Raw genomic sequence first — 70,713 nt, 5'->3', positions numbered from 1 at the left:
ACCCCTAGTTGCAAGTTATCCATCGACTCGCAACTAGGGGGTGTGTGTGTCTTTGTGTGTTTTATTTGTGGCCCCCAAGTGTAACTGGGGCACCCAGTTGCATCTCAACCACCGACTTGTAACTAGGGGGCGTGCACGTGTGTTGAGGACCCCTAGTTGCAAGTTGCCCATCGACTCGCAACTAGGGTGTGTGTGGGTGGGTCCCCAGTTGTAGTTACCCAATTGAATGTTGATAACCAACTTGCAACCACAGGTTGTGTGTGTGTGTGTCCCCCCAGTTGCAAGTTACCCATCGACTCGCAACTAGGTTGTGTGTGTGTGTGTGTTTTATTCGTGGCGTCCAATTGCAAGTTGACATCGACTCGTAACTAGGGTGTGTGTGTGTGTGTGTGTGTGTGTGTTTGTATGCGTGTGTTTTGTCGTGGGTCCCGAGTTGCATGTCAATAACCGACTCGCAACTAGAAGTGCGTGTGTGTGTGTGTGTGTATTTTTGTCAAGGGGCCCCCAGTTGCATCTCAACCACCGACTTGTAACTAGGGGGTGTGTGTGTTTGTTGAGGACCGCTAGTTGCAAGTTGCTCATCGACTCGCAACTAAGGGATGTGTGTGTGTGTGTGTGTGTGTGTGTTTTGTCGTGGGTCCCTAGTTGCATCTCAATAATCGACTCGCAACTAGAAATGTGTGCGTGTGTGTGTCTTTTTTGTCAAGGGGGCCCCATTTGCATCTCAACAACCGACTTTTGTAACTAGGAGGGTGTGTGCGTGTGTCGAGGACCCCTAGTTGCAAGTTGCCCATCCGACTCGCAACCAGGGGGATGTGTGTGTGTGTCTTTTTGTCAAGGGTCCCCAATCGCATGTTTACCATCAAACTCGCAACTAGGGGGGGGGGGGTTGTTTGTTGAGGACCCCCAGTTGCAAGTTGCCCATCGACTCGCAACTAGGGAAGGGTGTGTGTGTGTCTTTTTGTTGAGGGTCTCCAGTTGCAAGTTCCCCATTTGACTCGCAACTAGGGGGTGTGTGTGTGTTTTGTTGAGGACTCCCAGTTGCAAGTTCCCCATCGACTCGCAACTAGGGGTGTGTGTGTTTGCTGAGGACCCCCAGTTGCAAGTTGACCATCGACTTGCAACTATGGAGTGTGTGTGTGTCTTTTTGTTAAGGGTCCCCAGTCGCATGTTGACCATCAAACTCGCAACTAGGGAGGGTGTGTGTTTGTTGAGGACCCCTAGTTGCAAGTTGCCCATCGACTCGCAAGTAGGGGGTGTGTGTGTGTCTTTTTGTTGAGGGTCACCAGTTGCATGTCAAGCATCGACTCGCAACTAGGGGGGTGCGTGTTTGCTGAGGACCCCCAGTTGCAAGTTGCCCATCGACTCGCAACTAGGGAAGGGTGTGTGTGTGTCTTTTTGTTGAGGGTCACTAGTTGCAAGTTCCCCATTTGACTCACAACTAGGGGTGTGCGTGTGTTTTGTTGAGGACTCCCAGTTGCAAGTTGCCCATCGACTCGCAACTAGGGGGGTGTGTGTGTCTTTTTGTTGAGGGTCACCAGTTGCATGTCAAGCATCGACTCGCAACTAGGGGTGTGTGTGTGTTTTGTTGAGGACCCCCAGTTGCAAGTTGCCCATCGACTCGCAACTAGGGGTGTGTGTGTGTCTTTTTGTTGAGGGTCACCAGTTGCATGTCAAGCATCGACTCGTAACTAGGGGTGTGTGTGTGTTTTGTTGAGGACCCCCAGTTGCAAGTTGCCCATCGACTCGCAACTAGGGGTGTGTGTGTGTGTCTTTTTGTTGAGGGTCACTAGTTGCATGTCAAGCATCGACTCACAACTATGGGGGCCCTTAGTTGTAAGTTGCCCATCGACTCGCAACTAGGGTTGTGTGTGCCTTTTTGTCGAGGGTCCCAAGTTGAAGGTTGCTCATCGACTCGCAACTTAGGGGGTGTGTGTTTTTTATTCGTGGACCCAGTTTGCAAATTGCAAGTTGACCATCGACTTGCAACTAGGGAGGGTGTGTGTGTGTCTTTTTGTTAAGGGTCCCCAGTCGCATGTTGACCATCAAACTTCGACAAAGATTGGGGTGTTTTCTAGCCCACCTCCAGGTGGATGATGTTGTCGTTTTCAACTTCAGGCATAGCAATGCACAGGGCATCAACATTAAATGCGTCGGTGGTCTTTTTTTTGTTGTGTTATTTTTCATAATTGTCCCAATTGCAAGTCCACCCATGACTCACAATTGTGGGGCCCACGTACCTCTTTTTGCATCTCAACCATCGACTTGCAATTGGGAGTGTTTTTACTCGATGCTACTTGCAACTCCACCATCGACTTGCAACTGTGGGTGCCCGCATGCCACTTGCAACTCGACCATCGACTCGCAACTTGGCTTTTTTTGTAGTTTGCAATCCCCTTAGTTGCAAGTTCACCATCGAATCACAAATGTGGGTGCCCGCATGCCACTTGCAAGTAGAACATTGACTCGCAACTCGGCTTTTTTTGTAGTTTGCAATTGCCCTAGTTTCAAGTCCACCCATCGAATCGCAATTGTGGGTGCCCGCATTCCACTTGCAAGTAGACCATCGACTCACAACTAGGGTTGTTTACTCGATGCCACTTCCACTCGACCATCGACTTGTGACTCGTTTTTTTTGTAGTTTTTGTAATTGCCCTAGTTGCAAGTCCACGATCGACTCACAACAGTGGGGTGCCCGCATGCCACTTGCAACTTGGATTTTTTGTACTTTGCAATTGCCCTAGTTGCAAGTCCACCATCGACTCGCAACTGTGGTGGCCCGCGTGCCACTTGCAAGTAGAACATCGACTCGCAACTAGGGTTTTTTACTCGATGCCACTTGCAACTCAGATTTTCTTTGTAGTTTGTAATTGCCCTAGTTGCAAGTCCACCATTGGCTCGCAACTGTGGGGGTGCCCGCATGCCACTTCCAACACAACCATCGACTTGCAACTCGGGTTTTTCTCTCTAGTTTTTGTAATTGCCCTAGTTGCAAGCCCACCATCAATTCGCAACTGTAGGGGCCTGCATGCCACTTGCAAGTAGAACATCAACTCGCAACTAGGGTTGTTTACTCGATGCCACTTGCAACTCGACCATTGACTTGCAACTCGGATTTTTTGTAGTTTGTAATTGCCCTAGTTGCAAGTCCACCATTGGCTCGCAACTGTGGGGTGCGCGCATGCCACTTGCAACTCGACTATCGACTTGCAACTCGGCTTTTTTTGTAGTTTGCAATTGCCCTAGTTGTAAGTCCACGATCGACTCGCAACTGTGGGGGACCGCATGCCACTTGCAAGTAGATCATCGTCTCGCAACTAGCTGGTATTTACTCGATGCCACTCGCAACTTGACCCTGGACTTGGAACTTGTCTGTTTTTGTCTTCTTTTTTAACCATAATTGCTCCAGTTGCAAGTCCACCATCGACTCGCAACTGTGAGGGCCCGAATGCCCTAGTTGCAACTCGACCATCGACTAGCAACTCAGGGGAGGGGTGTTTACTCGATGCCACTTGCAACTCGACCCTTGACCTCCACCTGATCTTTGTGTGTTGTTTGTTGTTGTTGTTTGTTTGTTGTTTGTTGTTTGTTGTTCTTTGTTGTTCACAATTACTTCCTTTTGTAAATAGAAGCAACTTTGGTTTCACCGATGAAAATACTCGCAACTGTGGGCCCGCATGCCCCAGTTGCAACTAGGGCACCAACTCGCAATTGGCTGGTGTTTTACTCGAAGCCACTTGCAACTTGACCCTGGACTTGCAACTGGTATGTTGTATTTTTTGTCTCGTAATTTCCCAAGTTGCAAGTCCACTATCGACTCGCAACTGCGAGGGCCCATGTGCCCAAGTTGCAACTCCACCATCGACTCGCAACTGGCTGGTGTTTACTCGACGCCACTTGCAACACGACCCTGGACTCGCAACTGGCTAGTGTTTGCTTGATGCCACTTGCAACTCGACCCTGGAATCGCAACTGGTCTGTTTTTGTCTTTTTTTTCTTTGTCATAATTGCCCCTGTTGCGAGTCCACCACCGACTCGCAAATGTGAGGGTCCGAATGCCCCAGTTGCAACTCGACCATCGACTCGCAACTCGGGGGGGGGGGGTGTTTACTCGATGCCACTTGCAACTCGACCATAGACTTTGCAACTAGTCCGTTTTTGTTGTCTTCTTTTGCCATATTTGTCCCAGTTGCATGTCCACCATCGACTTGCAAGTGTGGGCCCGCATGCCCCAGTTGCAACTCAACCATCGGCTTGCAACTGGCTGTTGTTTTACTCGAAGCCACTTGCAACTCGACCCTGGACTCGCAACTGTGAGGGCATGTATGCCCCAGTTGCAACTCAACCACCCAACTCGCAACTAGGGGTGTGTGTGTGTGTTTTGTTGAGGACCCCCAGTTGCAAGTTGCCCATCGACTCGCAACTAGGGGGGTGTGTGTGTCTTTTTGTTGAGAGTCACCAGTTGCATGTCAAGCATCGACACGCAACTAGGGGTGTGTGTGTGTTTTGTTGAGGACCCCCAGTTGCAAGTTGCCCATCGACTCGCAACTAGGGGTGTGTGTGTCTTTTTGTTGAGGGTCACCAGTTGCATGTCAAGCATCGACTCGCAACTAGGGGGGCCCTTAGTTGTAAGTTGCCCATCGACTCGCAACTAGGGTTGTGTGTGCCTTTTTGTCGAGGGTCCCAAGTTGAAGGTTGCTCATCGACTCGCAACTTAGGGGGGTGTGTGTTTTTTATTCGTGGACCCAGTTTGCAAATTGCAAGTTGACCATCGACTCGCAACTAGGGAGGGTGTGTGTGTGTCTTTTTGTTAAGGGTCCCCAGTCGCATGTTGACCATCAAACTCGCAACTAGGGAGGGTGTGTGTTTGTTGAGGACCCCCAGTTGCAAGTTCCATCGACTCGCAAGTAGGGGTGTGTGTGTCTTTTTGTTGAGGGTCATAGTTGCAAGTTGACCATCGACTCGCAACTAGGGGTGTGTGTGTGTTTGCTGAGGACCCCCAGTTGCAAGTTGCCCATCGACTCACAACTAGGGGGAGGGTGTGTGTGTGTTTTTTTTTGTTGAGGGTCACCAGTTGCATGTCAAGCATCGACTCGCAACTAGGGGGGCCCTTAGTTGTATGTTGCCCATCGACTCGCAACTAGGGTTGTGTGTGCCTTTTTGTCGAGGGTCCCAAGTTGAAGGTTGCTCATCGACTTGCAACTTAGGGGGTGTGTGTGTTTTTTATTCGTGGACCCAGTTTGCAAATTGCAAGTTGACCATCGACTCGCAACTAGGGAGGGTGTGTGTGTGTCTTTTTGTTAAGGGTCCCCAGTCGCATGTTGACCATCAAACTCGCAACTAGGGAGGGTGTGTGTTTGTTGAGGACCCCCAGTTGCAAGTTCCATCGACTCGCAAGTAGGGGTGTGTGTGTGTCTTTTTGTTGAGGGTCACAGTTGCAAGTTGACCATCGACTCGCAACTAGGGGGGTGTGTGTTTTCTGAGGACCCCCAGTTGCAAGTTGCCCATCGACTCGCAACTAGGGGGAGGGTGTGTGTGTGTGTGTTTTGTTGAGGGTCACCAGTTGCATGTTGACCATCAAACTCGCAACTAGGGAGGCCCTTAGTTGTAAGTTGCCCATCGACTCGCAACTAGGGTTGTGTGTGCCTTTTTGTCGAGGGTCCCAAGTTGCAAGTTGCTCATCGACTCGCAACTTAGGGGGTGTGTGTGTTTTTTATTCGTGGACCCAGTTTGCAAATTGCAAGTTGACCATCGACTCGCAACTAGGGAGGGTGTGTGTGTGTCTTTTTGTTAAGGGTCCCCAGTCGCATGTTGAACGTCAAACTCGCAACTAGGGAGGGTGTGTGTGTGTCTTTTTGTTAAGGGTCCCCAGTCGCATGTTGACCATCAAACTCGCAACTAGGGAGGGTGTGTGTTTGTTGAGGACCCCCAGTTGCAAGTTCCATCGACTCGCAAGTAGGGGTGTGTGTGTGTGTCTTTTTGTTGAGGGTCACCAGTTGCAAGTTGACCATCGACTTGCAACTAGGGGGGTGTGTGTTTGCTGAGGACCCCCAGTTGCAAGTTGCCCATCGACTCGCAACTAGGGGGAGGGTGTGTGTGTTTTTTTTTGTTGAGGGTCACCAGTTGCATGTCAAGCATCGACTCGCAACTAGGGGGGGCCCTTAGTTGCAAGTTGCCCATCGACTCGCAACTAGGGTTGTGTGTGCCTTTTTGTCGAGGGTCCCAAGTTGCAAGTTGCTCATCGACTCGCAACTTAGGGGGTGTGTGTGTTTTTTATTCGTGGACCCAGTTTGCAAATTGCAAGTTGACCATCGACTCACAACTAGGGGGGTGCCGCGTATTTATGTGTTTGTTAAGGTCCATAGTTTTTGCGAGTCTACCATCGAGCCACAACCAAGGACGAGGCGGAGAAGTTGCTAGCCGAGGATCGACTTGCAACTAGGGGCAGGGGGAGGGGAAAAATTGTTCTGAGTACGAATTCTTATTTTTTTGCAAGTCAACCACTGAAAATCGCAATTTGAGAGGTGCCGGTGTGTGTGTGTTTGTTGAGGAACATTTTTCAACCAGTTCCAAGTTGATGCTCGACTCACTTCTTTTTTTACAACTATTTTCCTTTTTTTGATAGATTTTTTTCCTTTTTTGTAATGGAACAAAACAAATGATTTTTTACTTTGTAAACAAATATTTTTTTTGTATCATTTTTTTCTTGCATGGTATGATCTCGTGTATGTTTTTACACACAACAACCTCTTGTGTAGGAGCACAAAGGACGTTTTTTGAACTCAACTGTATTACTTTTTTTCTGGAGGGTTTTTGTGGAAGATGTCCAATGTTTTGCAACGGATAACCTCAGGTTGTGCGGCTCTGCTTCTATCTTTTTTTTGGCTGGCACTGTTTGAATCGGTGGGAGAGAGAGCAGGGCAGAGACGGGGGCGAGCACATCGAAGACGATGGCCTGCGATGTCGCCGCCGACGAGCCACCCGCCATCCCCACCGCGCTCGACAAGGCCCCCGCCGTCTGCCCCGTCCAGAAGCCCCGCGCGACCCACAACTCCCCCGCCGTCTGCACCGTCCGGGAGCTCCGCGCAGGCGACGCGCCGTCCGCCATGGGCAGGGGCCCCGATCTCTGCGCCGGCGACACTGAGCATGCGGCACACGATAGAGTAAGACCAAGCCCACATCATGCTATCTCTATGCTGTTTTTTTTCGTTTGTATGCGGGGTTCCAGTTTGGTTCCGCTCCGTTCAACTCCGAGCCGCGATTTCGTTCTGCAGAATGCGTCGCCTCGCCGCGATTTTTTGTGTAGGTCACGTTGGAGTAGTGGGTTGGGCAGCAGAGGGATGAGGATTTCGATTCATTGAGCCAGGAATCTCTATTTGATAGATGTCTGTCTCTGTTAGAGAAATTGTACGGCAAGTCTCAATTTGTTAGATTCGGAGTACCATAGCATTTCTGAGACTTTTTTAGAGTGTGGTTATGCGGCAAGGGTGGGTGCTTTTTAGGTGTTTCTCCCTATGAGGGGATTTTTTTGGTGATCAAAGTGTTTGAACAGACTAGCTGTTTCGCTATTTGAATGCCATTGCAGCACAAACACCAGCACCAATTCTGCCTATATGTGCAGCTGTCCCAGTTGTCGTTGTTTTGATTGGCTTATGTTTATGGAACATTTATTTTGTCTGTGTAGATGAAGGGCTTGCACCCTAGTTGAGATGGCCGAACTTCTAGTCTGGAAGACCATGCATGCTTCTTCTTTTTTCTCAGTCAGCTCTGGGTATAACAAACAGAGACAGCATACTACTTCAGCTTTGATGAATTGTTCAAGCTTGATGAAGGGCTTGCACCCTAGTTGAGATGGCCTGATCAGTTGAGGCTATTTTTGGCAAGCTTGATGAATTGTTCATCAAATTAAGTCATCCCTAGTATATATATATATATATATCAGTTGTCTATGCTTTGCCTTCTTCTTTTTGTACATATTTATACCTCTTTGTGCTTAAATAATGTTCTAATTGACTGAAACATTTTCAATTTTTAGTGAACTCTCCCAAAAAAAATCTGAAACTAATGTTCCTATGTTAATTCGTATCACTACCTTTGACTGTACAAGGAGGCATATATCAAAATTCAGAGCAGCCTTCCATTTTTTTGTTAATTGTTTTTGATTGGCAATCAAGCAGATCATGCTAAAATAAATCTGGTCCCTTATTCAAACCAAGGTAGCTGACGTAGTCGCGTAGCGACAGTACTTCTAATTGATCAGTAGGAGTAGTTCAGCACTGGTGTTGTAACCAGATGTGTTCCATGCTTCTGGGTAGTAGTTTATGCTTTTTTAGTTCCTGATGTTTTTGGTTTAATTAGTAGTGTATTTTTCTGAATGTGCACCCTAACTTTAACTCAGTTCTTTTTTCTCAATGTTTGGTTTAGTATTTTTCATGTGTCACCATGCCACGCATTTTTTGTTTGATTTTTGTAAGTTTTAAGAATGTGCTTTTCAGGAATGTTTTTTGTCGATGCTTGATTTTGTAAGTTTCAGAGTGTGGGATTCAGAATGTTAGCACACAGTTTTTAGATGTTTTATTAACAAACCCAATAGATCTGAATGTATGACAATTCACTTTTTAATATACACAAACACTCAAGTTGCCTGAGTGAAGCTGAGTGTGCCTCAATGACATATAAGAGTGTCTACAAGTATGTTTATGTTTTTCCTTCAGCTTATTGCTATGTACACAGTATATTCGAATGTACACAATTAACAAACTTGGAGTTTTTTCGCTGGCTGCTCATGTTCTGGTTTGGTGTTCCATTTTCACACTATGTCTACTAGAGACTGTTTTTTATGCATTTTTTTGCTGCTGCTCATGCATTTTTTGTCTAAATGTTTGTTTTATCTTAAACAGGAGCTTTTAAGCAAAGATACAAATCCTGACCTTTTGGAGACAAACAACAGTAGCCAAGAACATGATTCAGGGGATGACACCATGAATGACAAACATGAACAAAGTATAGTGGATCTGACAGAAACAGACGCATCTGACGGCATGCTGTTTGACGGCTTGAGAAGAATTGTAAATATGTTTTTAACTAGTAGAAGCTAATTTTTATTTTTGTGTGCCGTTTTTTGTAAGTTCAATTTTCCGACAGAAACTTTCCATTTATTTGTACAGTTAGAGGAAAGACAAGAGAGGAAGCAGGAAAGGAGTGCTTTGAAAGAGAAAAGGAACAAGGTATGCTTTTTCGTTGTTTTTTTCATTTTGTAACTTCTGTGAGCCATAACCAATTTTTTTCTAGAGAATAATACTTCTTATCCCCATTTCCAGAGGAGAAGGCCAGAGGAAGGAAAACCCAAACGACACATTAACAAAGAAAGAGCAACTACATACAGCAGATTTAGCATTGGATATTTCGCAAAGATTGTTGATGTTGTGTGCAAAAGCAATCATAGGATGGAGGTTGTTAGGAACGGTGGTTTTGGATACTTGCTTGAGCTAGATGATTGTTATGTTCCACGGCCATTCGCACAGTGAGTCGCGGACAACATATCCACAAAAGATGAAGCAATTGTACTTGGTGGGAAATCAATTCCTCTCAACCCTGAAGCCGTATCATTAGTTCTTGGTATACCAGCAGGCGGAACAAAGATCACAGTGCTAGACGAGGAGTTTGGGAAAGCGGAGTTTCTATCACTGTTTGGGCTAACAGATCTTCCATCCATAAGTTTCTTCGGGAACAAGATTATAAATGAAGAGCTGCCTGACGACGTTTATCTTCGCTGCTTCTTGACTGTCGCACTAGCAACCTTCCTGTGTCCCTCATCCAACACAAAGCCAAGCACCAAATATTTGGGAGCACTTGTGGATGTGTCAAAGTCAAAAGATCTTGATTGGTGCTCTTTTGTCCATACATGGAATATCGCCTATGTCAAGAAGTACCAAACAGACAAGCTGAAGCAGAAACGGATAACAACCACTTTGGGAGGCTGCATTTATCAGCTAGCAGTATGCGCCTTCTTTTTGTTTTTATGAAACTTTATGTTAATTTGATTTTATTTTATGAGCACTGTGTTCTCATCAAACATTCTCAAGGCTGCATTTGTATTTTTGTTGTTTATTTTGCAGGTTCGGTGTCTAGACTTCAACAATTTTGGATCAATAACAATTCCACCAGCACTACCCAGGGTTTGTTTTTCGAAAGGACAAACCATTAAACATTTCAGTGATATGCTAATTGGGAAAGATGGATTATATGGAGCTCTTCAAGTAATTATCATACTCTGCTATTTTTTTGCCTCTGTTTTATGTGTATCTTTTTGGTTTCTTACATCTACTCCTTTTTTATGTTTGTTTATTGTTTTCCATTTTTTTAGATAAAAGATGAGGCAGAAACTTGCTATGTAGAAGCTGACGGTGCATGGGCAAGCACCGCCAAGAACTCAAACATCCAAAAAGCTCTACAAAGGGTCTTAGGCAACTCTTTTTCAGATAAGGTAAAATGCATGAGAGTTGGTTGAGAGAGCAACTTCAACAGTCAATTTAAGCTATTTTGGTTTCCCCTTTTTATATATTTTTTTGATTTATTTTTGTGGAATTTTTTCTGCTTGTTAGATCAAAGAAGATATATTCCTCAATTTCCAGGAGCGTGTAAAAGATCAAAACCTGACCACTTGTCTGATAGCAAAACAAGTGTTGCTGGATACTTTGAACATTGTCTCTTCTTCTTTTAATGGCTCTCAACATACAGAGAAGTTAGAGTCATCCGAGCACTTGTACATGCCATCCGACAAAGATAATGGGTCTGTCAGTACTATTAGAGTTGATTCTAATGGGGATTGAAATTGGCAGTGGTATGTTATTACAACATTTTTTCTTGTTCTAATTCATGTTGTGTTTTCTGTAATAAGACCCCCACTATATTTGTGGCAGATCGAAGAGGCAGGAAGAAGAGAATGAAGACGAGTACACAGCAGTCAATAACTTCAACAAGTAAGGATGTATTGTTGCAAGATAAAATAAAGGTATTTTTGTTCTTATTTTTTAGTCTTTTTAAATCCACCATTTTCGTGTGTAATTTTCAGTTCATTTTTTTTCTGTACCAAATTTATGACTATGCCCATGGTCACACCTCCAGCAAAGCACACCTGAAGTTGACACACAAGGAGTCAAAGCTGAATTGCAACCAGTACCATGGAATGGTCCTATAAATGAGCACAAACATCAAGATGAAATGGTTAGTTTCATATAAAAACAGAAGACCTAACGTTTTTATCCTTTTTTCTTAATTTTTTGTTATTTAACATGCAACTCTGTAAACTAATTTGCCAGGAAGTAAATTCTGAAATTGGTAAAGGATGTACATATATAGTTGGACAACCGGTGCGTGCTGAATGCATTGCACTGCAACAAGATGCCCGCGAGGTTATATGTCATGTGTTTCTTTTTTGTCAACACATTTTTTTCTTTTTTAGCTTGGTGCATATAACTCTGACACCAACCACTTCAATTTTTTTTGTTGTGTTGCAGGGAGAAAGCATGAACAAGGTTGGCCCTGCTAAACACAACCAAGACACAAATATGTTGGATGGACATAGCAACATCCTCGAGCGCAGTGTCAATGCTTGTCCTATTGAAATAGAAGCACCACAGAAAAGCACTAGCCTGAACTACATGCTATTATCAGCTAGATTGGCAAAAGCAGTGATGAGCACGACACAAGTTAACAATTCAAAGGAAGTATCCACCAGAGATGTACAGACAACATTCACAGGGTTACAACATAATACTGTTAACAACAATAAAACACAGGTACACCCCCTGAGGAATTCATTTGACGTTTGTCTTAGTATCATCATTCAAAGACGTTGTTCTGTCTGTTCTTTTTTTGTATAGACCAACTGAACCTGTGTTTCTTCTATGAACATAGCATTGCATAGACACTAGTACCATGGAGCAACGAAATGAGAAGCAAGCAGTGGTTTCTGAATGTGTGGAACATCAAAACAACATTGACAAAGGTGTTTTTCCAGGGGAAAACTTTCACACATTTCAGAATTACAAGAAGCACTCCTGAGCACGTGTTTCTTGTTTTTCTAAAGTTTTTTTGACTTGCTTGTTTCTTCATTTACTTGTTTTTTGTTCATTTGTTTCTGATCGAAACACTGCGAATAATGTCAGCGATTACAAGAAGCGCGTTGAACATGATATAGATATCAACATAGCACTATCAAACAGTACTGCCTACATTTTTTCATTTTTCTATTTTTGATTAGACAATATTTTTTTGTCTTTTTTGCATGCTTTGCTGGCAGTGATTTTCTCATTGTTTTGTGCCTTTTTTCCTTTTTCTTCTTCTTTTACATGACAACCGGATAGACGATAAGCAACAACATGTCAAAGAGTTACAGGACACTTTGCATCCATTAGATATTGCAAGGCAAAAGTACTTCTTCGCAGATGATGCGACACCTAGCTGCAGAATTCTTCCAGACCATGATGATTGTGGGAATCAAATAATAGAGCCAGAATTGTGGCGCCCATTAGAGATGAACTCGGAAGAATATAATTCTCAAATAGAGGTAATTGTTTCTCCATAGCCCCTATTGCCTTTTTTAGTTGTCATTTTTCTTACACACCCAATTATATTTCTACAATTGTAGGAAGCAAAGAAAAAATATCCATGCAATACAAGCAAGGATGAGCAAGAAGAGCAAGGAGATTCCTCCATACAGTGTGCGCAGAGACAACCCGTGTCCACAGGCATTTGCAAGTACAGAGACTTTCTTCCACAGTTTGAAGAAAAGGATGGCATCATCGACTTGGTATGTCTTTTTTTCCAAAAAAATATCTTTGTTTCTCGCTTGCTCTTTTTCTGTTTTCTAATCTCCTTAGTTTTTCCTATGTTTCATTATAATATACAACAAAACATTTTTTTCAGACATCGCCTGTTGCACGCATGTCACACACTTGGGATAGAGCAACAACAGGCTACTCCCCAATGGGCAAATGGAACAATGAGAACGCTGAAAGTCCTACACAAAAGCACAAGAAGGTATCATCATTATTTTTGTTATGTTGCTTATGTTCTTATTTCCTCTTTTTTTTACTTTTTTTTATAAATTCTGCTCTTTTTTAAATGTGTGTGAGTCTGCCCTCTAAAAGTGTGTTTTTGGTTTCTTTTTTGATTGATTGCTGAACACGTCCTCTCAACATTATTTGCCACTTTGCAGAGATATTCAACAACAGCAATTTTAGGGAAGAGGCTTTTTTCAGATGAGTTTGATGAAAATGATGAACAAGAAGGCACTAAACACCAACCAATCCCTGTAAGTGACTACCTACATGTAAATTTGTTGAACAACTTTCTTTTTTATGTAGCTCTTTTGACACCTACTTCTCTGCAGCATCATCTTTTTTTGCTGTCACGCAAACTAACCATAAATTGTGTGTGTTTATGATTTTTTGTAGGTGTCTCCGGATGTTCAAGTTTTGGGGGAGAGATCATTCAATGGTTCATGCTCTAGTATGGTAAACACGGCGGACAATTTATACAACACGAAGCTATCATTAGGCACTTCATCAAGTGGTAAAGAGAATTTGCCTCCAAAAAGGATAACACACCCAAGCAAGTGGCTCTCCTCACCATATGATCACAACGAGAGAGGACCTCTTCAGCCACATGAGATAGAGCTACACAGGGGCATAGTGGCACTAAGCAAAGTTGAACCTCACATAAGGTTTTTTTTCTACACTCAGATTTTCCTCTTTTTTCACGTGATTAAATGGTTTCTGATATTTTGTTGCCTTCACTAACAATACTGGTTCTCAACCACTTGCAGCAAAGTGGTTGTGTTGATTGACAAAACAAGCCTTTTCCTTGGACAACTTGGCGATTCATTTGGTGTGAGTGGTCACGTGGAAGCATATGTTTTCAACGTTTTTCTGTCGGATGCTCTTTCGAGAGAATCATCCAAGGAGATCAAAAACGCACTACTTCTTCACTACACTAGGTGTAAGTACAAAGAAATTTCATATCCAAGCACAACTCGACATATTTTCAACATAGGGTTTTTTTGTACAACACTTTACTGGACTTCTTGGGTGGAAGATCAATAATTAAATTTTGTTCTTTTTCACAAATCAGGATTATTTTCTTGAAAATTGGAAATCTGAAGAAGGAAGGAGGGAAATGAAGAGAAAAACACTTAGAAGCTTCAATGGAGCTGGGAAAGCATTGCCTCTACACGAAAGTGATCGTGTATGCTTCATTACACCAAACTATATTAATTTTTTTATTTTTTGGGTTTTTATTATCCTTTGTTTTTAAATTTTTGCAATCAAATTGTGTGTCCAAAAAATGCAGATCTTCTTTCCGTCAGTACATGATGAGCACTGGTTCTTGTTCGTTGTTGACATTATAGCAAGAAAGTTTGTCTTCCTAGATTCATATGAAGGGAACACACCATTCCACATCGGGATCAGAGATTTGATGGTTAAAACAGTTTTTCTAATCTTTTCTTTTTCTGTTATTTTTTAAATTAAGTTGGTAATGCAACACCCATTCATTTTTGTGTTCCTAAACATATTCATTTTTCAATTGTCTCTAGATAAACAATTTCATAAAAACATGGGAAGATTCTAATCTGAGAGGAATGAGTTTCAGAAAGTTTGGTGTAGAGTACCCAAACATGCCAAAGCAAATCGGAAGGTAAAAATAAGCTAATTTGTGTAAATATAAATTCAGAAACTACTGTTTTTTTCATTTTACTTTTTGATATTTTCTTTAATTTTTGTTGTTAAATTTTCTGCAAAAAAACAACGACGCTTGTGGGATTTTTGCTCTTAACTGGATGCAAACTTGGGCTTCGCGAAATCCTCTGCAGCGACAGTTCACAATGAACGACGTAGCAAACGCAAGGGTCAGATTTGCTGTTGACATTCTATTTAGTATTCACAACACAGAGGATCAAGGCAAAACACTCGTCAAGAACTTCGCATGGTAAATTGGTATGTTTTTACTTCTTCCATTGAAGCAAAGTTTTTCTGCTTTTTTTAGCAATGACTTGTGATACAAAATTGTTTATCTTTTTCTCCTGTCTTTCCAATTTTTGTGTATTTTTTTTTGCGTTTGCCACTGTAAACAAAGTTCCTTTTGTTATTGTATGTCATTTTCAGGTTACTAACTAGTTCTTTTTTTTGTACTTCTTCAGAAGGTCAAGCAGGCCAACCAACTGCAACATTCTCTGTAATGGATGGAGGAATACTACAATAAAGGACTTTAGCAAGATGATCAAAAACAATCACAAAAGTTAAACAACATCACAAAGTGTCCGGTGTACATGGAGGAACGATATGTTTTTTCTTTTTCATTTGAAAGCAAATCCAAGTTGTATAGCAGTGTCGTAGAAACTGGTCATTAACCAGAAAACAATTTGGAATGTCCCGTTTTGTTTTCAGATCAATATCGAAACATCGGTTTTAGAGTGTTCTTTTTCTAATTTGTTTTATGCTTTTAAGTCTGATTATTTTCAGTATCCCTCTTTTTCTAACATTTTTATGTCGTCTATAGCGGCACTAACGAGAACATTTTTTTGCCCTTGTTCTTTTGTTTGTATCATTTCCCCCAACATTTCTTTGGTGCAGGATTTCAAAATTCTTTGGCACACGGAATCTACTTCTACACCCCAAGCGAAAAAGTGGATGAAAAAATTTCAAGGAACCTACTGTGTTAAGGTCAGTGTTGCTACCCCAACAGTAAAGCAATTTTTTCCCTGGTTTTTGTCTACCAGTCTACCAGTACAACTGAAATTTATAACTTATGCATTGCCTAAAACAGTCTTAAAACAGTAGCAAACGTGCTATCATGCATGAACAATCATAGTTCCTTCTTGTTTTTTGTTCAGTGGCACAACAAACAACCAAAACTTGAGTGAATTTACATTTTTCCAGTCATCACTTGCATATGCCTTCTTGAACTTCCAGCACCCAAATTTTCATTTTTCTTTTCTTGCCTTCCTCCTCGGGTTTGCACCAGCTGGTTGCTTGCCCGTAGATGTCCCAGATGAGGCTGCAATTTTTTTTTCATCAAAATGAATAAAATGAACTACAAGACCTTTTTGTAATGCTGGAAAAGTTAGGTAACACCAAAAAGAGAAAAGTTTTTGATGCGAAACCCGAGGTTTGTTTGCGACTGACTTTTTCTCTCTGAGCCAAATTGACATCTTCAGTACTTGCACTACAAGAACTTTTATAATGATCAGGCTTCCCACACCGACTGCATGTGACTTTCTGTTTAGATGCCAAACTTTCCATGAAAGTTTTGTAACGTCCTTTTTGTGGATGCCCTTTTGACACTGCAACATCAGGATCTTGAAGTTTGTCTCCATAACCATCAGGATGCGGTGCTGCATCAGTCTCTGTTGTGTCCTTGTCAACATTTGCTTGTTGCGCTTCTGCAAGTTCATCCTCTTTAGTCATCTCATCCAACCTTTGTTGCACCCTTTCACATTCTGCTACAACATACAGATATTTTCTGTTTGTTGATGCACCGTCCGAGGCCATCTCATTGAGCCTGTTGGATAGAAGGGTATACCTTAAGTGTTGACTTCCAGCAGTTAGTTCCAAAGGAACATTGAAACGGATGTCCCGTATGTCCTTTGTAGTTTTTGGCCTCCACCTGTCAATGTAATATTTTTCTGGCAGCACAGACATGTTGAGATGAGAAAGGACTCTCAAGACATGGCAACACACAATGCCATCTTTCTGAAATTTCCCACAGATACAACTGAACAACTGTTGCTGCAAGTTCACAATCACAACAAATCTCCGCGTTCTGAAATCCTTTTCATCTAGCATTGGTGTCTTGTAGACTTCATATTTCACATTTCTCTCAACCTCTTCAACATGCACATTCAGCACAAACTTTATCTGCTTTTGGAATCTGTAAAATATCTTTCTGTTGTACATTTTTGCAGCTTGTATCTCAAGCTCACTTCGTGCCCAGAATGTCGGTGAAGTTGTTCTTGTGATAGAGTCTTGCTCCCTCTCCTTATCTTGTATGGTTTCTGAAATATTCTGGTACTCTTGGAGGAAGCTGATCACATTGTGAGTTGACGTGATGTTGTCCTTGAAAATGGCGTTGGTGCCTTCACTACGCGCAGTAGAGTGAATGAAGGGGAAGAAGTCCGTCTTGAAATACACAGGGACAAACCTTTTCCTTTTCTTCCACATGATTTGGAAATACTTCACATGCCCAATGTTGTATCTCTGGATCATCTCTGTCCACAATTGCTCAAACTCAGCCACCGTCAGAGAGTTGTGAATGATGTCACTGAAATCATCATGCAGTGTTTTATTTGCTGCAAAAGTCCTAGTACATTTTTCCTCAGCCTTCTTTTTAATATGAAACAAACAACGCCTGTGGCAGATATGCGGGAAAACTAAAGGGATAGCTGTCTTCATCCCAGCATCCTCATCTGTTATGATTGTGGACGGAGATTTCCCACCCATGCAATGCAAGAATGTCTCAAACAACCATTGAAAGGTGTCAGCTGTTTCATTCTCTATGATAGAGCAAGCAAACAAATAGTTCTGGCCATGTCCTGTGACACCAACAAAGGGAGCAAATGGGAGGTTGTATCTGTTTGTCTTGAATGTTGTGTCGAAGCTGAGGCAGTCTCCGTAGAGCTCGTACATTTTCCTAGAATACCCGTCAGCCCAGAAAATGCACAAAACTTTACTTGCGTCATCAGAGACTTTAGTTGTTTTGAACGCATAGTAAAATTGTGGATCTTCAGCTTGTCTCTTCCTGAAATATGTTAGCACCTGCATCATGTCATTTTGATTGCTCTCTTTGCCAATGGCTGTTCTAACATTGCTTACATGCTTTTTGGTGTAAGGAGTGTTCCCGCCTCTCAAGTAACTTAGGATTGCTATTATTTGTCTTGTTGGTAGCTTCACAACATTGAAAGTTCGGATTAGGAGTTTCTCCTCCTCTGTCATGTAGTTATGAGAACGAAGGTATTTCACTTCTGTGTGAGGACTCAAATCATGGTTGTGCTGTAGGTTTATGGTTGTTATCACCCACTTCTCATCCTTCTTGGTGACAATGAGCTGAGCTTTACACCCTGTTATTGCAATGGTGTTTGCTTTTTTCTTCCTTGCGTTGCGATAGGGCTCTTGTCCTGTTTTCTGTTGCCTTGTGTCACGTCGTTTCTTCTTCCTATTCTCTTGTTCTTCTTCATCAATTACTCTTCCTGACCGATTGCACTTGAAAGTTACCCGAGTTGCTGCACTGCCTCCTTGTTTCTTGCCACAATATCGAGATGCTTTGATCACAGAAAAACCAGCAATTGAGGCATACTCATTGTAAAAGTTGTAAGCTGCATCATCCGTATCAAAGACCATGTCCACATGGGGTACGTGATGGCTGCGCACTTCTTGGCTAGCACTCTGAGCAGCTTCTATACTGTCATTTTCAAGGAATATCAGTATATCATCCTGTGTTAATTTTTGAACTTCGCCAGCTGCACCACTGTTTTCTTCTTCTCCAGCAGTTGTAACAGTAATCTCAGAGGCTTTTTGCAACAACGCTGGAGAAAGATCATCCTCGGAATCAGAATCATTGTCAGAAGCAATCTCATTTGACACCATAGAGCCGTTTTTGTTTCCTCCTGCTTCTGTCTGCATTTCATTGTCCCAGTTCAAATCATTCAAGCTTTCTGAAAAACGGTTGTCAACAAAAGGTTCAAGCTCTATATCATGCTGGTCATCGACTCCAGATATATGATGAGCTCCACCCCCAGTGTGTGCTTGTAATGGATCTTCTGAAGATCTACTGTATCGCCCAGTTATCATGTACATATCGTTCTGTAGAGAGAGTTTTTTTATAGTTATACACAGCAGTCAAACAATTTTTATTCAGGGGACATAGACACAAGTTTAAGCAGGAAAAAACATACCTCAGTACGAACAAGGCGATCTTCTTGCGATTGTGAGGATGCATATCTAGCACCCTGAAAATTAGAACAGCTCTAGTTAGTTCTGTTGTTTGATGTTTTTTTCTTTTTGGGTTTATTTTTGTAAGTTAATACAATTTTTATCTACGACAAGCAAACAGGAGTATGTTAGTAGAGAACCTCTTCTTCAGCAGCAAGTAGGAGTTGCATGTATGACATGGGGGCTTCATAAGCGACTTTGTTTGCCTGCATCATTATTTTTGCCAATTTCTTGTAAAACAATCGTAGTAGAATTTTTCTTTTTTTCTTCCAGTTTCTCTAAACTGTAAACACTTACAGGGGGCTGGAGCGCAGTAGACACTTGGTTGGAGTCACCCACTGAAGTATGTGGACCCAGGTTCACAGGCAAGTTTACCTGCACAAAGAAGTTTTAACATTCACAGAAATGTCTACTGACAATTTTCAAAAGCAAGTGTTTTTTTTTTCAAAGAGCCCAGAAATACCTGTGTATTGCCTTGACTATTGAAGATACCATACATAGCTGCACTCACTGGAATGTTCAGGGCATTCCCTTGTGTTCTGTTCATAGAAGCATGAGGAAGCATCTGATTTTGCATCCAGGGGTGTGTATGATGCAGCCCTTGGTTCCAAGCACCAGAAGTCAGCCACTGTTGCTGCTGGGTATCTTGCCCCCCCCCCCCTGTGTTTCTATGTTTTCCACATAATAGTAGAAAAGATCAGACATCAAATTTCTGTAACCAAATAACCAGAATAGTACAAGCAAGATTCAGATGTTCATTAAAATTTCATTTGCTTTTTTTGTAGGCACTAACCTGAGAACCAAACAGAGAAGCTCCATAAACATCAAGAACAGCTGCAATCAATGTCAAGAGTTTCTTTGTCAGGTATATGAAGGATGCAGCACCTAGGAAGAAAGCTCCTTGTTTTTTTACGAATTTGCAGCTATGGGGGTTGTTCTGTATTCACTTTTTATTTTTTCCCTTTTTTGTGTTTTCCACAATAGAATTCTGAAGAATAAAAGGGAAAGATAATACAAGAACAGAGACAAGAATCCGAGATCTGGAGAGGGGAGAGGCGTGCATACCCTGGTGAGTGCTTTGTGCCCTCTGATCTCTTCCTGCATCCATGTTTTTGTGTGCTGCGATGAGGGTTTCTGATTTTCGTGGATGGGGGCTGGCGGTTGGGGCTGGAGGAGGAAGGAGGAGAAGTGGGTGGGTGTGTGCCCTGGCGGCTTCCTCTGCTCACAAGCTTCCTTCCTCTGCTCACATTGCCATTTTGGAGGGGAAAGGTGTGTCCCCTGGCGGCTGGGGCTGGAGGAGGAAGGAGGAGGAGTGGGTGGGTTGGGGTTGAGGGTTTGTGATTTTCGTGGATGGGGGCTGGGGCATGTGCTGCGATCAGGAGAAGAACAGGGAGGAACAAAAAGCAACGGAGCTTTTTTGCTCCTGTACAGCGGGGCCCGGGCTTTCTTTTGTCTTTTTTCTACTTTTTCTGTAAAGTATAAACAAGCTTTTAGTCAAAAAGGCCCAACAAGGACAATCAAAACAAACAACCCAAAAAGGCCCACAACCTACAAATAACAACAGAACAAAGGGCCTGGATTGTATTCGGCCCAATAGGGCTTTGTGCGGGGGAGAAACGAGCCTGGCTCAGGCGTGCCAGGTGATCGGGCTGAGACAAATAGCGAACGACGTCATCACCACGTCATTCGACTGAGACCAATCTATTTCTCAGTCGAATGAGTTCCAGGCGCTCCCTTTATTTAAGGAGAGAGTACAGCCTAGGTAGGCCAAAAAGAAAGAAGTATTGCCTAAGCCTGGCACCAGGACGACATTGCGACCTCAGTCAACGACAACGTTGCAATCCGGAACGGGCCGAGCGACCTCAGACAGACAAGAGACAACAATCAATCTCGGACAGCGACCTCAGAGAGACTCACGGAAGAGTAAAAAGTAACAACGGAAACTTAAACATATCACGAGGCCTAGAGTGGACACGGTTCTCTTTAGAAACGCCATCTCCACTACACAGATCACGGTAGACGACGGACAGGCAAAGCGGCCGGCCGTTCCTCTGCGAAATAATTCCGGCGCCCCAGATCAGATCCCTGGAAACACACGTCAGGCCTGAACCGCCCGTCGTACCTTCGTGAACTCGCGGACCCAGGCATGCACGGGCATGCCTCAGATCGACCCCGGGCCAGAGCACAGCGGAGAAACTTTTAACGACCCGCGGGCCGCCGCTAAGCAAACTAATCTCTATCTCCGATCGACCACAGTTCCGTTAAATAAAAGGTGATTATCAAGGAGACCGGTGGAGGATTTAGCAAACCTTGGGGCAGGGTCAGAGTTACCTACAGCTTAGATACATACGTACACGTTTTGTTTCCATGCATTAACATTGGCTTTGTACATATCTATCTTATACAATATACAAAGAAACGAAAGTATGTGTTGAATACTTTTTAACAAATATGTGATGCACATTTTTTTCAGAAATATGCAATGAACTTGTTTTTTTGCAAATATGTGATGAACATTTTTTTAGAAATATGCGACGGACAGTTTTCAAGTGCACGGTAAATATTTCAAGATACGCGTGCTCGATCCGTGAGTGTCTTTATCCACAAAACTGCTTCAGGAACGCTCCAGTCTTCCTCCTCTGCTGCTTCGGTCTTCCCCCACAAAAAATAGGAGAAAGTACAGCTGAGCGCTCCAGTCTTCCTCTGTAGTTATGGCCAGCGCCGCCGGCGAGTCGGGAGCCATCCCTGCCGTGGCCTTGGAGGAAGGTGAGGTCCAATCCTCACCTCTCTTGTCCGGGTACTACGCATCCTTGGGGGAGTCAGAGGGTTACGTTACGGGCCTAGAGGAAGGGGAGAGCTCCCGCATGGTGGCGGCTCTCCTGCACAGCCCGCTGAAGCGACGGTAGCAGCTGTGTGGCCCATGTGGCGCATGGCGTTCGGGTCGGCATCGGAGAAGGGGCTGCTCCTGTTCTTCTGCGCCTGGGCCGACGGCTCGCCCATGCACTTCTTTGTCGTCTTCGACGGCCACGGCGGCCTCAAGGTAACCTCCCCTCTGCTCACCTAGTCATTGCTTCACTTGGCCAGACTACAACACCTTCCACGCCATATCCAGGTCGAGTGCTCGACACATGTACACCCTACCTTACACGTTTGATTTGCTTGGTACGTGGCGTTCAGGTGTCGGTGTTGTGCAGAGAACAGATGCACGCCATCATGGTGGAGGAGCTGGCCGGCCGAGGAAATGACGAAGAGTCGGAGTGTCGTGCATGGGAGGCGGTGCTGAACCGGAGCTTCGAGCTGGCGTATGCACTGGGGATGGGGCTGACGAAGAGGCGGACGCACTGCCGTGGTGGCGCTTCTGGCCCGTGGCAGCATCCTGGTGGCCAACTGCGGCGACTCCCGTGCCGGTGATGCCATCCCGTTTCCTGAGGACCACAAGGTGAGATTAATCGCGTCATGCACATTGTCTTTTTCTCGTATGGACAATTTTGAGCTTGATGAGGCGTGGATATGGTTGGAGCGGGCGGACGAGAGGGCGCGTGTTAAGGCGGCCGGAGGCAAAGTGCGGCGCTACAACGACGGGCAGGGGCGGGATTGGGTGGCTTGCCATGTCACGGGGTTCAGGTACGAACGTATTACTACTATATCAAAGGCGTGTAGTTTGTTTGGTTCTTATGCACACGTTTTGAAATACGCGGTAAACATTTTTGAAGCACATGATGAACATCAAATATGTGTTGAACACTTTCTCAAATAGAAGATGAACATTTATCAAATATGTGTTGAACACTTTTTCAAATATCTGTTGAACACCTTTTCAAGTACATGATGAACACTTTTCTGAATACATGATGATATTTTTTTTCGTATACATGCTGAACTTTTTTTTCCATAGGAGTGTGGCGCAAAAACACTTCACGCCGGAACTTTTTTCATCTTCATCTTGCAGCCTTCCACGTGGCAAAACTTTGCCGTGTGGTGGCCACTTGGCCCTTGGCAAATAGTTCCTTTGCCGAGTGTAACCTTTTTGCCGAGGCCTACTCATGGCATTAACATGTGTTTGCCGAGCTCCCTTAACCGAGAGTGACGCTCGGCGTCTCTTACTTTGCCGACTGCCCATGGTTTGGCTCTCGGCGAAGACCATCACACCCGGTGTATACAAAATTTCCAATAGTGAGTGCTGAACGTTTTGTATCGCTCATATGAATAGAAGCTGATGGCGGAATAAGGAAATCGATGTACAATTTTCACAAGATTGCCTTTCGAATAAGCCCAAACACTTCGTGCCGAACAATCTGCGAAGCCACGTGCCATATACTACCCTTCCTTAGAGGTGCAGCATCTGAATGTATACCTGCCACCTGTCGGATCAGTATGCCACAAGCTCATACAGCAAACTTTATCATCAACATATGGGTTATGTGACAAAAAAACTACCGTATTCAAGAACATTTTCAAGAGATTGCAATTTTGTAGCTATGAACAGCGTACGGTACATACAATAAATCCACAGCCAAGGTATAAGTTTGGACGGTGATTGGACAATACATGCGCAGAGTGTTGTAAATTAACAACAACAATAATAGGCCATGACTGTCAACCAGAGATATATTGTTTGGGCAATCAGTTCAAAGCAACGGAAGAATATATATATATCGCATTTAGGGAACTAAGTTGATATTATCAGCATCCGATTCCATTAAAGAATCTATATACGTGCAGTGTGAAGCCAGAAGGAGCACAGCAACAGCACGAAATAGAAGGAAAATCTTCCTTCACGCTCACAATCTGTGCACACAAGAACGCGGAAGATAAAAGAGGGGGCGGAAAGCCTATTACCTGCAAGAGAATGGAGAGTGGGCGAGGACCGAGATGCAGGTCTTGCTGACCACACCGGCGAGGTGCACAACATTGCCGATGTGGCGCTGCTGCTGCTCCTGGCGGCGGGATACCGATACGGCAGCACGGAGGTCGAGGGTCAGGCCGCCCACCAGCACCGCCATCTGCATCGGTGGACAGGGAGGGACGGACGGACCGGGGAGATTGTGGTGGGTGGTGGTGGAGGCCTCACGTGTGCGTGCTCGGAGTTCTTAGCGGCGACGGCGAGGGTGACCTGCAGGCGGCACTGAAGGATGACGAGGAGCGGGGAAGGACTAGACGGTGGCAGCGGCGGCCATCTAAAGCTACAGGGGAGCTTGTCGCTTGCTAGGTGGGTTCGCAGTTAGGGCTCCTAAGAGGGCGCCACCGCTGTCTGAAACCCTTGTCAGGGGGGGGGGGGACGGGAATGAGTCGAGCGGGGAGGAGGAATCACACGGAGTCGGCGGCGCCGTCGCAGAAGATAGAGGAGAGGCGAGGAAGTGGTAGGAACTAAGGAGCAAGGCGGGGGGCGGCGGTGGATCACCTCCCACAACCACAAAAAAGATCGAGGGAGGAGTTGGATCGTGCGGTTTTGTTAGGCATGGTTTTTTTGGCGTGGTGGGAGATGAGACGAAAAAAACAGACGAAAGTGGGGGACGAAAAATAACCATGCAATCCTATCGACGGAGACATTAGGAGTGGAGATTACTGTTTATTTCCTTATTTATCGTGATGCATTAATTACATATTATTTCCTTATTTTTTTGTAGTGAAGGTTTTGGGGAGAAGACATAAATGACGATATAGACTCCACTTACTTGGACATAAATCATATGCAAGATATTGTGCATTGGGTAGTTGTCTTTAACAATCTGTAATTTTCTCAGGAGAGCGTGGCAAGAACTTGTGGTTGGAGTGGCTTGAGATAGCAAATAAAAACCTATGAAATAATTATTCTAAAGGAGAAACGGATGACCAAATGCAATGTGTAATTTGGGGAAAATTAATATCGCTCCGTTTTTTTAGTACATGCAATAATAAGCAGTATATTGCTATTAATAAATGGAACATAGAATGGATTTAAATGCGAAGCATTAAAATGGATAAGAAACATTAAAATGTGGGAAAAAAGAAAATAAGTGACATTAAAATAGGAAATACTCCTACGAAAAAGTGGAGAAATTAATAAGGATAATAATGGATAAGATGAAATTAATATGGGGACTAGCTACTTTATAGATAAGATACGCGTGCTCAATCCGTGCATTTCTTTATACACAAAACTGCTTCAGGAGCGTCTTCCTCTTCCGGCAGGTCGCTTGGTAGTAAGGAGGGCAATGGGTAGGGTATGGGGCGAATAGAGCAATACCATATCCATATCTGTTTAGTCAATGGGTACAAAATTTTACTCATACCCGTACCCACGGGTATGAAACTTTACCCGTACCCATACCCGGCGGGTACCCATACCCATTGGGTACCCAACGGGTAGATCAAATAAGACACACGTTATTCATAATTTCACATTCATCAATATCACACTTGACAAAAAAATATTTATCTCAACTCAGTAACAAATAGATGAGTACATAACGATTATCTCAATTCAAATTGACGATTAGTGACAATTTTAACATAGGTTCACAATCTCACGACACACTTCATGGGTAAGGTACACGTGTCAGTATAAGCGAGTAGGGTATGGGTATATCCATGGATACAAAACTATACCCGTGCCCTATCCATGACTCAACGGGTAGGATATGAGTACTACCCATGAATACAAAATTGTGCCCATACCCTGCCCATACGGGTACGGTATCCGCCGATATCCATACCCATGGGTAAAATTTCCATCCTTACTAGGTAGCGAAGCTTCTGCTGCTTCGGGAGCCCACGCGTTGTGCTCAACCGGACTGCTCCTTCGCGTCGTCCATCGGTGTACTCTGTAGCTATGGCCAGCGCCGCCGGCGAGTCGGGAGCCAACCCTGCCGTGGCATCGGAGGAAGGCGAGGTCCTGCCCTCACCTCTCTTGTCCGGGTACTACGCATCCTCGGAGGGGTCTGAGGGCTACATCTCGGGCCCAGAGGAAGGGGAGAGCTCCCGTGTGGTGGCGGCGCCGGCGCCTCTACTGCCAGCTGAAGCGGCAGCGGCGGCAGTGTGGTCCCTCGCGTTCGGGTCCGTGTCGCAGCGGGGACTGGATCAGCGGAAGGGCATGCAGGACACCGTGTCGCTGCGCCCGTCCTTCTGCGCCTGGGCCGACGGCTCCCCCATGCACTTCTTCGCCGTCTTCGACGGCCATGGCGGCCCACAGGTAAACCCCCGTCCCCTTTCCTCCACATGCTGCCAGACTGGAGCACCTTGCACGCCACCTCCAGGTTGAGTGCTCGATGTCGGCGTTTCATTTGCTTGCTACGTGCTACATGGTACTGCAGGTGTCGGCCCTGTGCAGGGACCAGATGCACGTCGTACTGGCGGAGGAGCTGGCCGGCGCGGCAGCGGCCTACCAGAAGGATCACCCGGAGAAGGACGAAGAGGCGGAGCATCGCGCGTGGGAGGTGGCGCTGAAGCGGAGCTTCGAGCAGGCGGACGCACTGGGGATGGGGCTGTCCGAATCGGGATGGCCCATCATGGGGTCAACTGCCGTGGTGGCGCTCCTGGTCCGCGGCAGCATCCTCGTCGCCAACTGCGGCGACTGCCGCGCCGTGCTCTGCCGCGCCGGCAACGCCTTACCACTCTCCCAGGACCACAAGGTGAGAATAATTGTGTCATGCGTATCGTATTTCTCTCCTTTGGTCTCTCTGGCCGGACAAATTTGATATTGATGCGTGGATGCAGCTGGAGCGGCCGGACGAGAGGGTGCGGGTGGACGCGGCGGGCGGCAAAGTGCGGCCCTCCGACGACGGGCAGCTGCGCGTACGGGGGGTGCTTGCCATGTCTCGCGCATTAGGTACGCCGTACCTACTGTTTGGTTCATGTTATACACTGGTGTACTACATATCAACGGCTTGTCACTACCGGAAAACGGTCCTACACGACGGCCAAAACTATGCCTACGGCAGCCGTCGGCCTACTTGGAGCTATGCCGACAGCCTAGTCCTGGCCGTCGGCTTATCCTGGCCGTCGGGCTACCCCGATCTACGCCGACGGCAGCCGTCGGCACAGAACGGCCGTCGACCTAGATGCAGACACGCCGACAGCAGCCGTCGGCATAAATCAGCCGTCGGCATACCTGTGGGCCCGGCGACGCCGCCCGTGACCAGCGGCTAACGCCGTCAAACCTATGCCGATGGTCGGAACGGGCGGCCGTCGGCATATTCCGCATGCCACGTCACCGATCCGCGGCGTAGATATGCCGACGGCAGCCGTCGGCATAGGCGCCACGTCATCGATCCGCGGCACGGCGCCCACCCAAAACCCTGCCGTCTCTATGCCGACGGCAATACCGTCGGCATAGTTATTTTTTTATATGTGTTTTTTTACATTTGTTTTTCTGCTTTTTTTACATATGTTTTTATGCTTTTTTTATGTATTATATGAATATATATGTAGTTTGTAATTTTTTCCATAGATTATGAATATATATATATAGTTTGTATTTTTTTCGAGCACATTAATAATGTGCCGTCATGTTCTTTTGAATATAGGTCCTTATATTTTATTAAAATAAAAAACAGCTATGCCGACAGAAGTTTTCTGGCGGTTGCAAACGCCCGGCACCCGTCTCCGGACTGTGACCCCCTCACGTCCGCGGTGTGCCCCCCTCACGGACGGTCCGCCGCCGGCATCTGGAGGGCGGAAACAGCCGCATCGGGTCCATACGGAGGGGACGTTGCTCCCAAGTGTTTCTATGGGATGACCTACCACAACCGGGTGGTGTTGTGGCATGTCCGAAGAGGCGGCACGCATCTCCGGGGCGTGGCCCCCCTAACGGACGGCGCCGCCGCCGGCACCTGGAGGGGGGAAACGGACGCATCGGGTCTACACGGAGGGGATGTAGCTGTCGGTTTGGCCCGGATGTTGCTCCCAGGTGTCCCTCTCTGCTGACCTGACACAACCGGGTGGAGAGGTCCACTGGTCAAAGCCTGCCCGTGGGAAGTCAAAGGGCTAGATCTCGTGGTCAACCGCTCCAGGGTTAGGCGGGACGGGGGCCCTGGGGGGAAGCAATGCCACCGGAGCGTCGCACCGGCCCCTCCTACATGCGGGGTGGTGTCGTGGCATGTCCGAAGAGGCGGCACGCGTCTCCAGGACGTGGCCTCCCTCACGGACGGCGCCGTCGCCGGCACCTGGAGGGGGGAAACGGACGCGTCGGGTCTACACGGAGGGGATGTAGCTGTGGGTTTGGCCCGGATGTTGCTCCCAGGTGTCCCTCTGTGCTGACATGACACAACCGGGTGGAGAGGTCCACTGGTCAAAGCCCGCCCGTGGGATGTCAAAGGGCTAGATCTCGTGGTCAACCGCTCCAGGGTTAGGCGGGACGGGGGCCCTGGGGGTAGCAATGCCACCGGAGCGTCGCACCGGGCCCTCATACATGCGGGGAGGTCTTGTGGCATGTCCGAAGAGGCGGCACGCGTCTCCGGGGGTTGGCCCCCCTCACGGACGACGCCGTCGCCGGCACCTGGAGGGGGGAAACGGACGCGTCGGGTGTACAGGGGGGGATGTAGCTGTGGGTTTGGCCCGGATGTTTCTCCCAGGTGTCCCTCTATGCTGACCTGACACAACCGGGAGGAGAGGTCCACCGGTCAAAGCCCGCCCGTGGGAAGTCAAAGGGCTAGATCTCGTGGTCAACTGCTCCAGGGTTAGGCGGGACGGGGGCCCTGGGGGGGGGGTAGCAATGCCACCGAAGCGTCGCACCGGCCCCTCATACATGGGGGTGGTGTTGTGGCATGTCCGAAGAGGCGGCACGCGTCTCCGGGGTGTGGCCCCCCTCACGGACGGCGATGACACAGTAGTAGACGTTCTGCGGTAACGGTGCGGCGTGAATATTATTAAATATTCGGATTGCGATAAAATCATGAGTTTTTTACAAGACGTGGGAACATGTGCTATAGGAACGATGGTAATTTTTCATAATTTTTGGTTATGGAGAAGTATCCGAACAATTCCCTCTACCCGGATTGCCCTTCGCATGTCTACGACTGTGGCCGGCGGCCTCCGTGGGCTAGCATGCCGCCAATCTTGCGTACGCGGCTTCTCACAAATCTGAAGGTGTTGTGGCGGTTGCAAACGCCCGGCACGCGTCTCCGGGGCGTGGCCTCCCAGTGCACAGACGGCGCCGTCGCCGGCACCTTAAGGGGGGAAACGGACGATTCGGGTGTACACGAAGGGGGTGTAGCTATGGGTTTAGCCCGGATGTTGCTCCCAGGTGTCCCTCTGTGCTGACCTGACACAACCGGGTGGAGAGGTCCACTCGTCAAAGCCCGCCCGTGGGAAGTCAAAGGGCTAGATCTCGTGGTCAACCGCTCCAGGGTTAGGCGGGACGGGGGCCCTAGGGGGGTAGCAATGCCACCGGAGCGTCGCACCGGCCCCTCATACATGGGTGGTGGTGTTTTGGCATGTCCGAAGAGGCGGCACGCGTCTCCGGGGTGTGGCCCCCCTCACGGACGGCGATGACACAGTAGTAGACGTTCTGCGGTAACGGTGCGGCGTGAATATTATTAAATATTCGGATCACGATAAAATCATGAGTTTTTTACAAGACGAGGGAACATGTGCTATAGGAACGATGGTATTTTTCCATAATTTTTGGTGATGGAGAAGTATCCGAACAATTCCCTCTACCCGGATTGCCCTTCGCATGTCTACGACTGTGGCCGGCGGCCTGCGTGGGCTAGCATGCCGCCAATCTTGCGTACGCGGCTTCTCACAAGTCTGAAGGTGTTGTGGCGATTGCAAACGCCCGGCACGCGTCTCCGGGGCGTGGCCTCTCGGCTCACGGACGGCGCCGTCGTCGGCACCTGAAGGGGGGAAACGGACGCGTCGGGTCTACAGGGAGGGGATGTAGCTGTGGGTTTGGCCCGGATGTACCTCCCAGGTGTCCCTCTATGCTGACCAGACACAACCGGGTAGAGAGGTCCACTGGTCAAAGCCCGCCCGTGGGAAGTCAAAGGGCTAGATCTCGTGGTCAACCGCTCCAGGGTTAGGCGGGACGGGGGCCCTGGGGGGGGGGGGGTAGCAATGCCACCGAAGCGTCGCACCGGCCCCTCATACATGGGGGTGGTGTTGTGGCATGTCCGAAGAGGCGGCACGCGTCTCCGGGGTGTGGCCCCCCTCACGGACGGCGATGACACAGTAGTAGACGTTCTGCGGTAACGGTGCGGCGTGAATATTATTAAATATTCAGATCGCGATAAAATCATGAGTTTTTTACGAGACGTGGGAACATGTGCTATAGGAACGATGGTAATTTTTCATAATTTTTGGTGATGGAGAAGTATCCGAACAATTCCCTCTACCCGGATTGCCCTTCGCATGTCCACGACTGTGGCCGGCGGCCTCCGTGGGCTAGCATGCCGCCAATCTTGCGTACGCGGCTTCTCACAAGTCTGAAGGTGTTGTGGCGGTTGCAAACGCCCGGCACGCGTCTCCGGGGCGTGGCCTCCCAGTGCACGGAAGGCGCCGTCGCCGGCACCTGAAGGGGGGAAACGGACGCGTCGGGTCTACACGGAGGGGATGTAGCTGTGGGTTTGGCCCGGATGTTGCTCCCAGGTGTCCCTCTGTGCTGACCTGACACAACCAGGTGGAGAGGTCCACTGGTCAAAGCCCGCCCGTGGGAAGTCAAAGGGCTAGATCTCGTGGTCAACCGCTCCAGGGTTAGGGGTGACAGGGGCCCTAGGGGGGTAGCAATACCACCGGAGCGTCGCACCGGCCCCTCATCCATGGGGGGTGGTGTTGTGGCATGTCCGAAGAGGCGGCACGCGTCTCCGGGGTGTGGCCCCCCGCACGATGGCGATGACACAGTAGTAGACGTTCTGCGGTAACGGTGCGGTGTGAATATTATTAAGTATTCGGATCGCGATAAAATCATGAGTTTTTTACAAGACGTGGGAACATGTGCTATAGGAACGATGGTAATTTTTTATAATTTTTGGTTATGGAGAAGTATCCGAACAATTCCCTCTACCCGGATTGCCCTTCGCATGTCTACGACTGTGGCCGGCGGCCTCCGTGGGCTAGCATGTCGCCAATCTTGCGTACGCGGCTTCTCACAAGTCTGAAGGTGTTGTGGCGGTTGCAAATGCCCGGCACGCGTCTCCGGGGTGTGGCCTCCCAGCTCACGGACGGCGCCGTCGCCGGCACCTGAAGGAGGGAAACGGACGCGTCGGGTCTACAGGGAGGGGATGTAGCTCTGGGTTTGGCCCGGATGTTGCTCCCAGGTGACCCTCTGTGCTGACCTGACACAACCGGGAGGAGAGGTCCACCGGTCAAAGCCCGCCCGTGGGTAGTCAAAGGGCTAGATCTCGTGGTCAACCGCTCCAGGGTTAGGCGGGACGGGGGCCCTGGGGGGGTAGCAATGCCACCGGAGCGTCGCACCGGCCCCTCATACATGGGGGGTGGTGTTGTGGCATGTCCGAAGAGGCGGCACGCATCTCCGGGGTGTGGCCCCCCGCACGGATGACGATGACACAGTAGTAGACGTTCTGCGGTAACGGTGCGGCGTGAATATTATTAAATATTTGGATCACGATAAAATCATGAGTTTTTTACAAGACGTGGGAACATGTGCTATAGGAACGATGGTAAATTTTCATAATTTTTGGTGATGGAGAAGTATCCGAACAATTCCCTCTACCCGGATTGCCCTTCGCATGTCTACGACTGTGGCCGGCAGCCTGCGTGGGCTAGCATGCCGCCAATCTTGCCTACGCGGCTTCTCACAAGTCTGAAGGTGTTGTGGCGGTTGCAAACGCCCGGCATGCGTCTCCGGGGCGTGGCCTCCCAGCTCACGGATGGCGCCGTCGCCGGCACCTGAAGGGGGGAAACGGACGCGTCGGGTCTACAGGGAGGGGATGTAGCTGTGGGTTTGGCCCGGATGTTGCTCCCAGGTGTCCCTCTATGCTGACCTGACACAACCGGGTAGAGAGGTCCACTGGTCAAAGCCCGCCCGTGGGAAGTCAAAGGGCTAGATCTCGTGGTCAACCGCTCCAGGGTTAGGCGGGACGGGGGCCCTGGGGGGGGTAGCAATGCCACCGAAGCGTCGCACCGGCCCCTCATACATGGGGGGTGGTGTTGTGGCATGTTCGAAGAGGCGGCACGCGTCTCCGAGGTGTGGCCCCCCTCACGGACGGCGATGACATGGTAGTAGACGTTCTGCGGTAACGGTGCGGCGTGAATATTATTAAATATTCGGATCGCGATAAAATCATGAGTTTTTTACAAGACGTGGGAACATGTGCTATAGGAACGATGATAATTTTTCATAATTTTTGGTGATGGAGAAGTATCCGAACAATTCCCTCTACCCGGATTGCCCTTTATATTTGGAAAAAATGTGGTGCAGTCTGGTCAAACTGTGGTCAAACTGTGGTCAAACTAATTATTCCAGAATATTAGTGTTACTAAATAATTATTTCAGTTTTTTTGAATTTTGGTCAACTGTGGTCAAACAGTGGTCAAACTATGGTCAAACTAATTCTTCAAGAAATATTAGTGTTACTAAATAATTATTGCTTTTTAAAACAATAGTTTCAAACTCAAACAGTGAAATGTGTCACTTCATGCTCAAGCTAAATTCCTGAGGGTTAATACGATTGACGTCTTACTATTGTCAGGAAAACAACAAGTGCAGACTTGGAAACGAGGGAGAATAGAACCCGGAAGTTAAGCGTGCTCGGGCCGGGGGAGTGGGAGGATGGGTGACCGTTCGGGAAGTTAGATGATTTGGAATGATGAGGGGTGATTAGAGATTAGAGGATAAATTGAGCAGTGATGAGGGGTGGTGATTAGAGATTAGAGGTTAAAATAATTCAGAAATTTGAAATTCAAAAAAAAATTCAAAAAAAATCTATGCCGACGGCTTTGCCGTAGGCATAGCCCTACCACCAGGAGGCACCAGGGGACGACACGTGGCACGGCTATGCCTACGGCAAAGCTGTCGGCATAGATTTCATCTATGCCTACGACAAAGCCGTAGGCATAGCCCTGCCACCAGGAGGCACCAGGGAGTGCCACGTGGCAGAGGTATGCCGACGGCCAAGCCGTCGGCATACCTCTGCCACGAGGCATTCCGTGAATCGTTAGCACTTTTGACGGCGCCGTCCGTTGCCGTCAGGCGAAAAACACGGCCGACGGCTAAACTATGCCGACGACCGACGCCCGGCCGTTGGCATAGGCCCCTATGCCGACGGCTATACTACGCCGACGGCCTGACAAGACTACGCTAACGTGATCTACGCCGACGGGGATATGCCGACGGCAGCCGTAGGCATAGATCTATGCCGACGGCAAAGGACCTATGCCGACGGCCCTGGGCTGTAGGCATAGTGCCCGAGTCCGGTAGTGTGTCGTCCGTTTAGTTCTTATGCACACGACGTTTTCTGCCATGCAAAAAAGAAAAAGGACGTTTCATTCCCATGCATCATTGTTGGCCTTGTATATCTATCTGTCGAGGACTAAAAAAAATCTATCTGCAAGGAAACAAAAGTAAATGCAACTATATATCAACAGGCTGCTACTAATGGTCAAGATGATTCGTTTCAAAAAGTGTTTCTTAAATAAAGGAGGAAACAAAAGTATTTCTATATCACTAAAGGAGGTCATTTTCTATTCACCAGCCTGTTGCCCTCTAGTAAAAAATAAAATTAAAATGTTTTCTTAAATTAAAATGTTGCATTTCATGTTATTATCATCTGACTAAGAATTAAGAACGAACTATGTTCGAGTTTATAAGGCCAAACCCACATTTTATTTGAGAAAAAATTAACCACTAGTTTATCATTAAAATGTTTGTTATATGTGTTCAAACGTATATCATTAGAATTATCAGAAATAATTTGCTACCCATGGTGGTAGCTATGACAATAACTTATTTTGGACTATGAAAAATAACTCTATAACGAAAATATTGTGACTTTGGACCAGCCAGGCAAGCAAAGAGCAAATTATGCCAAAAACAGCAAGCAAAAAGACTGAGAGAAGTCAGAGTAAATAGTAAGAATAGGCCCCAGCAAAAAAAAGATAGTAAGAATAGTCATGTTAAGCTTTAAAATTAATGGTAATATGCATGCCAATAACTAATTAAGTTTCCGATGATATCTGCAAGGTCCTAATAATTTTCATACATGATTAGCTAAAAATAGGACTAGTTGTTTTGCCTGAAAGTATTCCTCTCCAACCTTGGTACACTGCGCCACCATCTCTACTTTGTTGGTAGATCGCCACCCCACCTCTGCCGCTGCCATCTTTGGTATATCTATCTGCAAGGATGACTCAGATAAAATCTATCTGCAAGGAAACAAAAGTAAATGCAACTATATCAACAGGCTGCTACTAATTCGTCAAGAGTGATTCGTTTGAAAAAGTGTGCCCGGTGCGTTCTTACACACAAGGAAACAAAATTCTTTCTATACCAATAAAGGAAGGCATTTTCTATGCACCAGCCTGTTGCCTTCTAGTGGAAAATTAAAAATAAAATATTTTGGAGTTAAATTGTTGCATTGCGTATTATTATCGTCTGGCTCAGAATTAAGAACTCACTCTACTCTAGTTTATAAGGCCCAGCCCACATGTTATTTAAGAAAAACTTTGACCACTAATTTATCATGAAAATGTTTGTTATATATGTTAAAACTTATATCATATATTTACACATTCAAAGAAACCAATGATTTAAACTGTTTATATTGTTTCTTATTGTGGTGATTAAATTAATGGTCAAAGTTATTCTTAAGATATGTGAGGGTCTTATGAACCCCAACACAAAGAGTTCTAATAAACAAGCATATATAGTAAGCATTGTCCTGTTAAGTTTTAAAATTAATGGTAATATGCATGCCAAATAATTATTTGAGCTTTCATAGATATCTGCAAGGTCCTATTAATTTTCATTCTTAATTAGGTAAAAAAAAATAGGACTAGTTATTTTTCTTGAAAGTGTTCCTCTCCAAACCTGGCGCACTGCGCCATCATCTCTCCTCTGTTGGTAGATCATATGTTGTGGGAGTGGGGGCTGGGAGGCCCCGATCTACCAGGTGGAGTTATATCTTTCCCATTTTGGGGGATTTTATGTAGATGCAATTTGTCCATAGCTTTGACCCTTCACACTATGGTGATCGTGACCACATAATAAAAGTCATCTCAGCTGGCGCAACGATGGTGTTGGCGGTGGCGCTACTATGTCAACTAAATTCTCCTCGAGTCTCCCCGACTCAAGTTCTTGGAATTTTTGTCTGTGGCAACATTGATGCCATAATGGTTTGTTTTAGTTGTGTTGGCCGACGACCTTATGGGTTGCAGGGTTTATTCATGCAGTGGCTTCCCTTTGAAGTTTGGTCCTCCAGCCACACCTCTATCACATTGGTGCGACCACCAGTACTAGCGTGAGGCGTGCGAGAGGAAAATCTATGTTTGGATGTCTAATTCTCCTACCTCTTCGTAGTGTCTACTCTCTCTCTCACTCTCTCTCACTCTCTCTCTCTCTCTCTCCTCTCCGTGTGCATGAAGGAAGTAATGGTTGTCTAGCCATGTTCCTCAAATCTGTTGTTTTGATCCACGGTGAAATCAAGGTACATTACCAATTCCTTCATTAGTTTCATCAGGTTTAGCTAACTGATGTTGCTGGAGCAGTAAGATTGCCATATATACCATATGTCGGAGATATGCGTTTGATGTTACCAGGCGCCAGATTTTGCGAATAACCGCCCCCACCCGGCAGAAGATCAGGCGAGATCCACCTCAACTGTTAACAATATTTGTGCCAACGCACTAGGCTGCCAAAGCGCTAACTACGGGTATCTTGGTGTTCCTGTCTCGACTCTATCTCTTAGCTTGAGGTACCATGGCCACTCGAAATGGATTTACTACTCATCTTCCAATGATGCTTTTCGATACATCGGTTGTTTGAGCCAGTGTTTATTCATCCAGATTACAAAAAGATAAAGCATGGATAACATCTTGGGCATGCAAGAAGGCAAGAGGTCAAGAAGGCTTTTGTCCCACGACACAACAATACCTAAAATGTGACTAGGGCAGTGGAACCAAGTTTAGTATGAGAAATGGAGACCATACATGCATGTACGGATATGAAAGTATCTCGACTACTAGAAATACATGACCAACAATGAAGATAGACATGATATGCTAAGAGGAAGGACAAAAAGATATGGGGTGGTGGATGGATATGAATTGTGGGTGCGTAACTAGTGAGATTACATATGAGACACATCCACATATATCAAGGTCCATTAAATTTGTAGTTGGGCTTGGAAATTTTTTGGAACACCCAACACTTAACAGTACTTACTCTTTTTTGGCACACACTATGGTGTAATGGTAATCATAACCATATGGGGATAGCTATATCTTTCCGCTTTTGGGGTATTTTATGTAGATGTTAGTTGTCCACATTTTTGACCCTTCACACTATGGTGACTGTGGCCACACAATAAAGTCATCTCTGCTGGCACAATAATGGTGATGGCGCTGGCGCTAGTGTGGCAAATATAGTATCCTCCAGTCTCCCTGGCTCGAGTTCTTGAAAATTTTGTCTGCGCCAACATCAATGTCTTGACGGCTTATTTTCTGGCTAGTTGTGTTCTGACCGACGGCCTTTTGCTTTGCAGGGTTTATTAACGCAGTAGCTTCCCATTGTACTTTGGTCATCCAGGCTCGTCTCTATCAATTGGTGTGACCTCTTGCCACCCCTCGAATTGTCTACTCTCTCTCTCTCTCTCTCTGTGTGTGTGTGTGTGAAGGAAATATCGGTTGTCCCTTAGCCATATTCCTCAAATCTCTTGTTTTGATGCATAGTGACAGCATTACCAATTTCCTCATAAGTTTCATCTGGTTGGGCTGACTGGTGTTGCTGGAGCAACCAGATTGCCAAACATACCATATTTCAAAGATATGTATTTGATGTTACCAAGCACCGGATCCGACAAATAACCAGCTCCACAGCGCCCACTGCCACAAGACCAGGCGAGATCCACCTCAACTATTTACAATTTTGTGTCGACGCAATTGTCTGCCAAAGCTCTCACTACCGGTATCTTGTTGTTGTTGTCTCAACTCTATCAGGTACCATGGCCACTCAAAATGGCTTTACTACTCATCTTCTCATGATGTTTTTTGATACATCGGTTGAACGTTGTTTATTCATCCAGTCAGGCATTACAAAAAAGTTAAACGTGAAGAACATCTTCTCCAGGCAAGAAGGCTCTTGTCCCACAACACAACAATACTTAAAATGCGATTAGGGTAATGAAACCAAGTTTAGTATGAGAGATGGTGACCATACATGTGCGGATATGAAAGGATCTACAAGACTGGACATACATGACAAACAAAGGAGAGAGACATGATACGACTAAGAGGCAGGACAAAAAGATATGGGGTGGTGGATTGATATGAACTGTGGGTGTGTAACAACTGAGGTGACATATGAGACACATCCACATATATCGAGGTCCATTAAATTTGTAGTTGGGCACGAGTAAAATTGGTAACACACAACACTTGAAATTACTTACTCTTTTTTGGTACACATTGTGGTGTAATGGTAATCATAACCATATGGGAATAGTTTCCCACAATAGGTTCTCTCTCTCTCATGTGCATGAAGGAGATATTGGTTGTCCCTTAGCCATGTTCCTCAAATCTCTTTTTCTAATGCACAACGACATCAAGTACATTACCAATTTCGTCATTAGTTTCATCAAGTTAGGCTAACTGATGTTGCTGGAGCATTCATATTGCCATACATACCGTATTAATTTGGTGTTGCCAAGTGCCGAATCCGGCGAATAACTGCCTCCATGGCCCTGCCTGGCACTAGATCAGGTGAGATCCGCCTCAAATGTTTATAATTTTTGTGCCGACGCACTAGGCTGCCGAAGCTCTCATTACGGGTATCTTATTGTTCTTGTCTCGGCTCTATCTCTTAGCTTGAGGTACCATGACCACTCGAAATGGCTTTACTACTCGTCTTTACATGACGCTTTTTGATACATCAATTGTCTGAACCGGTCTTTGTTCATCCATCTAGGCATTGCAAAAAGATAAAGCATGAACAACATGTTGGGCAGGTAAGAAGGCAATAGGTCAAGAAGGCTTTTGTCCAACAACACAGCAAACCGAAAATCTGATCAAGGTAATGGCACCAAGTTTAGTATGACAGATGGCGACCATACACGTGTGGATATGAAAGGATTTGTTTTCTAGACTACACCATGGAAGGATGTATTATAATTTCATATAAGAAGGTCCAAGCGACTACTACAACACCACCAGCAGATACAATGACAAAAAGGCAAGCAACTGCATGCTAATCCATGTTATTAGAACCGTGCCTACAACAATCGAGAGCAAGAGAACTCGCCTTGCGCGATCTCCAGCCAAGATGGTGAAGAGACGGGGCACCGAGCCACTAGACCGCATCCCTACCAATGCACTAGACAACCAAGACGCGACAAAGTCCACCGGAGTTGGTTAGGCAAATCTACCACTCCAACCATATCGCCTAGAGAAGTTGGCTAGTGGGTTGCTGGGCATAGCCAACCTAGAGGAAGAAGACACATCATAAGCCTTGGTTATGGCATACATTGCTCCCCATAGGCCCATGCCCCAAGAGGCAACCCAAACTGCAAAATTAGACACCTCAAGCTCCAACTCTGATGACTCCACATATAGCCAAGGGAGCGCCTTCATGAAGGACACGACATCATGATGCCGCCGTTGTCTGTTCGGTGAACCGAAATAAGGGTTTCCCTCGGTGCTTGAGGAGAGACCCAGCCAAAGGCCATTGTAGCGCCACCGAGGGGGACATGGCACCTGCGAGCATCGTCGCTTCAAGCATAGGCCAGCCATGCAGGCATTTCGCCCTGGCCCTTGACCAAAATCCAAACCATCGGTGCAGAGACGAGGGGAGAAGTCATTGACTGAGTCCGCCGCAACTGGAAGGAAAGCCACACCCACCATCGATGATTAAAGTGCAACCTGGAGAAGAGGAGAGTAAAACCTTTGAATTTCCAAGTCCTCATGACCTCCGGGGCAAGTTTCTGCATTTTCCTTTGTCGAGAAATTCTTGATCCCTAGGATTTCATTCATGAGTGTCATTAGTGAAGAGAGGATAGAGACAGATAGATACATAGGTAGAGGAGAGAAAGGAAGATAATTCTTTTCTCGAGGTGGGGAAGGTCGGGTTCAAATATAGCTAAAAATGGAGATGGGGAATGAGTCAGGGGGACTAAGATGGCTCCTTTTAATTTTTGGGATAAGTACCCCTATTTTTCTCAGTCTTCCCTGGGCCTTTGTATATCTCCTGGAGAGTGAGGAATAAAAGAAGTGCTGTCAAATAATGTGAAAATAGTACCTTAAACGGTGCTCATATTTTACACAACCTCTCAGAAATCTTATAAGCCTCCCCTCGATTTTAATTTTTTTTCTAGAAGTTTCCAACGCCTTCTGTCAATTTTCCAAATAATCTTAAAAAATTTGAAATATTACTATAACTTTATAGTGGTCTAGGGACCTCTCCCTATTTTGTTTCTTCCAAAAATAGAGTTTTCTTTGCAAATTTGAAGATCTAACAGAAATAAAAAATAGTTTTGGACAAAAACCTTTTTTTGTCGAATTCGCCCCTCACGGGCTATTATTGGGCTTGTTGACCCACACAGCGAGCTAGGATGCCTAGCCAGCTCCATAACGATATACACCAATTGGATGATGCGCTGGGGAGAGGGAGGGAGGGGAGGGGTGCCACGTCGTCTTGATTAAACCATAGCTCTACTTAGTGTAAGTTTCCTAAATATCTACCATACATGAGTAGTTTGCCTATGGAGACGCTTATTTGCATGAGAATAAAAAAACAATTCGTGTTATCCATAACACTATTGTAACATAGAAAATTATTTGAAGGCATTGATAGCTGAAACCAATAGTTACCATGTGCATAACTAAAATAGCGGAAGATATCATTTATAAAATAATATTTCATTTGGACAATCATGACTTCATATCATTTTAACACAGTTACCTTTAGCAAGGATGTTATCATGTATTGTTACATTCACACTCCTTATAAAACTCAAATGAATGTTGATCGATGTGCATAGAACATTGATGTTTTTATGAAATATTTTATGATCAGATTTCCGTTCTTGGTTTTGATCAATATATGAGAGTTTTTTCCCTTAATAGTTTCTAAAGAGTTATTCCATGTGTTTATTTAGTTTTCACAAGTTCATTCATTTGTACAAGAAGTATATTTTTTGTTTAGTACATATTTCATTTGATGCTTCTAGAATCTGATCTCATGACAATGAACTATACTTGCAGGGCAGAAGCTCCTTAAGTCTGCAGTGATATGTGAGCCAGATATAACCATGACGACTAGATCGGAGGATGACGACTGCCTGATCCTCGCGAGCGATGGCTTGTGGGATGTCATCAAGAACCAGATTGCCTGCAATGCCGTGAGGAACTGCCTAGAATTTGAAAACAAGAATAACCAAGGTGCTCCTAGAGAGGGTGCACTGATAGGACAAGAGGAAGAGGTTGGCTGCAACAATGTTGCAACCCTCCTAAAGAACATGGCAATCTGCAAGCATAGCCAGGATGACATTAGTGTTGCCGTACTTGATCTGAAAGCGAGAGGTTAGCTAGGCAGACTGCATGAGGCCATCATCTCCTTTGCAGCTTAGATTTGATGTGGATAAACATTGCCATGGTTAGAGATTTATAATACACATGGATGATTGGAAATGTACAAAATATGTTGGTCACATATATGTTCGTTGCTTAGTGTTCCCATTAGTTTTCTTCGTGTAGCTTTGTTTGTGGTTTTCACTCAAACCTGCTGAACTCATCAGATACAGGTTTGGTGTTTGTAGTTAGCACTCAAGCGAACAAATTTGCTTGTGTGTTACACCCACCAGTGCTCTGGTATTACCTGGCTTAGGCCCATTTGTTTTGCTTGAGTGCTAACTACATATTTGAAGCAAGGTGCAGGCCTAATGGGCTAATACGAAACAAGGTAGTTACTCCACAAAACAAAAATGAAACTACTACGTATGGTGGAAATCCTTGTTAACGGACAACCCTGGAAAATCACTGAACTCGCGTGGCGATAAGTAGCGCTAAGAGGGGGGCTGGGAAGAGGATGTACAATTTATTTTTTGTGAGATCTGAATTTCAAAATAAAATATTTTGCAACTTGAGCATCCAAATTATGAACTGGTCCCATCATTGTGTTCCTCGCATTGAGATATTTGAAATTATATAAGATCTTAATAGATTTTGATGAAATCATTTTTTGGCATAACTTTTACTCCAAAAGATAATAAAAATGTGCTTCCAATGGTAACGAAGTTGTACTTCACACTCAAACATACTTGTACTTCCCATGTGGGTAGTCTACTCGCGCCTAGAGTAAGTTTTGCTCTCTACTAAGTGAATCTACTATGTGACGTTGAAGACACATGTGTGCTTCATGGCCAAGCGCACATGTGATTCACATGTTATAGATGCCAAGCACAAATGTGCTGCAGTTTTAACCTATGATCCTGACTTGTTGCAACTTGTACTCATCAATGCAACATGTATCTAATCAGTTAATTAGTAAATACAACTGAACTGTACTACAAACATGGGAAATTTGGGTATGGGGGATCTAGGAAAACGTAGAAAGCAATTCATAAGAAAAATAAGGGAGAAAACAACACTTGGCTCCTTTGCAAGCCCCTAGCTTACCCTGTGCTCCACGAGTGACAAATTCCAAGTGCGCCCCCCGGCAGCGCAGCAAGGGGATACCCCTGATTAGTTGTTCCCAGGTATCTTGTGTCTAATTCTATGTACCTAAGGGAGTCATTGTCACTAACTTATTTTTCACAACATGCAAGCATGCCGCCTCATCATACAACTATGAATAGGATAATGCCCACCTCAACATGCACTCATGCATGTTAAAAGGCCCACCACAACATTCAACCATGCATGAGAAAATGATTTTCATTTGATTATTCTACTTATATTCAATTAATATAGTTACAACTATACATAATCCAATATAATAAGTCATATGACACTTTAATTTTGATTCTCATGTTATCAACTAAAATTTTCATCAACTAATTTCTGTAGAAACACGGGGTATCCTCTATTACAAATAAATTGTTGAACCAACGATGGATCATTAGTTTCCTATTCATCCCACGGCTGACAATTTTTGGCAAATCCTTTTCCAACCGCCGCCCTATACGGAACAATGTCTACACTAAACCCTCTTCTTGTTCAATTTTTGTTTCCAATTAATTAACTTGAGCGTCAAATTCATCTCGGCTGCTCGCTATCCATCTCACTCTTCTCCCATGTGGTTCCTCAATCTCGAGGACACGCCATCTCTGTAGCACCCCATGTTGATGGATCACCCTTTCCACTACAAGAGAGCACTGATGGCACATTACGACATTAGATGACCGCGGTTCCCGTCACCCATGGAGGATTTCCACACCAAGCTTTAGAAGATTATTGTTGCTGCCCTTACCTCAAATGCATGACCTCTTTGGGAACAACAATGATATGCAACAACACATCGGCCGACTGCACTAATTGACCCCATAACTTCCTTATCCAACCTACGTTCTAATTCGTCTCATTTTATCTTTATTTTTGTATAATCCCAAATTAGTTAAATGAAACCAATTTGTCTCTACGTTGTGCCCATGTTTTAGTTTGCGTCATCCCAGTGGGTGTGCTTCCATTGTGTTGCTAGCATGTCCCGTGGGTCCTCCATGTCGCTTGCTAGGTGTACCACATACTTTGATGGTTCTGCACGTGTTCCTTTACCACGAAGGTGGAGCACATGGTGGGTGTGTGGCCAACGTTGGTGGCATATGCATTATGCCTAGGCGCATAGAGTCTAACATTGATATATTTTTGTTGTTGCAAGCAATTTCTATCGACGCAAATTCTATTTTTTGGGCATAAACTTATAATATTTTAAGCAATGTTTTACAAAAAGAAAATTTAGTATCTTGGAAGCACTTTAACATTACACACAAAGCAATTCTCTATGGTGTATACAAAATATTCTCGGCACAAATCCCAAAAGGATTAATGCAGCCTTCAACTCCCATTGTAACAATTTCTATGGCTCACTACTACATATCCGAACACTACTGGCCGCTCATCGCTGACTAGCCACTGACCACGCGTTAGTAATGAGCATTGGCACTGATAAGCAAATTGGACTGATATATATCACTGACTGACGTCTATAAAAGGGTGCTTGGATCCAAGGGACTTATTTTAGTCTAACTAAAAATAGTCTCTTTAAGAGGCTAAAGTTCCAAGAACCCCTGATTAAAGAGGGGCTAAAACTAGTCTTGAGACTAAAAAATTTAGTCAGGGATACCCAACTAAAATATGGATTAGTCCTCTCTCTCCTTATTTAACTCCTCTCCTTTAACACAGGTGAGTTCTGAATTGGGGGTTTGGAGGATAATAAATGCTTATTAACTTGATTTTAGTCTCTTTAGTATTTGGATCCAAGCATGGATGAGGCTAGTAAGTTTTAGTCCCACTACTTTTAGTCATGGGACTAAAACGTATCCAAGCACCCTCTAAATGACCTACCCATGTTGATCAATTAAATCCGACTCTTCGATTTCCCGCGGACCAGTGTTGTTGTGTACGTGGCCAGTTTATAATCCAAGCCCCCACTTCCTTTCATTTTCGCACTCTCTCCGGCCGCATACCCCGCTCATCTCCATGACCTGAGCCTCCCTTAAACCCTCTCTACCCTTCCACCGCTCATCCGTGCTGACAGCCTCGTGGCAGCTGGACGCGGCTGTACCCTCGCTGTCCAGACAAGTCTGCCCCTACCACGGACAGCAGTTCTCCCGTGTCGTCGTGTGCGGCTAGGACCGGCTGTCGTGCTAATGGTGGCGACGGGGTTGATCTGCCCTGCAGTCCGGTCTACCGCACCTCCGTGCGTGGTTGTAGACCATGCATGTGTTTCCTTCTTCTTTGGTCGTGGCACCGGCCATGGTGGTATGCTTCATTCCTTGTAATAATAAACAGTAGCAATTTCCAGTCTTCTATGAATCACCACCCTTCAAGCCCATAGATTATTGTAGGCTGAGCTGCTGCATGGTTAGTGACTTTAATAGTGATAGTTGCTGCTTACTGAAATTTGGTAATTAAGGGTTTGGACTTAAGTCAAACTAGTCTATTGGCGTTGTACTACATGCACTTGATTGTTGTATAATGAAGTGTGTAAACTACATCTAAATGACCTGTTGATGGATTGTTGTAGAATGAGCTATTGTATGCTCATGGGTTTTAATAGTGGTAGCCGCTGCTTACAGAAATTTGTTAAGTATTTAGACTCAAGTCAAACTAGTCTAATAGTGTGGCACTATAGGTACTCGTTGATTGATGTATAATAAAGTGTGTAAATTCCCTTTAAATGAAATGTTTTCATTGCAGCTATTTTATATTTTAGTTGCACTTCACAAAATAATATTAAGAGAAGAGGGAGGCTCAGGGGTAGGCCCTGCCTACTCTAGACTCTTGGCTTTGGATACGGGTTGTGTGCCTGGAAGAAACAAGTCTTGCGGGTTCTTCCGTCTTCACACACACACACACACACACACACAAGTACCCTTTTATGTCCGGCTTGTTCGTTACCATCTTCTTCTTGGAGCAGCAAACAGAGAGTCCATGACCGGAGCTGATCGTTGGGCTTAGGTCTATAATTCTTAACTACATTGGGCTTTTTTCACTTTGGCTTATAAGCCGAAAAACACATAAAGCACCTTATAAGCCCAAAAAAAAAAATCTAAATGGGTGTTTTTTTTTGGCTTATAAGCCAAAGTGAAAAAACCAAGTAAAAGCCCAACCAAACGCCCCTCTAGAGGAAGAATAATCGGCATACCGATTGCGCCACTCCCGTCAGGACTACATTTTGTTCTAACCACTACGCTCTGCCATGGGAGATGAAAGAATAGTGCTCGCTTATAATCAGGTGGAATAAAAACCTGGCAATAATGTGGATGTGATTTTCTCAACTTACAAGGAACAATCCATATTACGAGTGATAAATGACAGCTGCCCTCTCACCTGCTCTTTTTTTGTGCTTCATATTCCAATTTTAGAAAAATCAAACGTAGTAGTAATATGTCATCTAATGTCAGCGAAATTAAAAGGTTTTGAAGGCAGACAAATGGCAAGTTTTTCTTCAAATATTCTTTTTATTTTACATTTTTCATTTTTTCCATTAATTCAAACTTTTCTGAATTTGTTGGTTTTCCTGTATGTCAACTAGAAAAAGGCCATGGGTCCTCTGAAAAGGAAATCCCCATGAGTGGTGGTGCGTGATCATAATACAAAAGCTGGAAACAGAGTTCGTGGAGTTTAGAAACTACTCATGATTAACCTAAATGAATTCCATAAATTTATGAGTGTTGGAGTACAACAGAATTCGACTTGATCAAACCAAATGAGAGCTCTTGATTGGCGCTTCAGGCATCAAAAAGTCTGTCCACGAACGGCTGAGGCCCAGCTCGCACGATGCCAGCTGGTTTCGGACGCTAATTGTTGACGCTATCACAGACGGATCACCACACACTCATTTTTTCGGGCTTTTAGCTATTACAGTTTGCGATAGTAAAAAACAGTCTTCTTTTCTAGATTAAAAAAATCAAGCAACCAGAAAATTTATCATGAATGTGAAAAACAGTGATTTAAAAATCCAGGAATATAAAAAGTGCAAGAATAAAAAAATCACGGATATGAAAACTTATTCATTAATTTTTTTTAAATCTTGCTAATTTGATAAAATTGAAGAATTCAAAAAATGATCGTGAATTCTAAAAAACTGAACAATTAAAAAAATCGCCCATATGGAAAAGTTCATGAATGGAAAACGTTAGTGGATTTGACAAAATCCCCAATTTCAAAAAATTCGCAAATTTGAAATAATCACGAACTGAAAAGATGTTCATGATCTAAAAAAAGACCGTGGATTTGAAAAAAAATCATGAATTTCGTGGATTCAAGAAATGTTAAAGGATTTGAAAATTTTCATGAAATTCAAAATATGTTCATGGATTTGAAAGACAATCACAAAGTCAAAAAGAGTCCACAAACTTCGAAAAGGTTCACAAATTTGGCAAAAAAGTTATGAATTTGGAAAGTATTCATGAACTTGAGATAAGTTTGGTCATGGCACCGGCCATGAATGTGAAAAACAGTCTTCTTTTCTAGATTAAAAAAATCAAGCAACCAGAAAATTTATCATGAATGTGAAAAACAGTGATTTAAAATCCAGGAATTTAAAAAGTGTAAGAATAAAAAAATCACAGATATGAAAACTTATTCGTTATTTTTTTAAATGCTTGCTAATTTGACAAATTATTGAAGAATTCAAAAAATGATCATGAATTCTAAAAAAGTGAAGAATTAAAAAAAAGTTCGGCCATATGGAAAATGTTCATGAATGGAAAACGTTAGTGGATTTGATAAAATCCCAAATTTCAAAAAATTCACACATTTGAAATAATCACGAACTAAAAGGTTCACAAACTTTGAAAAGGTTCACAAATTTGGTAAAAAAGTTACGAATTTGGAAAATATTCATGAACTTGAGATAAGTTAACAAATTTTACAAAAAAGTTCACATACTCGAGAAAACGTCACTGATAAATTTGGGAAGTATTCATGAATTTCAAATTATGTTCATTAATTTAAAAAAGATGTACTGAACGCAAAAAATTCATGCATTTAAAAAATCAGGCTCTTTGCACATTTTACAAAAAAATTATAAATTTGAAATTTATTGAGTTTGAAGAAGGAAAAATAAAAATAAGAGAAATAAAAAAACTAAAATAAACCAATAAATGTTAAATAGAAAACCGACCAAAAACAGAATTAAAAACTTAGAAAACCAGCCTTGAAAACTGAAGGAACCTGTTTCCAAAACCGTAATGTGAGAAGAAAAGAAAAGAAAAGAGCATGCAGTGAGAAGAAGTAAATCGGCAAGGCTCAAGGTCGAACCGGCTGTGTGCCTTGTACCGGAACAATATAAAGTGGAGCCTTAAACGCTGAATAGAGTTTGAAACTAAAATCGCTTTTTTTATAGGAAAGAGTTGACAAAACTGCTGGCAGAGGCCCGGCCCAGTGTTCCGGTGGACTCTGGACTTGTAGCCAAGCTTCGAAACTTGTTCTCATGAAAAACAAAAGACTCCCCTAAAAAAAGTAGAGCTCTGAAACTCGTGACTTGTTAGCAGAAGACCTCAATTTGCAGAATTTTGTCATTGCTTCAGACTCCAAGCCAACAGTAGCTGACAATAATCAGGGCACAAGAGGGAGGAATGGATCCATAGTTCATGAAATCTCGCTTACAGCATCTTTATTTCATTATAAGTTTACTTTTAAAGGTCGTGCAATCAATGTTGATGCACATAGGTTAGCTAAGTATTCACTTACTCTTGGTCAGGGTCGACACATTTGGTTGGACCAACCCCATGATCCAAACTGTATCCCACATCTTGTGGCTTTTGATGAATAAACATGGCTTTTTCCCTCAAAAAAATCAAAAACAAAAAAGGGTTACACAAAAAAAATCAAAAACAAAAAAGTCCCTAAAAAAAATTACAACTCCGAAACGGGGCCGATACCGATTGTGGGTCCGGAGCGTACAAAGGAACGGCTTAGGGTTTGTCTTCTTTATATGTTTCTGCGGCGGCGCGTCGTTCGATTTGCTGGGGTTCTACTGCGATCAACAAGATGCTGCAGGGTTCCACCGATGCCTCTGTCGTCGTCAAGCAGGGTGTGGAGTCCTCGGCGGCCCCGGCAGCAGCGCCATGTGGAAGCAAAGGGAAGAAGTATCGGCTGAAGAAAAACGAGCTCAGGACCATAATTGCCCTCAGGCCGGAGCCGTTCCTGGAAGACGACTATGTCGATGACCTGGCCGAGTTCTTCCCGCCGGAGTGGATCAAGAAGAAAAAACGGGAGCAGGTGGAGGATGCGGCCTACTTTGGGAAAATAGACGAGGAATTCGAGGCCTTCCGGCAGCAGGTGATCGAGGGGTTCAGGAAGAACGGCTACTTCGAGGTCGACGAGGACTTTCTCGAGGGCAGGGCGGAGGCCAGTGAACACGCCAGGCAAGAATGGGCCAAGATTGACTTTAGTGAACTACGTCTCGGTGCTGCTAGACCAAATCAGGTACAACGGAAAATTGGTGATGGGTATATTCCTTACGTTCCTAATGAGGACGATGCTCTTTTGGATGATATTCCGAGCGATGATGATTCCGTGAGTGGCTATGAAGTGGATGATGCTCGGCTCAGCCACGAACAGGACCTTGAAGGGGAAGGAGCCGAGGATCTCAAGCTTGTTCCTCCTGTTGAATCCAGCTGAGAGAGAAGAGGATTGCATTTGGTCCATCTCTATCTATTCTATTGAACTCGTATATTACTTGCAGATGTCTATATATGATGAAAGATCTATCCAAATATGTGTATGACGCTCATCGGTCTACCTATCTATGGTAATTGTTGTTTTTAATTTTCAACATTTAATGGTTTCCAAGTTAGAAGCGTATGTACATGCGGTGATTTTTACATCTCTATGTGGAAGTGCATGTATTCTACTGGGAACTGAAAGTCTGAAACTAGAAGCACAGAGTTTTGGATTAAACGTTGTTTTCAAATCTGATTTACTGAGTTTAGATTTTACTTATAGTTTGTGGTTTTGCTTGTGTGATGCCACTTGCCGGTTTGTATGTTAGTTTTATGCAGCCACAAGGTTTGGACTTTTTTAGGACAGTTAGAAACATGTGTCTAGACACCTATATGGCTATATGCTCACTAGACTCAGTTAGATAGTAATCCATGCACGGTAGACATTTTGGTACATTATCAGTTATATTCCGCCAGCCTCAGCTAGAAACAAGATGACTAGACACCTATATGCTCCCTGATTTCCTAGGTTTCGCCACTGTTGTATGGACTAATCAACAAATCAAGAGCATGGTCAACAACGACTGTTGCACCAACAGTGAGTCTTGTCGCCACCTGTTGTGTCTAACCCCACTGGTGAAGGCACCATGGCCGCCTACATCGGCCACGATGTTGCGATGCACTAGCAATAGATGAGCGTAGCTTGAGAGAGAGAAGGATTAACTAGCGGCAGAGAATAATGGGGAGGTGGGCTCGTCAGGCAACGGAGTGGAGAACGCCATGCTCTGGATCATGGGGGCCGTATTGTTTGGGTGTGGCTAAAATGTAGCACTCGGATGGGGAAAATGAGGAGCCTCTCGACCGTGAGATGAAAAGAAAACCAACGGAAGAAATTTGGTCAGACAATTGGAATATGTTAGAATTTATCCGAGGCGCTCCATCGATCTACCGAGCACCAAGCAATCACACAAGTACGACACAAAGATTTGTTGACGAGGTTCACCGATATGGCTACATCCCGGGGCCTGACTACGGGCACTCCTCCCCATGATACCGCTACAATACCGCACTCCGTCCGCCAGGATACGACGCAGGGTGGAGCATGGTTGCAGTTGGATAATTTCGGCTGGGTCGGACTGGATTGTCTGATGGACTGATGTGGATGTTGGTCAAAGCAGAAGATGACGGTGATTTCAGCGACGACGACATAGGAGCGTGATGTTGATGGTGGCTAGCTTCTGGGGCGTGGAAACACGTGGTGCAGGCCAGAGGGCTTGTGCGTCTTTCACAAGACTATGGCGCATGGTTGATTCAAGACAATGGATACATGAGAGAGCTTGAAGTCGACGGGGAGCGGGGTGGCACGTACAACACCATGGAGTCATGTTGAAGGTGGAGTTGGAATCTGATGGACGACTTCATTCTGAGCTGATGGAGGGGCAACGTCGTAAGTTAACGGAGAGTCGAAGCCTATTTCAACGGGAAAGTGAGAGACACGTGGATCGGACTGGGTACCAATGGTCTGATGGAGACGTGATACTCGTCATCGGTTGGTGATGATCGATGGTTCTCTATAGTGGGGGTTGAGTGGTGTGGGTTCACGACCCTAGAGACTTGACCAGGGCAGTGGAGGCTTGACGCGGTGATAGCGGCGAGCCGTGCGGTAAGCAGAGGACACAGCGACAGACCAAGGCACTAATGGTGAGACATGTGGTCAGACAAAGTGTGCAGGGGTGCTGAAGCAGTGTTGACGAGTACCAGATTCAAGTTGGTGACTGGGTCTATCGGTGCTAGTTGATGGATAGGAGTTGACCATGGAGAATCTTTGAAAGTGATGGAAAGTCTTAATGTCAAAAGCTGAGAGTGTACATGGCCGTATATTCTGTGGTGTTCAGTGCACATGGCAGAGTGCGGATGACAAATACAGAAGGAGGCGGAGTGCTATAGTTGTGGGACATGCCAGAGACTATCCGGAAGAAGAGTGAGACAACTGCGGATTTGACTTAGGGTGACACAGGGCAACGGTGAAATTCCTTCAAGTTTCGGACAAGCAGACAAGAAAGAGCGGTGGCGGTTAGTTCAGGTAACTCTTATATGTGGCGTCCAATATTTGAGTTGTTCATTTTCACGCAGACAGTGGTCGGTGTGTGATGGCGTTGTACGGATTCTCCGGAAGATTGGGAGCACAAACTAGAGTAATGTGAAACTTAATTTCGCTCGAGTGTTGACTGTGGTCAAGAAAGGAAGGGACTACAAGTTGCAAGTGGAGTCACATGGAGTCTTTGGAGTAGCAGCGGTACTCATGGGGTAAGCTCAAGTTCAATGTACATGGAAGTTTGATGCATTGACGAATTCAAGGTGGCGGAGAATATTCGCCAAGGAGGAGTTTGTTCGAGTTGTGTCAAATATTGTGTACAAGGTAGGTTACAGTTGGACTCTGGGTTGTATTGTGTTTAGATAGGATATGGAGTCATGTCCAAGTAAGACACTTGTATCCTAGGCCTCTCATATATAGCGGGGTACACACAAGATGTAACATATGCCAACATAATAGCACAGGCACACGGGGGAGCCGACGGCGTGTGCTGACGCCCGGGCGAACGGACTGCGGTATCGTAGTGGTGTCATGAGGAGGAGCACCCGTAGTCATGCCCCGAGGATGTAGCCATATCGGTGAACTTCGTTAACAAATCTTGATGTCGTACTTGTGTGATTGCTTGGTCTTCGATAGATCGACCAAGCGCCTCGAATTAATTCTAACAGAATAAATCAGAAGTCGGACCGTAAGGATTTACCTTATTCCATTGGCCTTTTTGCTATATAAAGCCATCCCAACACAAGATTTTGTTGTACTCTCCTTAAAGTTAGGTTTGTCTAGGATATATCTAGTTGTGACTCAAGATGGCAATGGGGCCCCGAAACCCGCATCCCGTGGGTTTTTACTCTATTAGGGGCGGGGATGAGCCACTTTTCTATACCCGTGGGGCTGCTCGTGGGTACATTATAAAACCCGGCATGTTTCGCGGGTTTAAACCCGTTTGAGTACTACCCGAACCCAAAACCCGACAAAACCCGTCAAAATACGTTATTTAGTATGCACCAATCCATCTTGACTCAAGTGGCCCAAAGCCATGGTGCCCGAGCAGCCAAGCCCCACAGCCTCGAGCCCTGAAGTACAAACCAACCCCTCACCCGATCGCTGCAGTGTCGCTCGCTCTTCAGGCCTCCCTCTCCCGCACAACACAACACCTAAACCTAAACCTAGGTCCCCCAGTCGTCGCCTGCTGCTGTAATATGCTCCTGTTCTTCTTTCAAATGTTGTTGTTTTCATTGACTACTCTGGGGACGGGTTCCCCGTGGGTTTTGAAAACCCGACGGGTTTAGGGGACGGGCAAAAATTTAACCCACGCACGTTGGTGGGGACGGGGACGGGTTTACGATTTTCTCGTGGGGATGGGTTTGAGCAAGCAAAACCCGATGGGTTTCGTCTCCGTTGCCATCTTGAGTTGTGACATAATTATCTCACATCTAAGATGACGTCACCTTGTTTCCTGTTTGTGGCTCTCCCGATCGATCCGTTTGGTCTATGGTCGATTGTATGTCTGTCACCCGTGCTTCCTCCATTCGGGCCTCGTCATTTTTTTTGTCGCTCCAAAGGTTGGGCCTTGTTTGTTTGATTGATTTATTTTTTGTTTGTTTATTTTGTGAGCTGCCGAATATATTTTCAAACTTCTGAATATATTTTGTAAATGTGAACATTTTTTGAAAATGTGCACTCTTTTTTGAAAAAGTTGAACATATTTTAGAAAAGTACACACATACCACTAGTTGCGAGTCAATGGTCGGCTTGCAACTAGGGACCCTTGACAAACAGAAAAGCCCCTAGTTGCGAGTCGATGGTCGGCTTGCAGCTGGGGGGCACGACAAACACACACACACTCCTAGTTGCGAGTTGATGGCCGACATGCAACTGGGGACCCTCGAAAAACACACACACTCCTAGTTGTGATTCAATGGTGGACATGCAACTGGGACACTTGACAAACACATACACCCCTAGTTGCGAGTCGATGGTCGGCTTGTAACCGGGGACTCTCAACAAACACACAACACACCCTTAGTTGTGAGTCGATGGTCGGTTTGCAACTAGGGGCCACGACAAAACACTCACACCCTCCTAGTTGCGAGTCGATGGTCGGCTTTGTTGGGTTCTACGGTAGGGTAAGTCGACTGCAAATTAATATTTTCCTACGCGCAGAACAACCAAGAACATGCTACGGGAGATGGATCGCAGTTCGTTACCACTAGACGCGTAGTGCCGTGCAGCGGAAGTAGAGTTGAGGCAACGCGTTTCCGGAGCCGCCTCGCGTCCCCGGAGTCGTCTCCTCCTTGCCGGTCTCCCACGTAGCCGATCGGATCCCGCTAACAGGTTCGCCGGAGCGGCGCAAGTCACCGCCTCTAACGGTATCCGCACGTGCAGGAGGAACGCCGTGCGGCGGACTGCTAGGTCCGATCACACAACCGGCGGCGAGTGGACGTGGCTATTCGCAACACATGCAAACCCTAGTGACAACACCAAAGCGATCAACCGAACGAGTGCACCGTACCTCCACCATATATAGGCGTCCATCGCGGGCTCAACACTTGGGCCTCGCACGTACCCTAAAGCCCAAAATCTGTTCTGCCGGGATCCGAGTCCGAGTAGGATGATATCTGACTCGTGGAGTCCGATCCGGCCTCACAGGTTCCTTCCCTTTAGCGCGCGACCCCTTAGGTTCAAGTCGGCTTGGTCGCAAGTCGGATCACCTCCGACCTGCTCAGCTGGTAGCGGCCTCTAGTAAGGCGGGCCGACCACCAAGTAGACAATGAAGCTGGTTAGGCGAACCTGTACATCACATTTCCATTCCTTTTGCCACACGATATATGTTGTCGGGCTCAAGGCGAGTTTGTCATGCTTGTGCTACACTAGTAGGAAAAGGGGCTTTTACCCCGGTTTGTAAGGGCCTTTTGTCCCGGTTTTCGAACCGGGACTAAAGGGTCGTTACTAAAGCCCTAACCCTTTAGTCCCGGTTCTTACACGAACCGGGATAGAAGGTCCTCCACGTGGCCGCTGCTGCCAGCCCAGGCAGGGGGGCCTTTGGTCCCGGTTGGTGCCACCAACCGGGACCAATAGGCAGGGCCTTTTGTCCCGGTTGGTGTCACAAACCGGGACCAATAGGCATCCACGCGTCAGCATTTCAGGGGCTGGGGTTTTTGTTTTTTTTTGAAAGGGGGGGGGGGGGTTGTGGGGTTTTGGGGGGTAAATTTAGGTGTTTCATATATTGTGTTAGCTAGCTAATTAATAGAGAGAAGTGTCCTCTTTTATCTCCGTGCTTGGTCGACGCTACGTACTATATACGTATGGAGAGGACTAGACATGCTAGCTAGTAAGTAAATGAAGGAAACAAAAGATCGTCATGAACATATGCATACAGAGAGAAGTGATATCGACCACCTCTCCTTCTCCGAGAGATTGGTCGAACAACAAGTTCTCGTATATCTATCTGACACTACCGGCTACATATATACAATAATTATCTCTTACAATATAATCTCCTAATTAAATTGTAAGAACACAGGGTCCACATAGTATTCTCCGTTTTCAGCGATCACGTGGTCAAGGAAGAATGCCGCCAATTCTTCTTGAATTGCTCGCATACGATCTTCTGCTAGGAGTTCATCCCGCATCCGAAACATCTAATTTGAAGAAGGGGGTCAATACATATATATATGAATAAATGAAACTCGACACAAATGATGGTAATAAAATAAAATTGTGAATATTATTGCTTACGCACTTCATATTGTTCGTCAGAGTAGCCCCGCTCACAGGTCGTGTGGCGGATAGACCCGCAAACGTAGTATCCACATAAATCATTCCCTTGTTCCTGCCACAACCACTTTACAAGAAATAGAGGTCAATCTAACTGATAAGCAAGCATGCTAAATGGTATTGATGAAACTAGCGCTTGAATCACTAGGAGATGTGCGGAACATGCTACTATAGTACTTACTTTCGGGTGTCTAAATTGCAGCTTCTTCGGCAGTCCCGGAGCTTTTGTGGTGAATTTTCTCCAAACCCTGCCAGACAAAGAAAACAATTACTTGATATCAGGAAATGAACAAAGTTGCTGATATGGTGGATAATGATCGATTTAACTTACTTCTCGAGCATTTGAGTCATGTTCGCATAGTCCTGGGGACCTTTTCGTCTCGAGTCTAAGACGGTTACTACTCCCTGCTCAAGCTTAATCTCTAGGAGAATATAGTGGAAGCTGTGCATGCATGCATAAGTCATCAATTACATTACCATAACCTCGACTAATAAGGGAAACCGAATATGCACAAGACAGTAACACACACTTGAAGTTGTAAGGAAAGAGTATTATATCTTTGTTTTGATTTAATACCAATGATCGTAGCAAGTTGGCCTCGGCTTCTTTGGCATGTTTTTCAACCGTATATGCATCTATGAGATTTGTGTTAATGAACCCAATATCACCGATTTGTCTTTTCTTCAATTCGGCGATCTTCAATCTGCATAATATAGTGAGGATAATTATAAATACATGCAATGAAAGAGATGACCTATATAGAGAGACTTAATGACAGAAGTAGTACTACTTACAGACAGTAGCAAGTGATCGTTGTTTTATCGAGGGCCTATTGATTGAAAAACTGGAAGAAATCCTCAAATGGAACATTCAACAGTTCAATTCCAACGAGGTCATGCTCCGGTTTAACTCTCAGCGTCAAAGTATTCATCCCATCAGACTCTCTGCAGGTTTTCATGTACCAATCATGTAATCTTCGCATCATCGTTGTTAGAGATCTTTCATCTTTGACGAGAGGCTTCCCGTAATGGTATTTGTGTTCGTCCACCTCCATGATTTCATTACATCGTCGGGCAGGTAATCTCCAAGATTGCTATAACCGGCCACCATCCTCGGATCATTAGCGACGATGTCTTTAGACACCTTGAGCGGGGGGCACGATTGGTTCGCTTGTTCGCCGAGCTGGGCAAATTTTTTTCCCAGCTCGTCGTTCTTTTAACCTTTGATCATTGATAGTACTTCCCGACCGCTCCGCTTCGGCATATGTCTTTGCAAGAATGTGCTCATAGTTGCCTCTCGACGGAGACTTTGGCGGTTTTGTCAGGGCAGCCAGAGTGCGCTTTGCTTTCACCGGATCTACCTTCTCCTCCGGAGGTGGATGTTTCTTTGCTTTCACCCCTTCAAAGAAGGTTGTCACTTCGGCTCGCACGATCTTCCTGGTTTCCTCCTCGGTCCTCTCGTATGGTAACTTCTCTGGAGTCTTCAGAGAAGGACCGAATCTGTATTGCCTCCCGCCTCTGGCAGCTGTACTGCTAGACGCCGGCAGAGCAGACGGAGCGGCTGCGGCTGTCTTCTTTCCTTGCTTACGAGGCGGAGGAGAAGGACTACGACGCGCCGGAGCGGCCGGAGCGGCGGCGGGTCTCTTCCGCGCTTGCTGACGAGGCGGAGAAGGAGGAGGCTGGCTGCTCTGGCGCACCGGCGCAGGCGGAGAAGGAGGTGGAGTGCCGCCACGCGCTGGAGAAGGAGGCTGAGTGCCCTGATCACTCACCGGAGGAGGAGGCGGAGTGCCGCCACGCGCCGGAGAAGGAGGCTGAGTGCCCTGATCACTCGCCGGAGGAGGAGGCGGAGTGCCCTTACTCACCGCCGTCCAATTCAGAAGGTTGATGAGCTCCTTCCGCCATAGGCATGGAGTCTTCAGAGCAGAACCCAGCCGAGTCTCCCCTTCACCGGTAGGGTGGTCAAACTGGAGGTCCTCAAATCCCTCCGTTATTTCATCCACCATCACCCTAGCATATCCTTCTGGAATCGGCCGGCAGTGGTAGGTTGCACCGGGTTCAGGAGGTAAAACAGAGCCAACAGCCGCCTTGACTTTGAAGTTCTGCCATTGCGCCATAAGGTGGCAGTGTTGAGACTCCGTGGTAGCATCCACGGGGTAGCTAGCAGGAGCCGTCAAGACATGCTCCGGCTGAAGCAGCTCGGTGGAAGCCACGCTGCTTCTCCGCTAAGATGGCGGTGTAGCTTCGGGGGTAGTTTCGGCATGTCGATTGCCATCTCGTTCCTCTAGCGCTTGAACCCTTTCGTGCATCTTCTGAATTTGGATCTGCTCCACTTTTTTCCTCCTCTCCTGGCTTTTGTAACCGCCCGCGTCCGGAAAACTAGCCTTCCACGGAACGGAGCCTGGCGTGCCTCGTGTCCGTCCAGGGTGCTCAGGATTCCCGAGGGCCATTGTGAGCTCGTCGTTCTCTCTGTCTGGAACGAACGTCCCTTCCTGCGTTGCATCGATATATTGCTGAATCTTCTTGACTGGTATTCTCAAAAGCTCGTTCGTCCAAATGCACCTCCCTGATACAGGGTCCAAGGTTCCGCCAGCCCCGAAGAACCAAGTCCGGCAACGGTCTGTCCAGTTCATTGTCTGTGGTTCGATCCCTTTTTCAAGCAGATCATTCTCAGCCTTGGCCCACTTAGGCCGGGCTTTGAGGTAGCCACCTGACCCTGTGCGATGGTGAAGCTTCTTCTTCGCAGCATTCTTCTTGTTTCTCGCTGACATCTTCTTACTCTTTTCCGATGTCTTGTGGGCCACAAATGCGGGCCAGTGATCTCTGATCTTCTCATACCGGCCGATGAATTCTGGTGTCTCTTCTTTGTCGACAAACGTTTTCAGCTCATTCTTCCACCTCCTGAATAGGTCTGCCATCTTCTTAAGAGCATGAGACTTGATTAATTGCTCTTTAACTGGCTTCTCCGGATCCTCCTCTAGCGGTAGGGTGAAATTTGCCTTCAGCTCAGTCCAAAGATCATCTTTCTGCATATCATTGACATAAGACACCTCAGGGTCTTGCTTCTTAGGCTTATACCATTGCTGGATGTTGATCGGGATCTTGTCCCTAACTAGAACCCCGCACTGAGCAGCAAATGCATCCTTTGTCCGGATGGGTTCAATCGGTTGGCCGTCGCGCGCGATTGCTGTGATCTCAAACCTTTCATCCGAGCACAACTTTCTCTTCGGGCCTCGTCTCTTTACCGAAGTTGTGCTCGATCCGTAGGGCTAGAGAAAGAAGAAAGATGAGTGTTAATTAATATGTGTACATACCAAAACAGTGAATGCATCAATTAGCTAGTCAGCACAGGCTTAACTAATATATTTACCTGGCCGGACTCTGTTCGGTCACCGGAGCCGTCACCATGGGCTCCTTCTTGCACCAGCATTGGGTCACCGAAGCCATCATAATCATGTCTTTCCTCCTCCACTCTTCGATCACCGTAGCCTGCTTCTTCACCCTGTTCTTCCAGACCATCATTGTCGTTAAGATACGACAAGATATCACCTCCGGCTAAGATTATGTCCCCCAACACCTCTTCTGCTTGCTCGTCTCGTTCGTGCTCCATTGTTTCTGCAAATATTACAACATGGCAATTATTACACAAACATGACAGCAGGTGGATATATTAGTGCAAACGTAGACCTAGCTTATTCCGGGTTTGGGGTGGCCTCGACAACGCTTCAAGGGTAGGGGCGCGGCGGGAGGGGGTAGGAGACCGACATCGTTTTTTCCTAGGGTTTGGGTGTCCTCGAGAGTTTTGGTCGAGCGAGAGGGCCGGGGGGTGCTCCCGTGGTATAAGTTATCACGGTCGAGAGGGGGTATAAATGTCGACCGTCCATCATGTCGAAGTTATCTGGGAGGGAGTTATATATATCGACAACGACGACATACATACATGGGAAAATAATGTTATCGGGGAGGGGGTATATCGACCCCCCCCCCAAGTGTTGAAGTTATCGGGAGGGGGTTATATCGACAACGACAATGAACGTACATGGCAAAATAATATTATCGGGGAGGGGGTATATCGACCCCCCCTCGTGTTGAAGTTATCGGGAGAGGGGTATATCGACGATGACAGACCCGATAAAACATAAGAAAACGAAGAAGAAACAAAAAGAGGAGAAGAAGAAAGGAATAGAGGAGAGAAGAAGAAAAAATAGAATTTTCTTCTATTCCTTTCTTCTTCTCCTCTTCTTTTTCTTCTTTTTTCCTCTTCTTATTAATTTCTCCTCTTCTTCCTCTCCTCTTCTTCTCCTTTCTTCCTCTTCTTATTTTCCTTTTTCCTCTCATTCATAAAAAAATGTTCAAATAGAAAATGTCGAAAAAAGTATAGGTTTTGCCTAATGCATTGTTCATATGAATATACAAACATTTGCATATTCTACAATAATTAATATCACCAAAAAAAACTATGAACAGAAAAAATCCTAACTTTTCTAAAAATCTATCTTTTGTATATATACATGAACATATATATACACAGAGAGCATATATATACACAGAGAACATATATACATACATATATACATTTTTATAAAAATGCAAAAAAAAGACAGGGAGGAAGGGGGCAGTCCCGGCCCTGACCAAGGCGACGGAGGCGTCGGGGCAGGGGCAGAGGCGACGGCGCGTGGTCGGGGCAGGGGCAGAGGCGACGGCGACGTGGTCGGGGCAGCTGGGGCGACGACGACGTGGTCGGGGCAGGGGCGCGCGGCGTGGTCGGGGCGAGCCGCCGGCGGCGTGCTCGGGGAAGGGGCGGCTGCGCGTCGAAGAGGCAGCAGAGGGCGGCGACGGCGTCGACGGGGCGAGCTCGGGCAGCCTGGCGGCGTCGTCGGGGCGGGGGAACTGATACAGAGATGAATCTGAAAAACGCTAAGTGCTTTCTTATATACTGAGAGCATTGGTCCCGGTTCGTGGCACCAACCGGGACCAATGCCCCCCTTTAGTCCCGGTTGGTGCCACCAACGGGGACCAAAGGCCTCTTTTCAGCAGCCCAAAGGGCGGGAAGCGGTGGCCTTTGGTCCCGGTTGGTGGCACCAACCGGGACTAAAGGGGGGGCATTGGTCCCGGTTGGTGCCATGAACCGGTACCAATGCACCCCTTTAGTCCCGGTTGGTGGCACCAACCGGGACCAAAGGCCTCTTGCTGCCCGCGTCGCTGCTAAAATTTTAGTCCCACCTCGCTAGCCGAGGGGCGCCCGCACCAGTTTAAAAGCCCCGGCGCGGCTGCTGTCTCGAACTCCTCTCTATAGCAGGCTTCTGGGCCTAACTTTGGCGCGCTGCCCGTTGAGCCTTCTAGCCCTTCTGGGCCTGTATTTGCAAACCCTAGGGTTGGTAGGCCCAGCGGGCAGCGCCCCAACAATTTTTTATATAATTTTCTTCTATTTATTTATGACTAATTTTTTTTTGCTGTATTTAGTTTTTTTGTTTTCTTTTTTGCTTTATTTACTTTGTTTTGTTTCTACTGACAACAAAAAACTTATTTATTTTATTTTATTTTGTTTCTAATTACTTATTATTTTACTTTATGATAATTCTTTTTGCTATTAAAGTTTCTATCAAAAAAAGTTCTTTATGAAAATTCTTTTTTCTTTTAATGATTTTGAACAGAAAAGACTTCGATAATTTTAGTTGCATTAATTTTATATGATTTTAGTTTCAATAATACTAGAGGTTTCTTATAATGTTTTGAACAGAAAATACATTGTTAATTTTAGTTTCATAAATTTTATTAAAGTTTATTTTATTTTGTCGTAACACAAGATGTCCGGAGTTGTAATAAGTTATTAAAAATAAAAAAGATGCGCAATGCTCGTTGATTAGCTTCAAGCCTTTCGGAATAGTGTAGACTGCACTGCACATAGCTCCATGCAGTCTACCTTATTCCTCAAGGCTTGAAGCTAAGCAATGGGAAGGTGAGCATTGCGCCTCTTCTTCATCGTCTCTGCACTCAGGGCTTATAAACCGCTCCTAGTGCCTCTCAGCTAGCGAGGTGGGACTAAAAAACTGCTTAGTAAGAAACTCTAGTACCGGTTCGTGCCACGAACCGGTACTAAAGGTGCTCGTGGGGCCACAGCCTCATTAGTACCGGTTCGTGGCACCAACCGGGACCAAAGGGTGGAATTGGTCCCGGTTCGTGCGACCAACCGGGACCAATGGCCTTGCACAGCGGCGTGGTGGTGGGAGTTTAGTCCCACCTCGCTAGCTGAGAGAGAGCCGCACCTGTTTATAAGGTGCGGTGCGCCTGAGCTATCGAGCTCCTCTCTAAAGCAGGCTTACGGGCCTAACCTCTCTGTACATGCCTGTGGGCCTACTGGGCCTTCTGCGGGTCTGAATCCTGGCCCATGGATGGGTATCTAATCGTATTCAGGCCGTGGTGGCCCAGTAGGTGGCATAATTTTTAATTTTTGGGCTGTTATTTTTCATCCATTTACTAATTATTTTGAGCTATAAGACCCTAAAATTGAAAAGCATTTCAAATGAACTCTAAAAAGGTTGAAAGTTAGCATGGTATCATCATTTCATCAACATAGCATGTGCAAGAAAGTTGAGAGGGTTACGGCAAAAACTAGATGCACTTCGTGTACAAAACGGACAATGGTATCATACTCGTCTGTTACAAAGTTGGCATGGTATCATCATAATAGTAGTGGGAGAAAGTCTTCACTTTTTCTTCGCTTGTGCCATTTGCTTATTGCGCCGTAACCATGGATAATCTTCATCGTTTATCAGGATGCTTGGGTCAGCCTTGACTTTGAAGGGAGGAATTTCATGAAACTTTTCATAATCTTCAGACATGTCTGTCTTGCCCTCCACTCCCACAATGTCCCTTTTTCCTGAAAGAACTATGTGGCGCTTTGGCTCATCGTATGATGTATTCGCTTCCTTATCTTTTCTTTTTCTCGGTCTGGTAGACATGTCCTTCACATAGATAACCTGTGCCACATCATTGGCTAGGACGAACGGTTCGTCAGTGTACCCAAGATTGTTCAGATCCACAGTTGTCATTCCGTACTGTGGGTCTACCTGTACCCCGCCTCCTGACAGATTGACCCATTTGCACTTAAACAAAGGGACCTTAAAATCATGTCCGTAGTCAAGTTCCCATATGTCCATTATGTAACCATAATATGTGTCCTTTCCCCTCTCGGTTGCTGCATCAAAGCGGACACCGCTGTTTTGGTTGGTGCTCTTTTGATCTTGGGCGATCGTGTAAAATGTATTCCCATTTATCTCGTATCCTTTGTAAATCAATACAGTCGAAGATGGTCCCCTGGACAACGAGTACAACTCATCACAAACAGTGGTGTCACCTCTGAGACGTGTTTCCAACCAACTGCTGAAAGTCCTGATGTGTTCACATGTAATCCAGTCGTCACACTGCTCCGGGTGTTTGGAGCGCAGACTGTTCTTGTGTTCATCGACATACGGGGTCACCAAGGTAGAGTTCTGTAGAACTGTGTAGTGTGCTTGAGACCAAGAATATCCGTCCCTGCATATTATTGAGTCCCCTCCAAGCGTGCCTTTTCCAGTCAGTCTCCCCTCATACCGCGATTTAGGGAGACCTATCTTCTTAAGGCCAGGAATGAAGTCAACACAAAACCCAATGACACCTCTGTTTGATGGCCCATGGAGATGCTTCCTTCTGGCCTAGCGCGGTTACGGACATATTTCTTTAGGACTCCCATGAACCTCTCAAAGGGGAACATATTGTGTAGAAATACGGGCCCCAGAATGACAATCTCGTCGACTAGATGAACTAGGACGTGTGTCATGATATTGAAGAAGGATGGTGGGAACACCAGCTCGAAACTGACAAGACATTGCGCCACATCACTCCTTAGCCTTGGTATGATTTTTGGATCGATCACCTTCTGAGAGATTGCATTGAGGAATGCACATAGCTTCACAATGGCTAATCGGACGTTTTCCGGTAGAAGCCCCCTCAATGCAACCGGAAGCAGTTGCATCATAATCACGTGGCAGTCATGAGACTTTAGGTTCTGGAACTTTTTCTCTGGCATATTTATTATTCCCTTTATATTCGACGAGAAGCCAGTCGGGACCTTCATACTGAGCAGGCATTCAAAGAAGATTTCTTTCTCTTCTTTCGTAAGAGCGTAGCTGGCAGGACCTTCATACTTCTTCGGAGGCATGCCGTCTTTTTCGTGCAAACGTTGCAGGTCCTCCCGTGGCTCAGGTGTATCTTTTGTCTTCCCATACACGCCCAAGAAGCCTAGCAGGTTCACGCAAAGGTTCTTCGTCACGTGCATCACGTCGATTGAAGAGCGGACCTCTAGCTCTTTCCAGTAGGGTAGGTCCCAAAATATAGATTTCTTCTTCCACATGGGTGCGTGTCCCTCAGCGTCATTCGGAACAGCTAGTCCGCCGGGACCCTTTCCAAAGGTTACGTGTAAATCATTGACCATAGCAAGTACGTGATCACCGGTACGCATGGCGGGTTTCTTCTGGTGATCTGCCTCGCCTTTGAAATGCTTGCCTTTCTTTCGACATTGATGGTTGGTCGGAAGAAATCGATGATGGCCCAGGTACACATTCTTCCTGCATTTGTCTAGGTATATACTTTCAGTGTCATCTAAACAGTGCGTGCATGCGTGGTATCCCTTGTTTGTCTGTCCTGAAAGGTTACTGAGAGCGGGCCAATCGTTGATGGTTACAAACAGCAACGCGTGCAGGTTAAGTTCCTCCTATTTGTGCTCATCCCACGTACGTACACCGTTTCCATTCCACAGTTGTAGAAGTTCTTCCACTAATGGCCTTAGGTACACATCAATGTCGTTGCCGGGTTGCTTAGGGCCTTGGATGAGAACTGGCATCATAATGAACTTCCGCTTCATGCACATCCAAGGAGGAAGGTTATACATACATAGAGTCACGGGCCAGGTGCTGTGATTGCTGCTCTGCTCCCCGAAAGGATTAATGCCATCCGCGCTTAAACCAAACCATACGTTCCTTGGGTCAGCTGCAAACTCAGCCCAGTACTTTCTCTTGATTTTTCTCCACTGCGACCCGTCAGCGGGTGCTCTCAACTTCCCGTCTTTCTTACGGTCCTCACTATGCCATCGCATCAACTTGGCATGCTCTTCGTTTCTGAACAGACGTTTCAACCATGGTATTATAGGAGCATATCACATCACCTTCGCAGGAACCCTCTTCCTGGGGGCTCGCCGTCAACATCACCAGGGTCATCTCGTCTGATCTTATACCGCAATGCACCGCATACCGGGCATGCGTTCAGATCCTTGTACGCACCGCGGTAGAGGATGCAGTCATTAGGGCATGCATGTATCTTCTGCACCTCCAATCCTAGAGGGCATACGACCTTCTTTGCTGCGTATGTACTGTCGGGCAATTCGTTATCCTTTGGAAGCTTCTTCTTCAATATTTTCAATAGCTTCTCAAATCCTTTGTAAGGCACAACATTCTCTGCCTTCCACTGCAGCAATTCCAGTACGGTACCGAGCTTTGTGTTGCCATCATCGCAATTGGGGTACAACCCTTTTTGGTGATCCTCTAACATGCGATCGAACTTCAGCTTCTCCTTTTGACTTTCGCATTGCGTCCTTGCATCGACAATGACCCGGCGGAGATCATCATCATCGGGCACTGGTTCCTCTTGATCTTCAGCAGCTTCCCCCCTTGCAGCATCATTGGGCACATCGTCTGGTTCCTCTTGATCTTCAGCAGCTTCCCCCGTTGCAGCATCACCGTATTCAGGGGGCACATAGTTGCCATCGTCCTCTTCTTCTTCACCGTCTTCCATCATAACCTCTATTTCTCCGTGCCTCGTACAAACATTATAGTGTGGCATGAAACCCTTGTAAAGCAGGTGGGTGTGAAGGATTTTCCGGTCAGAGTAAGACTTCGTATTCCCACATATAGGGCATGGACAACACATAAAACCATTTTGCTTGTTTGCCTCAGCCACTTCGAGAAAATCATGCACGCCCTTAATGTACTCGGAGGTGTGTCTGTCACCGTACATCCATTGCCGGTTCATGTGCGTGCATTATATATAATTAAGTGTGTCAAAAACCATTACAGAACATCATGAATAGATAATTAAGTGACCAAATTAATAGAAGTTCATCATCATATTAAAACCAAAGTACATACATAGTTCTCATCTAACAACATATATATAGCTCTCCAGAGCATCTAATTAATTAAACCATACATTGAAACTATGTAAAACATTTCAATGCGAAAACAAATGCGATCATAATCGCAACCAAGGTAACAATTGATCCAACGGCATAATGATACCAAGCCTCGGTATGAATGGCATATTTTCTAATCTTTCTAATCTTCAAGCGCATTGCATCCATCTTGATCTTGTGATCATCGACGACATCCGCAACATGCAACTCCAATATCATCTTCTCCTCCTCAATTTTTTTTATTTTTTCCTTCAAGTAACTGTTTTCTTCTTCAACTAAATTTAACCTCTCGACAATAGGGTCGGTTAGAATTTCCAGTTCAACCACCTCCTGGATAAATAAAATCTATGTCACGTTGGTCGGCATATTTGTCATAAACAATAAATGAACCAAATAGTTATAAAAAGATAATATATAATATATACCACATCCGAATCATAGACTGGACGAGGGCCGACGGGGGCGGATACCAAAACCATCGCACTATGTAATAAGAAGGAATAATAAAAGTAACACAATTAGACAAGTATCTATCTAAAGTAAGAATTTTTTTCTTTCAGAAAGAAGATAATAACAAGAGGCTCACCACGGTGGTGCTGGCGACGAGATCGGCATGGGCGATCGACGGCGGTGAAGACAGGGACGGGACGTGACGGACCGCTAAATCTAGACAAATCTCGGGGAAAATGGAGCTCGGAGGTCGAGTTTCGAGAGGAGAAAGATTAACTAGTGTGGCTCAGACATTTCATTGAACACCTCATGTGCATAGGAGGTGAGCTAGAGCACCCAAATGCCCTCCCCTCGCCGGCCAGAAAAAACAGAGCACTGTGGAGTGCTCTGCTGTGGCGATGGGGTATATATAGGCAACTCATTGGTCCTGGTTCGTGGCACCAACCGGGACTAAAGGCCTTTGGTACCGGTTTGTGCCACGAACCGGGACCAATGCCCCCCTTTAGTCCTGGTTGGTGGCACCAACCGGGACCAAAGGCCTTGTGCTGCCCCGCGTCAAAAGTTTAGTCCCACCTCGCTAGTTGAGAGAGCTCGAGAGTGGTTTATAAGCGCTGCTGCGCCCACCCTCTCGAGCTCCTCTCAACTACAGGCTTTCGGGCCTAACCGTTCTCTTTGCCTGTGGGGCCTACTGGGCCTTCTGCGGGCCTGAATCTTGGCCCATGGATGGGTTTCAAGTCGTATTCAGGCCGTGGTGGCCCAGTAGGTGGCATAATTTTTTTCCCTGTTTTTTGTTTTCTCTTTTGCTTTATTTATTTTGTTTTGTTTCTACTTACAACAAAAAACTTATTTATTTTATTCCATTTTGTTTCTAATTACTTATGTATTTTACTTTATTTATTTTATTTTTATTTATTTGACTGCTGCTATTTTTATTTATTTTACTGCTGCTATTTTTATTTATTTTATTAAGGTTTATTTATTTTATTTACTATAGTTTATTTTATTTAATTTTATTAAGGCTTATTTAATTTTATTTAGTTTATTAAGGTTTATTTATTTTATTTACTATAAAAAATGAACATAGATGCGCCTATAGAGAAAATTCAACCTAAATTCATAATAAATTTCTATGAAATTCAAAGAAATTTACTCTGAATTTAGGTCAAATTCCCTGTATAAGGGCATCTATTTTCACTTTGAGAGGAGCTCAACAAGGCAGAGAGGGACGGGCTTATAAACTGGTGTGAGCGCCCTTCGGTTGGCGAGGTGGGACTAAACTCTGACCGCAACTAGGACCAACCCTTTAGTCCCGGTTTGTGGTATGAACCGGGACTAAAGGGTGAGCCTCTGGTCCCGGTTCAAGCCACCAACCGGGACCAATGGTGGTGGGCCAGGAGAGAGGCCCATTGGTCCCGGTTTGTCCCACCAACCGGGACCAAAGGGGCCGGACGAACCGGGACCAATGCCCCCACGAGGCCCGGCAGGCCCCTGGCCGCACGAACCGGGACCAATGCTCACATTAGTCCCGGTTCGTGACTGAACCGGAACTAATGTGAATATTGCCCTGTGACCAAAGCCCTGTTTTCTACTAGTGCTAGCCCGACCTCTTTCTCCTTCCAGTGATGCCGACCACAAACTGGATTATCTCATAATCCTTGTCGCAAGGCCTTGCTTATCCTGATCGGATCACACGAGGGGCCCAGAGTATATCTCTCCTGATCGGAGGGGCAAATCTCATCTTGCTCGACCATGTCTTGCAGCATGGGTCTGGACAAGCCCGAAACCTACCTTTGTAACTACCCAGTCACGGAGTAGCGTTTGGTCAGCCCAAAGCAGGTATATCACCATCCCGAGTACATGCGTCAGCTCAGTTCTTAGGACATAGAACGTATGTTGTACTAGAGACTCACTGATGACATATCGCTGCGTCTCATAGTTGGGTCTGTCCGACTCGGACCTTATCTCGACTCGGATCCGACTATGTCGAATCCGACCAGATCCTTCCGAGTCCATATACTATCCGGTTAGCATCCAATGCTCCATGGCTAGTGAGACCAAGCCATCGACCGTGTCATATGCTAGTCTATTCGGTTGCGCGTCCACACAACCCTTTCTACTAGGGACTTTTTAGGACAGTCATCATACAATGTATAGTCCCACAAACAAGTCACGTACTTGCTGATACACATCATTGATAATGTCCAAGGACTATCTTTATTCATAAACACATAGGAAATATCATCATACATTATTGCCTCTAGGGCATATCTCCAACAGGCTTGCAACTGGGGCCCCCAGCAAAACACACCCACCCTTAGTTGTTGAGTCAATGGTTGGCTTGCAAATGAGGGCCCCTCGACAAACACAAGCACCCTTAGTTGCAAGTCGATGGTTGACATGCAACTGTGGACCCTTGACAAACACACACACTCCTAGTTGCGAGTCGATGGTGGACATGCAGCTGTGGCCCCTTGACAAACACATACACATCTAGTTGCGAGTCGATGGTCGGCTTGACACACACCCCTAGTCGTGAGTCAATGATCAACATGCAACTAGGGACTCTAGACAAACACACAAAGGCACCCTTAGTTGCGAGTTGATGCTCGACCTGCAACTGGGGGCACCGATAAACACACACACACACACAGTGGCGGAGCTAGCGGAGATTCAAAGGGGGGGCAAAGGAAAAATATGCACCTTTGGGGGGGCCAAATGAGAACATTTTTTTATTTTAAGGCTCTTAATTTTTTTCCTTCAGAAAGTATGCTACAGCTGGGGGGGGGGCAGTGGCCCCTCAGCATTGCATGTAGCTCCGCCACTGCACACACACACACACACCCTAGTTACAAGTCGATGGTTGACATGCAACTGGGACCCTCGACAAACACACACACACCCGTACTTGCGGGTCGATGGTCCGCTTGCAACTAGGGGGCCCCAACACACACACACACACACACACACTTAGTTGCGAGTCAATGGTTGACATGCAACTGCCGGCCCAAACAAATACACACTCCCTTAGTTGCGAGTCGATGGTCAGCTTACAACTAGTGGGCCAAACAAACACACACCCCCACTTAGTTGCGACTCGACGGTTGACATGCAACTTGGGGCCCCAACAAACACACACCCTTAGTTGCGAGTCGATTGTTGACTTGCAACTGGACCCGTAGAAAGACACTCCTCTCGACTCCCCCCAATTGTGAGTCAATGGTTGGCTTGCAACTGGGAGCCCTCGACAAACACGCACACCCTTAGTTGCGAGGTGATGGTTGACATGCAACTGGGGACCTTAGTAAACACACAAATACACCTAGTTGCGAGTCAATGGTCGGCTTGCAACTGGGGCCGTGACAAACACACACACACCCCGTAGTTGCGAGTTGGATGGTCAGCTTGCAACTGGGGGGCCCAACAAACAAACACACACCTCTAGTTGCGAGTCGACTGTCGGCTTGGAACTGGGGGCCCGGACAAACACACACAACCCCATAGTTGCGAGTCGATGGTCGACTTGCAACTGGGGACCCTCGACAAACACACACACACCCTAGTTGTGAGTCGGCTGTTGGCTTGCAACTAGGGACCATTGACAAACACAGACACACACGCGCGCGCACACACACACACACACTAGTTGCGAGGCGATGGTCGACATGCAACTTGCGGACCCTCGACAAACACACACTCCCCTAGTTTCGAGTCAATGGTCAATATGCATCTGGGGACCCTCGACAAACACAAACACCCCCTAGTTGCGTGTCGGTGATTGACTTGCAACTAGGACCAAAAAATCAGCCCCTAGTTCCGAGTCGATGATGGACTTGCAACTGAAGTGAAAAAAACCTAACCGAGTTGCAAGGTGAGGTTGGACTTGCAACTGACGCCAAAAAAATTCGAGCTTAGTTGCGATACAAAGGAAACATCAAGCCTGGTTGCGAGTCGAAGGTGAACTTGCAATTGAAGAAAATAAAAGGTTGGGTACAGTTGCGAGTTAATAGTGGACTTGTAGCTAAGGCGAAACAATGATTGGTCCAGTTACAAATTGAGGGTGAACTTGTAACCAAGGCAAAAATAACAAAAAACGGCTGCATATAAAAGGTGTTGAACTAATGGAATACAAAGAGAAAAATAGAAGGAGGCAAAGCAACCGCAGAATGAAAATGATAAAAAGAGGTAGCAAGCAAAGCACCATGTCTATTTCGCTCTACAAAGCAGGCCAATAACAAACGACAAAAACAGACCATAAAAAATGATCAGGAAAAAACAAAAAATGGGCCTAACAAAAATGGACGACAATGGGACATCGCAACGACTCAGGGCACGCGCAACAAAACAAAGTGGGATCAAATTTGGACCAAAAAATACAACAAATAGATCGGACATAACACAACTTAGATGAGACATTGTTAAAGTGTTCAAATATTCTTAAAATGTTAATGAATTTAAGAAAATCAAAATGAAAAAATTTGTTCACAATTTTAAATTTCATGTACTTTAATAAGTGTTCGCACACTTCAAAAAGTGTTCATGTACTAAAAAAACAATGAAAAAAAATTAAAAGGAGAAGAAATTGAATTACAAAAAAAAATCATAAATTTGAAATGAAACAACAAAAACAAAAAAGCAAAAAAAAAAATAAACACAATGAGAAACTAGAGTAGAAGGCTCGAGGAGAATATGTATGAGAGCTTAACTCTTTGGATTTTTTTCTTTTTGAGAATCAACTCTTTGAATTCTACATTCATATCGTAGACATGCTTGAAAAAAAAAAACTTGGAGCCCATATAAAATAACCGCCCCATTCACATCAGCAGGCACGTACAACAGGAAAACTGCCACCGGCATAACACAAAGAAAGGGACTCGTTTCCAGCGCGAGGGACACTGCGACACCGGACAAAAAAAAAACAGTTTTGCACGAATCCTACAGCCTTGATCGTACGGTAGGCAAGTTAAATGTGACATAAGAAAAATCATCTAGATGTGAATTAGCCAAACTGCTCCTTAAAACCTTCGGTTTACAATTTTCAAATTTTTAGTTGACTGTTTTTCAATTTGTCTTAAGTTGAATTTTCCGTCCATCTAATTCGGAGACGCACATCTCAACGCACTACTTTGGTCTCGCGTGTCGCGTCCGCATGGTTATTTTTATCGGGTTTTTGAAGAGAAAAGAGGAACTGATCGAGAGACTAGGGTCCTATCCCCTTTCATGTGCACTGATTTTGTTAATCTCAGTCCAGGGGGTTACCACTCATTCATGTCATCTCATCACCGCCTCAAAACACTCAGGCCTCGCCTTCGGCAACCTCTGGCGCCCGTCCCAGGTAGTGATATGAGTTCGTGTCCTCAATTTGTCTCTGCCTCAGTCTAGGGATGATCACTTCAACGTACAACAGGAGGCGTCAGCGACCTTAGGGGTACGTGTCCCTCGGCGGTGACCGGTGCTTATTCCTCATCTCCCTCTGTCAACTTTATGTGAGCTCATGACCTACTTGTGCTCTTCCAGTCCCTCTGTCTTTTTCCTTCTGCCTAAATGCTATGTACATTTACTCTTTTTTTGTTGTTGTGATAGTGGGCAGGTGGAGCTTGGCTGACGGGGGATAGATAAGGATACTTCTAAAGTGGTTCCCTAACTATAAGATCCATTATCCCTCTTTTGATTCTCATCCGCAATTTCATTTTCATGCAGTTTGTGTGT

General features: G+C 45.6%; 3 protein-coding genes across 9 annotated transcripts; 2 read left to right on the top strand and 1 right to left on the bottom strand.

The window, feature by feature from the left end:
• Positions 1-6,856: 6,856 nt before the first annotated feature.
• On the top strand, positions 6,857-15,481 carry LOC123167149 (uncharacterized). Of its 6 annotated transcripts, none has more exons than XM_044584982.1 (25): positions 6,864-7,163; positions 7,685-7,771; positions 8,901-9,068; positions 9,168-9,227; positions 9,321-9,998; positions 10,119-10,259; positions 10,367-10,486; positions 10,605-10,843; positions 10,923-11,014; positions 11,128-11,226; positions 11,322-11,414; positions 11,520-11,801; positions 11,920-12,010; positions 12,146-12,226; positions 12,369-12,571; positions 12,653-12,814; positions 12,931-13,044; positions 13,223-13,318; positions 13,461-13,729; positions 13,832-14,004; positions 14,137-14,250; positions 14,356-14,484; positions 14,600-14,700; positions 14,876-14,999; positions 15,203-15,481. In XM_044584982.1, coding segments are annotated over exons 8-21 (1,812 nt in total). In that variant the 5' UTR covers positions 6,864-7,163; positions 7,685-7,771; positions 8,901-9,068; positions 9,168-9,227; positions 9,321-9,998; positions 10,119-10,259; positions 10,367-10,486; positions 10,605-10,788; the 3' UTR covers positions 14,139-14,250; positions 14,356-14,484; positions 14,600-14,700; positions 14,876-14,999; positions 15,203-15,481. The 6 variants fall into 6 exon arrangements, with proteins under 6 accessions (XP_044440916.1, XP_044440919.1, XP_044440922.1 ...); XM_044584986.1 differs by having other exon boundaries at positions 9,145-9,227; XM_044584981.1 differs by lacking the exon at positions 7,685-7,771 and having other exon boundaries at positions 6,857-7,163.
• Positions 15,482-15,789: 308 nt separating this feature from the next.
• Positions 15,790-20,353, bottom strand: LOC123167148 (protein FAR1-RELATED SEQUENCE 5). 2 transcript variants are annotated; one of them, XM_044584979.1, is made up of 8 exons: positions 20,055-20,353; positions 19,783-19,823; positions 19,453-19,657; positions 19,287-19,364; positions 19,130-19,195; positions 18,953-19,006; positions 16,188-18,860; positions 15,790-16,059 (listed from the first exon to the last, which is right to left on the bottom strand). In XM_044584979.1, the coding sequence occupies exons 1-8, from the start codon at positions 20,091-20,093 to the stop codon at positions 15,928-15,930; spliced, it is 3,288 nt and encodes a 1,095-aa protein (XP_044440914.1). In that variant the 5' UTR covers positions 20,094-20,353; the 3' UTR covers positions 15,790-15,927. The 2 variants fall into 2 exon arrangements, with proteins under 2 accessions (XP_044440914.1, XP_044440915.1); XM_044584980.1 differs by having other exon boundaries at positions 15,956-16,059; positions 16,166-18,860.
• A 5,364-nt stretch (positions 20,354-25,717) lies between these two features.
• LOC123167146 (probable protein phosphatase 2C 37) lies at positions 25,718-40,959 on the top strand. The gene is made up of 5 exons (XM_044584978.1): positions 25,718-26,160; positions 26,282-26,599; positions 26,685-26,796; positions 40,338-40,655; positions 40,877-40,959. Exons 1-5 carry the CDS (start codon positions 25,801-25,803, stop codon positions 40,957-40,959), a joined length of 1,191 nt encoding a protein of 396 aa, XP_044440913.1. The 5' UTR covers positions 25,718-25,800.
• Positions 40,960-70,713: the final 29,754 nt, after the last annotated feature.

This window comes from Triticum aestivum, chromosome 7D (genome assembly GCF_018294505.1).
Source record: "Triticum aestivum cultivar Chinese Spring chromosome 7D, IWGSC CS RefSeq v2.1, whole genome shotgun sequence".
Classification (NCBI taxonomy): Eukaryota; Viridiplantae; Streptophyta; class Magnoliopsida; order Poales; family Poaceae; genus Triticum; species Triticum aestivum.
Note: the sequence above shows the minus strand (reverse complement) of the source record. Positions and strands in the feature narration are given on the sequence as shown.

Excerpts from the sequence above, each read along its gene's own strand:
- LOC123167149 (XM_044584985.1), top strand. The coding sequence starts at position 10,789 with ATGGGTCTGTCAGTACTATTAGAGTTGATTCTAATGGGGATTGAAATT. Across the intron at positions 11,227-11,321 it reads ACAAACATCAAGATGAAATG|GAAGTAAATTCTGAAATTGG; the intron begins GTTAGTTTCATA and ends CTAATTTGCCAG. Across the intron at positions 11,802-11,919 it reads TTAACAACAATAAAACACAG|CATTGCATAGACACTAGTAC; the intron begins GTACACCCCCTG and ends CTATGAACATAG.
- LOC123167148 (XM_044584979.1), bottom strand. The coding sequence starts at position 20,093 with ATGCAGGAAGAGATCAGAGGGCACAAAGCACTCACCAGG. Across the intron at positions 19,365-19,452 it reads ATAGTCAAGGCAATACACAG|GTAAACTTGCCTGTGAACCT; the intron begins GTATTTCTGGGC and ends TTCTTTGTGCAG. Across the intron at positions 19,196-19,286 it reads CTACTGCGCTCCAGCCCCCT|GCAAACAAAGTCGCTTATGA; the intron begins GTAAGTGTTTAC and ends ATAATGATGCAG.
- LOC123167146 (XM_044584978.1), top strand. The coding sequence starts at position 25,801 with ATGGCCAGCGCCGCCGGCGAGTCGGGAGCCAACCCTGCCGTGGCATCG. Across the intron at positions 26,161-26,281 it reads ACGGCCATGGCGGCCCACAG|GTGTCGGCCCTGTGCAGGGA; the intron begins GTAAACCCCCGT and ends ATGGTACTGCAG. Across the intron at positions 40,656-40,876 it reads ACTTGATCTGAAAGCGAGAG|GTTTGGTGTTTGTAGTTAGC; the intron begins GTTAGCTAGGCA and ends CATCAGATACAG.